The 60,948-nt window shown below is 35.5% G+C and overlaps 2 protein-coding genes and 1 non-coding gene across 4 annotated transcripts; 2 read left to right on the top strand and 1 right to left on the bottom strand.

Annotated features, from left to right (window-relative positions):
• Positions 1-2,672: 2,672 nt before the first annotated feature.
• Positions 2,673-12,875, bottom strand: LOC146145513 (uncharacterized). 2 transcript variants are annotated; one of them, XM_083389823.1, is made up of 9 exons: positions 12,594-12,875; positions 11,587-11,739; positions 11,441-11,497; positions 9,984-10,082; positions 9,501-9,626; positions 8,675-8,762; positions 6,392-6,531; positions 4,997-5,038; positions 2,673-3,828 (listed from the first exon to the last, which is right to left on the bottom strand). In XM_083389823.1, the coding sequence occupies exons 1-9, from the start codon at positions 12,693-12,695 to the stop codon at positions 3,817-3,819; spliced, it is 819 nt and encodes a 272-aa protein (XP_083245949.1). In that variant the 5' UTR covers positions 12,696-12,875; the 3' UTR covers positions 2,673-3,816. The 2 variants fall into 2 exon arrangements, with proteins under 2 accessions (XP_083245949.1, XP_083245948.1); XM_083389822.1 differs by having other exon boundaries at positions 6,392-6,534; positions 12,594-12,862.
• Positions 12,876-16,456: 3,581 nt separating this feature from the next.
• On the top strand, positions 16,457-16,531 carry Trnat-ggu (transfer RNA threonine (anticodon GGU)). Its single transcript has one exon. It is a non-coding gene; the product is annotated as a tRNA-Thr (tRNA).
• Positions 16,532-25,153: 8,622 nt separating this feature from the next.
• On the top strand, positions 25,154-33,438 carry LOC146145511 (fibrinogen-like protein 1). The gene is made up of 5 exons (XM_083390592.1): positions 25,154-25,354; positions 28,472-28,568; positions 30,289-30,382; positions 31,048-31,194; positions 33,306-33,438. The coding sequence occupies exons 1-5, from the start codon at positions 25,154-25,156 to the stop codon at positions 33,436-33,438; spliced, it is 672 nt and encodes a 223-aa protein (XP_083246718.1).
• Positions 33,439-60,948: the final 27,510 nt, after the last annotated feature.

The raw sequence follows: 60,948 nt of genomic DNA, 5'->3' as shown, positions 1-60,948 counted from the left end.
TTAACATTCTTAAACTGCAAGCTTTGATTCTGCAAGCGCAAAATGCGGATAAATGTCTGCACTTAAAATTTAAAGTTGCATAGGCCGTGCTTTGCAAGGTTTGTAGCTGCAAAGGTTAGTCACAGTAGCTCGCAAAATGTACAAATACCCGAGTCCCGAGTCCGACGTTCGCATGCGCAGTTCCTAATTTTAAAATTGATATTGCCGACAACTAATACTCGTAAAAGTGTAATAGCAAATGGTGGAATAATTTCAACCATGCATTGTGAGTAAATTAATTATATGACATCCTTATGCGGGGATTGCTGAAAGCCCATATTAATTGAGTTACGTAAAATCCTGAAATACATGCTGTAGAGTTGTAAGTCTGATTCGGTGCTCGACGAAATTGCAGATTTGGCCGGAGTCAGACTCGGGTTCATTTTAATGGCCGGAGTCAGACTCAGGTTCATTTTAATGGCCGGAGTCAGACTCAGGTTCATTTTAATGGCCGGAGTCGGGCTCGGGACTTGAACTCGGGTTATTTTTAACCGACTCCGCGGCCCTGCAGGCACAAGTCCACAGATGTTACATCAAGCTTCGCTTGTGTACAAACCGAGGATTGTAAAACACACCTGCACAATAGCCATACTTTACGGACAGTCCCGCATCCACGTTCACAAAGCGTCATAAAAGCTGGCCGTCATAAAATTCGACAGAACGCTCATCGTAATTTACCGTAGCAAGAAAATAAAAATGTTTTTGGATGAGGTTACAAGGTCACTTAGATTTACCAGTGTTCAAACAAGTCACTTTTAAATAACTTAGTTCCCATTCATGGAGTTCCCGAAACAACTTTACTAAGTGTCGAATATGTATTATATATTTCATTTTAGATATTTGAATTGCATTAGCCTAGCTCACTTGTATTGTTGCATGCAATGCAAATTTAAAGTTTAATGACAAAAAAACATTTCAAACTCGTTTAAACCAGTGGTCGGTAACTTCGGATCCGCGAGTAGCCTATGTTGCCCGGTCCGTAGCAGGCCAGATTAAAATTTTGATTTAAACCAGAACTCTAGCCATACGTAAAAACCTGGAAAAAAGTCAAAAAAAATTAAATGTATTTTTAGATTTAAAACACATTCCCTTCTGTTTAAACATACTCCATGGTTAATTGAATAATTGGTATGATGAAAGATCACAATTAGTATCAAGCTCTCGTTCAAAACAACTAGTGTGCTGCAGCGATATGAGTTACATAGCATGCTTGCAACATACAAAAAAGCATATTTTATTACAAGATCTAACTCCTAGTCACTTACACTTATACAAAAAAACAGAAAAAAGCCAATCTGGCAAACCTTGTACGTATGTCTATTCTCTACTTTACAGGTATTGGTCTTTGACTTACATTTTCATATTGCCATTATTTTTTCAAGTTTTTTAGTTTTACTAGCCATTACGTAACTATTGAAAGTGTCGTGTAGAGCCTGGTCAAAAATGGTATTTGAAATACTTTTGACAAGCTGGTAAAAACAGGAATTGTTAATAATGGTATGCAAGTGTAATTAAAAAAAAAACGTTACGGCCCAAGGCCTTTATTGAACTGAACTGCGGGCTGGGTTAAATTGCTTGCCGGGCTGGGTTTCGCCCCGCGGGTTTAAGTTAAATTAATTATTCCTAGATGGGAGCATCTCTTTGCGGCAAAAAATGCTTAAAGTTCGCATTAAAAAAGTTGTAATTAATGTCTTACTGAAAATTTGTTGTTTTTCCAAGGCCGGTCCGCGACAAAATTCCGGTTTGAAACCGGTCCGTATTGCAAAAAAGGTTGCCAACCCCTGGTTTAACTAACTTTAAAGTAAAACTTGTCAAAATTTACGACGCGATGCCCCGGCGAGTCATTTTAATTACCCGAGGCCGTCGCAAAAGCATTTCTTTCGTGTAAACTCGATTGCGGTAATAAAATAATGCTTACCGATAGCATTATACCCCGATCATGCAAAATTTATTATTACGAAAAAATGTAGCAATTGAAGTTGATTTTCTAAAACAAACGAATAACTAATTTTAATTTGGTGCAAAATAAATTGTCAAATAAAATTATCATCAATTAGTGCGTGACCAATCAAGCAATTTATCTTCTTGAAGGGCGTCGCAAAAAAAAGTTAAAACCACTGCTGAAGAGTCGCTTAAAATTAACCCGAATCCGACTACGGGCAAATGTGCGATTTCGTCTAGTCCGGCTCCGACTCTACAGCATGTATTTGACCCATTTATGTAAAACATAATGTGGATTTTGATTAATCCACTCATAAGCGTGTCACATAATTCATCTACTCACAATACATGGTTGGAAGATATCCACCATATGCTATTCCGCCTATACCATTCAGTTTACGGCCTTATCAACTTCGAAATGTAATACTGCGCATGCGCACGTCGAGGTACGATAGTTCTACACTCTTATTCGAGATCCGAGTTCGACTCCAGCACAATTAATCGACTCCGCCGAGTCGCGAGTAAAGGTTTAAGAACCACTGCAGTGAACTATTACCGGTCTGCAGTATACTATAAAAAGAAGCGAACCCGATTTTGATTTTAATACGAAATCGCATTGCCTTGGGATAAAAAAAATATGATTTGTACTTGGTAGTCTTTTTGGGCTGCTTAAACCAAACGGGTAATTTAACTATTACGCTTTATTTACATTTTAGTAAAAAGCGGTACAAGCAGTGCGAGAAGCAAGGAAAGTGAAGAAAACTTAATTTGCCAGTATAAAATGTAAGAGAAAAGAGAAAATGGGAGCTACGGCAAGCACAGAGAGCTAAATTCTCAGGACTGGTAACTTTTCAAGGGAATTAATTTACATCTATATTTTTTAGGCGATTATGTTAGCATTCAATTAACACTTCGAGCTGCATAAGAACGGGGTCGTAACAAAAAGTAAGCATTGCTGGGCAAATAAGGCACTGACTTTGTCAATAAAGAAATAGGCAAGAAAATAATCTATTTTTGTGTTATGTAACAGGTAAAACTTGCTGATGGTATGACTGGCTTGAATAGAAAATAATTTTGTGTAATTTTAGTTTTATATGAAACAGAGTAAGGGACATGCTATGAGCTTCAGTAAAAGGTAAATATAACTCTATGCAATATAAATGATGTATCAACATTTTAACAACATAGCTCTTGAAAAAGGATACTACACACTGCTAAGAAATTCAAATATCAAACACAGTAAAGCAATGAAAAGTAGATGTTGAGCGGTTTACTACTGCGGCGTTTTTTTGTTTGAAAGGCAAGAATGAAAACATGATTTTCGCAAGAGAATGGATTGGTATTGAATAGACTATAGCTTAACGCCAACTATAATTAAGTTAAAAGGCAATCATTTTTTAAAACAAAACTAGTGAGTGAAAAATTAAACAGGCATTCTAAAACATAAAAAAAGTCAGTTGACAGAATAAGAAACACAGTTTCAAAACAAAAACAGTCACAGAAAACAGACACGAAGTGCATACGAAATGAAAAACTTGGAACAGATAAGACGTTCAATCCTATACAGAAAAAGAAATGTTAAAATCGCCTTTAGATATTGCATGACAAAGCCATTTTACAAGAAATGAATGTTTAAATGTATACAACAGAAAATTAAGAGAAACTTATTTTTTTTTAAAAAGATGTCTATTATTAATTGTTCTTTACAAGGTTGATCTACAAAGAAGAGTGCATGCCTATGGTAAAGCAAAAGAGACACACACGACACAACGGAACTGAAACTTGTATGTACAACATAGCTTTTCCATTTCAAGGCATTGTCTTCTGCAATCCACTCTATGCTTTTTCCTAAAAAACAAAAAAATAAAAGTTGTGTATTAGGGCCAACGGGCACAAAGATATTTTTGAAAATCAAATGTCTCGTGTTTTGTTGAAAAACAAACTTCAAAAAGTCACCAAAACTTGCGTTGCCTGTAATTATTTCAATTGGTTTTCTACACAAATGTTAAAAAGGTGGTGATATTAGAGCGTCGTCACACAATTTTATGACAAAAAAATCAAACTAAAAAAAAAACAGTGTATAAATACAATGTTTAACAGAATAACAAATAATTGAAAAACTGGTTTTATCACGGTTTCAACATTTAACTTAAGAATTTAAGCAGCACTTAAAATAAATTCAAAGATTAAGACTTTTAAAGATTTAGATTATGTGGCAACCCTGTATAGTTTTAATTTTTTTCTCTATTTTTTTAACGACGTCCTAATTCATAACATGCCCGGTTAAAATACGAAAAAAGTCGTCAAAGGTACGAAAATGTCAGAGAAATAAAAAAAACACCAAGCTATGTTTTCATAAAACGACCAAAACTGTTATGCAATGTGAAAAAGTAGAAATAAAAAATCCCTAAAAAAAAAACAAAAAAAAAACGAGATGTACAGCCAGAGAGTACAGTGTATGGTGTACACAGTCAAATGGCAAGTGAGGTGTATCAAAGCCTGACGCAGGGAACATCCAAATTACACCACACAACAGTGGTCGGAAACAACCTACTATAACCATACGCAAATTGACGCAGTTGTTAATCACGCGCTATAATGACAAACTCTACGTCATATATGCGGCCCTGTAGGCAGAACGGTAATAAGCATGTGTGATACATCGCAATGCGAAAAGTGTGGGTCAATCAGGTGATTGCGCCAATCGCTAGGCAAAGCTGTGCCATGGAGAATACAAGGTTCCGACTGAAAAAAAATAGAAACTCATGCTGATGTCAAACTACGCTCAGTGCGTCAACCCACCAAAAAGGAAATCCCAAAGCAATTTTTCATGCTAAACAGCAGGGCATATCACCAAACAGTGTCGCACTCGCATATGCCAAAAATATTGGGTCTAGCGTTCAGCAAGTATTACCGAAACAGATATTGCCCCCATCACATAACTTGACTTTGTTCGGAATGCGGAACTCAAAACGCGCGTTTGTAAATAAAGAAAAGCTTCTGCAAAATCACTTACCGTGTACTGTGGCGGGTAATCGTTGGAGTACACGGGAGCGTTCTGCGAAATAAAACAGCACTGTGTTATACAAGGAAACCATATACAGTGTACATCGACAACCCTATACTCCTATTTATGTAACAGATGGCATTGTAGGAAACCACGTGACTTAACTGTCCATTAGATTAGACAACTGGTAATTGGTTTAATGGTATATAGCTGTATCTTGTCTTGGCATTGAAATTTACAGAATAATTTTTTAAAGCAACTTTGTTTTGTAAAAAATGAGTTGCGTTTTTTTTTTCAATTTTCTTGGCATGCTGATGGCTGCAAAAAGTTCGTTGGATACTGGTATGTTGAGTCAACAGCACGCCGTGACGAAATATACACCGTAATGACGCTGTATGAAAGCAGGTGACATTTTTGATTTATAATGGGAACAGTGTTCCCCCCGGATTGCTCCTTTGTGATAGTCACAAAGAAACCACAATAATAAGGGTTGCTATTGACACTAGGAAATTCGCGTTAAACAATGCGTTCTCACTAGTTTCATTGCTATGACTTACCTCAGTATGCGCCTTTGTGCGTCTGATCTGTTATTGAAGTCACTGTCTCGTCTAATTTTTTTATTGTAACTGTACTCCCTTCTTGGAGCGTACTTGAAACACCGGGCTGTTTAACTGAATGAAAACTGGCAAATCAATAGGAACTATACTAATGAGTAATGAACCATATATTGCATTATGTATCATTCTATAAAAGTCTGTTGTTAAGACTAACTAATCCGCAAAAGTTATTACAAACCTGAATTTACTAAAGAAAGAAATAGGACCTTTTCAACTAATCTAAACCTGTTGGTACTTTAATCTGAACAAACCGCTCCATAAAAACTAACACTGAGGAGTACTAACTTAAAACAAATTGCTGACATGACATAACAGTTGGGTTTGTATTTTGTTCTCCTATAAACGTTTTGTACATCTTTTAAATAAATTATTTATCGCTTTTATGAAGCAAACTGTACAACTGAACACATAGCAACAAAACCTGAAATGGTGCAGTACACTGATTTAAAACAGTAAATGCATGCTTTCTAAGCATAGTCCTATAACATGTTATTTACAAATATGACATGATTTTTTTTCAAGAACCATGTTAATTTAAAAACAGGTTACATTTTTCCCTAACACCTGTTAAAAATACTTTGTGTTTAAATAAGCGAAGTTAAAGTGAAGTAAGATAATTGTATTCCAACATTTGACACATTAAAAAATATGAAGTTTTTATAGAAAAATGTTCATTAAACACAGGTATGAAACCTGCTAAAGAACAATTTGTGTTAAAATAATTGAAGTGGCTGTATAAAAACATAATCATATTCCAACATTGAACACATACAAGAAGGCAACTGACCATGTTTTGCTGGGGCGGAGCTTGGGGAGCAAATTGTTGCTGGGGCTGGGATTGGGGGGCATATTGTTGCTGGGGCTGGGCCACAAACTGCTGCTGTTGTTGAACATACTGTTGTTGGCCAACGACATACCCTTGGTTCACTGCTGAAAAGTATAAAGGAAAAGCGTTTAAAAAACTGGAACCAAAAGATAAAATAAGGAAACCAGTTAGAAAAGCAACATGTTGGGCCGGCTGCATTCGGAGACAAGAAAAAATAGTTATCTGTATCAGTAATTCAAGAAGTATTTCTCACTTCTTTTGACGAAACAATTATCTCCAGTTGTTTTGTTTTTCACCTGAATATTTTTGTATTCCTGGCTAGATTTTAGGACAAATTCGGCCAGCAATTTTATTGTTATGTTGTCCAAAGGCTGCAGATCATACATCCCTTTGGTATTTTTTGTTTGCAATCTAAGTACCATTATCTCAAATGCAGAGGTTTCCAAGTGTGGGGGGGATTATAAGTCTCGCCTGTATTATGATGTCACAGTGAACCTAATTTTATGCAACACATTAGCAACAGATCATACTTTTATCTTTAGACAGGACCAATTATTATGGAGGGTAAAAAAAAAATAATTAACATCAATCAGAAAGGTTGCTACAAAGTTTTTGAGTCTTTTAATTGATTTGTGATTACTTTTTTACACAATTTGATGTGTTTAGTTTTAAGTTACAGGCCGTAAGGTTGACACTTTTTTTAAAGATCTGTGACTAAAAAATGTTGGGAACCACTGATCTAAACGGAAATTTGTTCCAGGGAGGAATTGGGAAGGAAAAACGGATTAAAAAAGAAGTTGTTTAATTGGTTATATGTAATGAAAAAATTATTTAACTGTAATGATTAGTATTGTAAAAAGCCTATAAGGCCGGTAATCTAAGCGTATTGTTTCTTCACAGTTACATATTATTTATGTATTTTGTTTTTTCACGGTTACAGCCGTTGAAGAAACATACACCAATGTAGTCATTGTTACATAGGTATAAAATTCTTATACACGTCATACGTTTAAACAAATACAACTTTCAGAGAATAGTGCATCCAAATTTTGCAACGAGTCTTCACTTTTGGTGCAGATGTGTCTATTGCAGTTTTACATATATATATTTTTTTTAATCCTGTCGACTCTTTCCTGTAGGTTTGATTTTCTGTTAGCACGGCACATCAAAGTAATAAATAATAAAAGGTAGAATACTTCCGTGTTTTTTCTGGGAAGGAATTCATAAGTGTTTGGGATTGTAAAGGAGGAATACAAAAAAACTTGAGAAGACTGTGTTATACAAACATAGCTGGTAATTCAAACCTGTAAGGCCAAACAAAAAAAATGAATTAAACAGTACACACGTTCATTTCGCACAAAGGCTGAGTAGTGAGGCATTGGAATGGTTGTTTGGTGAAAAACAGTTAACATTGAACATTTAAATTTTCAACACTATCAGGTGAACAGCACCTAAAACCAAAAACTTAACCTTGGGAACTTTTTTTAAATTCAGTCAACATTGGATAATAACGTCAGTGCAAAAAGCAGTACTTACACAACTCTTGCGAAATAAAGCAATGACTCCATTTGAGTAATCATGCAAAAATCTTATTTTAGAATTGCAGTCATCGGTTTAGAGAACTAAAAGCCTTTTGGACATATTCAAATATAACAGAAATTTCTTTGTTTAGAAAAGTTTTTGGAGATTTACTCCGAATTGATTGAACGGGTAAACACTAAATTTGACTTTATAGGGTGAACCAATAACAATTTAATGTTAACTGTACTCTGGTAAAAAATAAATAAATTGGCCAACTTTGCCGACTAAAGAAAATTATCCATGATTTGTTTAATTAAGTTTTTAGCAATTTGGTTTTGTTAGTAATGTTTTTCATAAAAAAATGTTAGGCGTCATAGTAAATCAAAGCATCAATAATTCATAACTAGTTAACTTATAGGCCAGTGCCAACCATAGATAATATGCATAATTAATAAATGTGTTCATTTGTTTTTGTTATGTTGTACAGTTGCACTGTGTTACTATGCAAAGTTAGAGTTTACAGTCTTGTGATATATATGACCAATGCAATTGCCTGAATTTGTGTGAATCCAATAATTTGTGATCACACATAAACATATTTATGACTATACATAATGCTCTATGGTAGATTAAATGGATCGCCGCTAGTGTGCCAATAATGTGATGTGTAATGTAATATTTACACTTGTAGTGGACTAGCATACAACTGACAGCTTAACCTACCATACATCTGCTGCTGTTGTCCTGGAATGGCGGTAACTTGCATCTGGTTTGGGTAGTGAGTGGTGGTGACAACTGTCTGCATAGGAGGCTGAAAATAAAAGTTTTAATAAAATTTCACATTTTGGCTTCTATTAGTTCTTAGTTTTTGAATAAGGCAAATACAACTATCAACAACCAAGGACAGTCCCATCCCTGGCGAAGGTTTTAATCAATATATAAGGTAAAAAGGTCAATCACGTTAGAAAATGGTGAAAAATAAAAATATTCTATATAGTTTCTACTACTTGAAGTCTGTAAGAAAAACCAATATATTGATAAAATCAACATTTTAAGGACTTTAAACCATTTTGTGCTTCTTAAACTTGTATTAACATAAGCTCAATAGCTGACATGGAGAATAGGTTTTTATACCATGTTTCTGTCCTACAATACAAATTGCTTCATATTAGAAACAGGAATGTCATGCAGTTTAAAAATGTTAAAGACATTCAAAGAAATTGCAAAAAAAATTTCTAGTTGTGCAAAGATCTAAAAATGGATCAATTGACCTTATTTTAATGTTATTGAAAAACAAAACAGTATAAAATATTATGGTCAACACAATTACATATATATATATATATAGTAAAACTTTTACACTTTCTGAGCACAGAATTTTTTACACTTTCTGAGCACTTTCGGCTGAATATAAAATAATTTCGAATAAAAACTTACAAAAGGCAAACCTGGAGAAATGGCAGTTCAGTGGAACTGTTCATAACAAAATCATGAACTATTTTTTATAAAGAGAAACAGTTTGCAAACAGGATGCACGCAATATATTTACCATCACATGGCCCTGGGTTGTGGCACAACATCCACCTGCACAGGAATATGCAGAATGGGCAATAGCAACCACAAGCTCAATAAAGCTTAGAATGGACATCAAGATATGCATGGCATAGATTGTTTTCTGCAAAAAATCAAAGAAATTTAAATGGAATATATAATATATGTATATAATGCAACGATTCCAAACAGTGTGCCTGAAGAAAGCGAGCCACATAACTTTGCATATAAAAAAAAAATGTTTATAAATAGACATGCAGACAAGCAAAGACTTAAACGCACACTATGAAACAAAAATATAACAGAATTTGGCTTGTTATGTAGTAAAGGTAAAGCTATAAATGTTTTGACTTGTTACAAAACAATAGAAATTGTGCCCTATTTTTTACCTTTAATAGTGCGCTGCAAGCAGAAAAAGTTTGAGAATCAGTGTTTTATATATTTAGAGTATTAACATTAAGTATAATGGCAGCATATTTACATTTCCGTATTGTGAATAAACAGCAGCTGGTGTTTCAATGGAGAACATCAAACCGGCAGCAATGGCGGCGAAAACAGTCATGATTACCGAAGCAGTAATCTAAACAAAGTTAAAACAATATAGGTTCAACAGCATTTAAAGTTGGTACAAATAAAATGCCCCTTAAAGTAAAGATTCATATCTACAAATTATAAAGTACAAATAAAATAATGCTCAGAGTTGCCACACAGTTAAATAAAAAAAACTCAAAGACATTTATCACAGAAAATTTATATATAGCCTTTTGAGACCTAAAATTAGTTTGTTTGACCTTTTTTGATAAAATTTGAAAATAAAACAGTATAAATGCCTTGGTTAGTATTAAAAGAAAACATTAAAAAATTGTTTTTCAACTAGTCTTACTGAACACATAACTTGTAGAGACATATTAAGTAAGCTTTGACTATTTAAAGACACTTTATAAAAATATAGGGATTTTCAAAGACTTATCACTACACAAAAACCATTTGAAAGACTCAAAAGACTTTGTAGCAATCTTGTGATGACTTTATATACATAACGGCAGATTTTAAATCGAGTTTTGGATTCAAACCCATAGGACTTCATATTACTTTTTACACAATCAGATATTTTAAAATACATAGACAAACCAAGGCTTTAAATCAGGGGTCGGCAACCTGATTCATCCTGCCTTTTTGACTATTTTAACTACTTAAATCATCTTTGTCCGTCCAGTTTGTTTACGTTATGATGCTGTCTTTTCACCTAGATCAGCGCTTCTAATTACCAATGCTCCGTGAAAGGCCACCAAGTGCATTTATTTTTATGTAATTAAAACTTGCAAGAAATGCAGGTATAGCAAAAAAAATCGCGCTACATTCGCTCTCCAGATGTGCCTGGACTTAAAAAGGTTAACAAACACTGAGCCAGATTAACTTTGAATGTTATCGCGATTCCTCAAATTAGTTTTATTACACTTTTCATTAGGAGTATTGATGACGATGTGTGAACTTAAATTTTAAACCAAACAAACGCTTTTTTTCGCGCTTTGCGTTAACTTTACTACATCCTTAAATGTAATTAAACACATTTTTAAGTGCAAAAAAAACGATACGAGGGCGAGGCCCAACTGATTCACAGTTGTTCTAACATGAAAATGACACAATTCTTAGTTATCGTTTTGTGCGGCCCGCGGAGATCTTTCTGAGTTTGGTTTTGGCACGCGACTAGAAAAAGGTTGCCCTGCTTTCTTTAAATGATAGGTCCCACTTTCTTCTATGCTTTATTGAAATAGTACTAAAATACCATACAACTTGATAACAGTTCTGATAAGAAGCAGATTAACTGCTAAGTTTAACCTGGTGTGCCATTTATCATGACATATCTTAAGAAATTAATTTGTGTTAATGTGACACACAAAAAATCTGTATTTCTACACAATTTTTACCAAAAATTACCTTGCAACTGTCAACAGTCTTACCACATGCAATACCAAGGACTCCAGCAATGATTGCCTGAAACAAAAACAAAAATATCAATTTTTATTGCTCAACATTACATTGAAAGACACTAAAGTCACCATTTAAACTAATTAAAGACTTACTAAAACTCCACACCAAATTCCTGCAGCCACAAAGGTCAAACTGGTGGAGCTGTAGTAGTAGTAGCCATAGAAACCACTATAGTATGTACCCTGTACACCCATCGCTACAGATGCAAAGATAATAGAAAGAGCTCCGACCACAACTTGAATTATCTTTAAATAAAATTATTACAGTTAATTATGGTTTGCACATAATTTTTTTCCACCTATATCAGTGGTTCCTAATCTGAAGCTTGCGACCCTCAAAGGGACACACAAGGGGTTGTCTGAGGGTTGGCATGAATTATTTGTTCAAGGAAAAATTTAGAAGAAAAAAAATGTATGAAGGAGAAATTAAACAATATCAAAGGAGCTAAAAAACACAACCTTGCTAACCATTCTATTTATCTTGTTTGATAGCCGTATTGTCCTATCAAAAATACAAAAACAAGTGGTACAGTTGACATATATATTGAATTTAGCCGTTGACGAGCTGTTGCACAACTGTGCTTCATCAGGTCAGAATTATGTTTTCATTATATTTATTGCATTGTTTCAGTGAACCTATGGTGTTTATGAGGTTATGCATTGTTTTCAATCAATGTTCAAAGAATAGTGTTATTTTAATTTTTTGGTCTAATAGAAATTAACGGAAGTGCAGAATAAAGCAGCTAATAACTTGTGGGTATAATGACCGACATAACAAACAATTTTAATCGTGAAATTTTTTTTACAATATAATAATCTACCTGATTTAAAATTGTTCAAAATAAAATGATTCTGTTAGCACATTAAGTGATTAAGATCAAACAATGAACAAAACTTAGAAACTGAATATCAGTATGCCTATTTTACCATCTAAAACAGTGACTTTCTTATTCCAAGTCTGTACTTAATCCTAAAAGCTCATTGAATAAAAAACTTATAAAAAAGCTAAACAATTACAGAGAAGGATTGTAGAGTATACACACACACATATATATATAAATACAGATATACAAACATATAGTAGAAGACATCTAGTATACCCCAAGTAACTTGAATGTCTTTGCATGCTTTTGTGCTGGATGGACATAAGGGGTTGATGGAGCAACCACAGGGGGTGCAGAAGTGACAACGACATTAGCCATCTTCTAAGGTATATTTATTTCTTCTATTAAGTCTAGGTATTAATATTTTTTGATATATTGTAATAAGGCACAGTACAAAGCTGAATAAAATAAGATTAATAATTAATTTACTGGCATGATGTATTACAATTTGTTGAGTGTAGATGGCTAGTTTGCAATTTTAGCGATTAAGAAATGGGTATGTTTTTTTTGCCATATGTTGAACCTTTGTTACACCCGGTCACAATGATTTTTTTGGCCATGCACCCGCGAGATCTGACATATTTTTCAGACGGGGCTCTCAAGGCGAGAGCCAACGGCGAGACAGGCTCAAAACCAAAATGTTCAACTTTGTGCGCACATGTGCACTTGTTATATGTGCACAGCATTCGAAGGTGCACAATGTGGACTTATCATATGTGCACGAACCAAAACGTGTACACTGTGCGCACAATGTGCACTTGCGATATGTGCACGTTTTGGTTTTGAGTCCTGTTGCCGACGGCTGCCCATTCCTTGTCAATACTGGATTCAAAGAGCAGTCCGCTAAAATACCTGTACTTAACGTATTGAACTCTAGACAGAGTTACTTCACTCAGTATATTTTGCTCGTTCACAAGTGTAATAACACGACAAAGAACACAGTAATGTTGCTAGTCTTTAAGCCGTATCGAGTAGAATGTTTGTTTGGGTTTATTTGGTGTAATAGACAACCAACCGGGTCAATTTTGCACCTAGCTGAAAACCAACCTTCAGTCTAAACTGAAGAAGAAAAAAAAATAAATCATGGTATTCGATTAGTCACAATCTGCGGCCAGAGTTTTATTACAAACTCAGTTAGTAGCTTAATACTATTTTCATAAAGCAAGAGGTTCCTTAAGCTATATTCAACGTTTAGCTTATTAAAAAATAGTTTAAGATTATTTCTAATGTTATATTATCCCTTGCAATAAACTAGCGCGAAACTCAATACCAAAACAGTCCGTGTGGGTCTAGTCACACCTCAGTGGACATCGGTCACGTGCGTAATGACGTTAAATTGTGTAATGCAGGGTTTCCCAAACTGTGGTCCGCGACGACTGCTCAGGTGGTCCGTGGCGATATGACAAGAAATTAAAAAAGTTACACATATACGCTGTACGGCCTTGTTCGACAACCTACGACCCGCGGGCCGGATCCGGCCCGCAATGTAATTTATCCGACCTGCAGCCTCTTTGACAAACTAGACACGAGTCCATTTCTCATACTTTTTGACTATTTCAAAGTGCGAAATATTTCGCGCTTTGCGTTAACGATCTTTATACATCAGGTTTGTTTACGTTATGATGCTGTCATTTGAACTAGATTAGCGCTTCTTGCACTTTGGAAGATTGACTGCCAAGTGCCAAAGTGCGTCGCGTACAAGCGGAAAACGTATTAAAAAAATTTGGACATACATTTGTAGCGTCATAAGTAATAATTAGTGGATAATTTGAAATTTATTGTATTGTGTATTTATCAAATATGTTACGATTTATGATTTGTCACTTTTTTTCACGCCTTTTTCCAAACACTCGCTGTCATTCTGAGAACAAAGCATTTGGCTGTTTCACACATGATAAATGTTATATCGTGACACATACTTCCGTAACAGATAAAAGTATTTCACTTGTGTGAACGCGTTATTGTTAAAGTTCCCGGCTGCCAAAAAGGCTCCGGGTTATAAATCATTTCCGCTTTTTGGTGTTGCCTTTCCTCTTTTATGCAAACTTTCAACTTATATATGCGAATCTTATATCAATATATAACCAGTCTTGTCTAGACAATACAGTGAGTGGTTGTGCTTGCCGGCATTTGCCGGCTTGCCCATAATAGCCAACAAAAACTGTGTGGATTTGTAATCAGACTACAGCAATGCTTATTGAAGCAATAGCGAGGTTGATTGGTCGAGGCAAATTAGTTTTAATGAAAACATCTCCGAAGCCCGCCTGATTTACAGTTGTTCCAACATTTTAATAACATAATTCTTCGTTCCGCAGAGACCCTTCTGAGTTTGGTTTTAGCCCGCGACTAGAAAAAGGTTGCCGACCCCTGTTGTACATTAATAAATGCTACATTACACCCTTCCAATAAACAAGACAGACCAACGACATATAATTTATTTACAACTCAACAGAGAAACCTTTTATGGGTATTTTTATATTTTTTTGTGGGCGAAAGTGTGAAATTTTTTTCTCTGAGAAAAATGTATACAAACAATACAGGAAGCACAAAGTTATCATCTGTGGTTTCTATGAGTTTAGCAACTCAAATGGGCATCCAAAGGCTGTTTGTTTTGTAAACAAGAAATTATTTTTCGTTATTCGAGCACTTTTCGACTTGAATAAAATTTAGATATTCATTGAGAAAATGCGGTATATAAATCACTAGCCTATGTTGTAAAATCGGTTCAACGGAAAGAGCTGCGTAGAGTTCACTTTGGTAAATTTTAGGTTACTCCGTAACATCTTTATATTCTTACAACTTTTTGGCTTCACAGGCCTATCTATAGTTTTAAGAAAGAGGCTTTTTGCAGGTTATAAAGTAAATATTTATGTCTTCCGCAATATAAGTTAAAAAACCACCAAGTGCACTTTTTGTGTTTCGTGTCAAACCTTATTATTGACTTCAGAAACTCTTGGCTATTGACTAAAATTTGTAATAAGTTTTTATCGTATTAAGGAATATCCTCGCTTTTAGTAAGTATTAACTGGTGAAACTTTAACCTAGGACTAGACTTGTAAAAGATTTTTTGCATAACTGCATAGTATTTTAGTGTAATCAACACGCAAACTTGTGAAATTGAATTGCAGGAATATAAGCCGCTAATTTTTTTTTTGTAGCAGACGAGAGCCAACTCAAAATGGTCTCAGCTATCAGTTTTGGTTTTCCGTTGTCCAAAAAAAAGTATTGCGTCACTTAAAAGTGTGAACGAGTTCGAAAAGGTTTGTTCCAAGTATCATTTATTCTTTACATCAAACGACTTTTTGTTTAAATTGAAGACATTTAGTAAGGTAAAGGTTTATCACAATTTCTTTGCATGATTTCAGACGTGTACAAAGCGATAAACTGCTGTTTTTAGGTGTCTCTGTTATTTATTTGTACGAAATATCACACATTTAACGGCTGATGCCAAGCAATAGGCGCAGTATACACGTTTGCTTTTGTTTATTTATTCAAACAAGCGCAATTAAGTTATTACGCTGAGCGCAAAATAAAAATTGTCAGAAATTTTAAACATAGGCTATACGTTTGTTTTTTTCTAGTTACGCCTTACGTTTATAGGCTGTTTGGATTTGAAAAATCAAACTTAAATAAACAAAATCAACACTTCTCGTTTTAAAGTTACGCTTAAACGTTTTGCAACACATTAGACGACAAATTACTTAGATATCTTGGCCGAATTTTTAACCAAACAAATGCTTTTTTCCGCGATTTGCGTTGACACTTTACTGCCTATGTAAATGTAATTAAACACGTTTTTAAGTGCCAAAAATATCCGAGGCCCGTCTGATTCACATAACGCTAGGGGTGGGGTTTGGGGTTAGTTAAAGTGTATATTAGGCCTGATTTTAACCTTTTAGGTCTTATTCCGACGGATTTGGGACTTATTCCGATTTAGACGATAGAAATACCATTAGGCATTAGTCCTATTTTGGCCTTTTTGCGAATTGTGTTTTATTTTGACGTTGGTGTTGTTCTTATCTTGGTCTTATGGTTGGAGTCCTATGCGATATCGACAATGTCAACGTTTAATATACTTAGCCTGTGTAGCTCAGTGGGTAGAGCGACGGTCCTGGTACGACCGGAGGTCGTGAGTTCGAACCTCACTGCAGGCTATAATTGTTTTTCTAGTTTGCCTTGCTTACATCATTGATCGACAGATTCGGGGAGTCTACGATGCCTTTCGGTGTATTTATACGTAAGCCGTAATCGTTGGTCGAAAAGCAGCTTCAGAAGGCCAGATCACAGTTGTAAATATACATATAAGTGTGTGGATGTTTCCTTAAATTTATCCGACTTGTGATCCCGTCGTAGCAACTCGTCCGGCACTAACCAAAGTGCTGGACGGCACGTGTTCGATCGAATAAAACAAACGGAGTGTTTATTTTAACGACCAGACCCGACGTTTCTTTCGAGAAGGTTCTCAAAGGCGTTGGTTGTGGCGACATGTCTGTTGAAATGCCGTTCTCATCGATGGTGATTTGAGAGACCGATAACACTGTGAATATTCTTAAATTAAAATGATCTGTTTATCTAAATCTAAAATGAAAGGCACGATATCATTTCACTATATCTTGATTTTCAAACTTTTAAGCGAAACTACAAAACATCATCAGATAAGTATGCCAGCACGGTACAACTATATAAACTTGGTCTCACGTCTAGTGATGTTGTGCTTTACTTCTGTTGTTGCCGATAAAACATGTGGTGGGGAGTAAGGGTCGTCGTAGTTTGTTTTTATGTGCGTGGGTATGCTTTTACTTAACATTGTCTTGCTAAAGTCAACCATACTTGTGATCTGTAAACATCGAAACACATCGATCAAACAAGGCAAACTTTTTTCTAAACCTGCCTAAAAGTCTGTTGCATAGACTGCAAGTGAAAAGCATGGCATTTTAACGGCAAAGATAGGACCATGTCTAACAAACACTATACCACTTGATATTACAGTTAACATTATTTATTTAGGGTAGAGTGGCTTTATTAGTCCAACAAGGTCCTTCGTTTAACGTCTTGACTTGAAACTCTTATCCATTTCAGCAAATAATTATTTTGTTCAATTTAGAAATATTAATGAATAGTTTTGTAAAAAAATATTTATTCCTGTATTTTTTCCGACATTTGGGTGTTTTTTAGGTTTACAGTTGAAAGTCAATGCCCGCATTTGAGGTGCAACTTCTGGAAAGAGATTAATTTGCCTATTTTTTAAAAAACGTTACATCTATTAATTGCTTGTTTATAACTCTGGGTAAAACGACATAGGCGTAAATCACGTTGCGCAAAAAAATAAAATTTGACACTATTGCCAAACTGTTATATTAACGCCAATTGTGCTAAAACACTAAAATTTATGTGTATCAGCCTATATGCACTTACATTTATGGTGGGCATCATAATAGATGCCTTCCGCAAAGGTCTACCGCCTAACGTTTTCTTCCAACGTTTGCAATTGTTTGCAAATTGATTTTGAATTGCAATGACAGATAAAGTCTTGGTTGATTGAAAAATTGTTAGACGAAACTCTTCACCAGACTGTGCACTGAAGTTGAGTAATACACAGTTTTATGTAAATTTTGTAAAAGGTCAAATTTGACGTTAAATGATATGTACTCAGGTAATGCCCTAAATTATAAATGAAAAGCATCACCGGCTTTAAGAAAGATTAGATATATATGAAAAAAAATATTTAATAGAACATATGATTCTAAACTTTTACTGCGTCATTCCAAAGATTTAAAACCACGCTATACACCTTTGCAATATTTTGGTATAGATACATCAATTAATATGCATTGTAATTGTAAACAAGACATTTGAAATGAGTTTGGGTCCAATCTTGTGCACAATAAATAAAGTACAAAGTACAAAGTGGAGCTGTTTTCCTTTTTTTTAATACAATTAAAGTCCAAGTCCGTTTCAAGCCAAGTCAACTTGAACTTTAATTGCATTAAAATTCAGCGCGTTAAACTCCCCCCAAAAAACTCGTTCCATCTCAACTATTTCACGTAAAAACCACCTAACAAAACACATTTTACGCCAAAAAGTGAACAAACGTTCGAATTTTAACAACAAAAAAAACAAAAAAACTGATCAAGTATAAGGTTGTTTTGCACACTTTACCAAAAATGCTGAAGTCAAGTCAAGTCCATTGAAAAGCATTGACTGAACTGCATTTAAGTCATTGATTAAATTTAAAACAGATCTGTCAATATGGGATACAGTGACGAAAATGTTGTTGTTGATTTGCCTAACTAAATAACTAGGACTCGACGAAAAGTCTATAGATATCAACTATAAGCTTTGAAATTGCTTAAATCTGGATTAAGTTAAATATAAATTGATTCACTTACATTAACGGAATTTCAAGTAGGTCTGGGAACTCGGTCGCGTACAATTTTACGGAATCCTTGTTGTTTAGTCGATAACGAAAAAGCCCGGATGCATACATAGCTTCTACCTAAAGAGATATAAAAACAGCTGAAAGGTAGCTTTTCTTAGCATTTTTGACAGCAACCTTTCGTGTTACAGTTACCAGAAATCAGACTTTTTTCCAGCTAAACTATAAAGCCTACAGAATTGAGTTATTTTTAATCCTAGCCTGTGAAAATTACTAGGCATCTCTTTTTTTGCGCAATATTTTCTCTAATATTAAAAGTCTTTGACCGTAGGTGTTTGCCTTTTTTAAATCTCTCAATTTTTCAATAGACACATTTGACCCTTTACGTTGTATTATATGACATTGTGCTATAAGTTTACGCTATAACGCAACGAAAAGCCTCTGTAGAGCTTATGTAACACATACTTTGGTAGCTTTTTCTCGAAACCCTTGGAAGGCCAACATTGCATCGGTTTTCGCGAACGAAACTTTCCAGTAGGCTCGCAGGTTGGCTACATTCATCAGCACCAGGCTTTCTCTGGGGCCCTGGGTGTTCTCTCGCAGAATCCGATAGACATCTGTGTGTTTTCCACCGGACAGCATAGCGTTAAGGTTGGTGCCACCCTGCCCCTGAAACAAAGCATATGTTTATGCATCTATATAATGCACGAATCTGCAATGTATCTTGATAATGACTTGCAAAGCCAACAAGCTCGAGTAGATCGACATCAACTTGATTAAGACGTTTCAGTACGAACTTTTAGCATCATCAGTTAAAAAAATTGCGCCCCACCTTTTATAAGAGATGCTTTGATTTACTTCTTGGTCACATTAACTGAAAATGACACAAGTCCGTATCGAAACGTCTTAATCAAGTTGATTTCAACCTACTCGACCTTTTTGGCTTTAACATTCATTATCATGTTTCAGATTTGCTATATAACAACGTTACACATTTTAGTCCATTTTTACAGACGTCGACTTTATCTCAACAGCAGTCACGGCGCGTTTTCTTCAATTCCAAACACACTGGATTAACACTTTAAGACTATACGGTATTTACCTTAGAATCGGCCAACCGTTGATTTGTGTGCAAGACGTCCCAATTCCAGCGTTCAGAATCCGGGTCCTCCGGGTCGAACACATTAGTTAGTGGCGATCGCTTGAAGACCTCTGTGAGTGACAGGGGCAATCGGGTTTCGCTTGTCTGCTGATGACTTCCGTCTTTTTTGCAGCGTTGCGTTTCAACGGCAAGCCTCAACCGAATTAACGCGCCCGAGAATTGTCGCAGACGCACATTAGCGAACAAGGGGTGGGAAGCCAATCGTAGACTGTCAATGTAAAATGATCAAGGGTCAATGCGAAATCGGGTAAGTCTTGTTTGTCTTTGTGGTATACATAGTTGTAATAGTTTATACTCTAATCCAGTCATTCTCAACCTTTTATGGCGTACGGCACTCCTAAAAAATAATAAATATTTTCGGCACCCCGACTGGAATTTTGGTGAGTAGTTTACGCAAATGTCACTAAAAACTGAAACAACAACTTAAAACAAGGAAAATGTCATTTGATACAAAGGTTTCTAATCATACAAAAATAATTGTTTTAAAAAGCTTGCCGATTGCAAAAAACAGATTATTAAAAATAAAATACCTATCGGCCCTTAAGCATTAGAAATGTTACAACAGGGCGCCGCGGCTCCCAGATTGAGAACCACTGCTTTATTTCGTTGCAGAAAAAATGTAGATCATATTTCAAAAGAGAATATTTAATTATTCAACCGTGCATTAGTGAGATATTTTCTGCTAAACAATAAATTTACGTATTTTACATTCCTTCCTAATTCCTCCCAGGGGTCGATTCTTTTTGCAATCAATAATTTGCCTTGTTTTGATAACTCATTACTAGGGCGATTATTTTTTGACCAAAAAATTAAGAAATTTTGACCTAAAAAGTTAAAATTTTAACAAATTTTGACATAAAAATAATTTATTTTGACAAAATGTTGACCTGTTAGTAATACATTTATTTAAATAACATAGGCGTCGTTATTCGCACGTTTTTTATACAGTATATTGCTCTAATAAAGATATAATACGGTTAAAATGACTTTGAATATAAATCAAAACTAACTTTTAAAAAAAAACTGAACTACCAATTTCAAAAAGCTGACAAATTTTGACCTAACGTGTAAATTTTGACAAAATTTTGACTTTTTTTGACAAGCCAAAAAATAATCGCCCTATACTCATTACATATTTAGGTAAATGAAGACGGTGTGTTGTTTACGCACCTATCATGTTGACCTGAGAGAAAGATCATTGCCATCAGTATATCTGCTATTCCGTAGGCGGAGAACGCCTTGTTTTTCATCGGGCTTTGGCGAAAAGTTTGACTTTCGCGAAGTAACTGAGAAGTGTAAGTCCACAGATTGTCTCGGATTGTCAAAGACGCCTTGGATAAATCCACCTGCAAAACAAAATTGGTTTAATTTACGAACTTTTAGCATTTATTTTGGGAAGTAAAGACAGACCATATTGCGTAGAAAATATTGGTTTATGTAAACTAGGGATGTCCGATAATGTAATATCGCAGCCGATACGTGACATCAAGTATAATTATCGGTATCCGACCGATACCGAGGTGCTATCTGTTCCCCAATTCATACCGAACGGATAAGTTTTTAGGTAAAGTTCGATACCCAGTGTTGCCACTTTACCTTTGATAGGTTAACCAAGAAAATGCTACGTACTGGACAGTTGTAAGTTAACAACTGAAGGTGTTCTCGGTGTAAAATCAATTTTAGTCTAACCTCCTGGACAAAAAATACCTTTAAACGTTTCTGTTCCCTCCTTATGTAACCATATAGTAATGTCGTCATTTCGTATCTAAACGATATATGATTTGCTCAAAATATTATGGATATAATAATAACCTCAACAACGGTTATCGGCCTATACATAACAGTAAGATTGCCAAAGTGGTAAATATGATGAATTACCTGCTGATTCGAAACGCAAGTCCTGGCTCCCAATACACATGATAAAAGACAAGTCAGAACAACACACGCACAGCTAAGCATCGCTGAGGTCGCTAGAATTTTTCTGAAGTAAAGCTACATGCTTCGCGTCGTGTTTATATGTGAAACAAACGCGCTATCTGTTATAGTGAAATTAGGCAAAAGTCCACCACCTTTCGTTAGCGGTTTTCTAAAGATAGCATTGCCTTTGAAATGAATTACCATAAAATAAAATACAATTATTAGTACAGCAATGCTACGTCCAGACAGACCGAAACCTTGTCCTAATTTAGCCTCTGCCGGTAATCCTTGTCAGCAGGGTGTGTCAATTCGATTGTTTCACTCGCTTTTGCGCTTCTAGCGCGGGCATTAATTTGCATTTAACTTAAATTACGCGTCTGACACCACTCTATTAGTGCTGTAATGAGGAAACACTGATAAGCTGAAATTACCGGTCACAGTGCTGTTGGCTTTGTGCGTTTACATAGTGCTTGGAAACTTTGATTTTGCGCCACATTTAAACCACTGCCCTTAACCCAGCACAAAGCAGTTTCACCTTTATGTTTACAACAGCACCACAGTGATTAACAAACTTATATTGACCTTGCAAAAGGGTTTAAAGAAGGTAACTTTCATTTGCCATTACAATAATAGAATTTTCTTTTTTTGATGAAACGGACCCAGTCAAAAAGTTACATATTTTTTCCGAACGCTTAAATTTATAATTTACAAATGGGCTACCCTTTGCGATGATTAAGGGTACCGAGAGATGCATTGTAGATATTTTAGATTTAATTTGTGGCCTATTACTAAGCGTCTTGATGTAGACTAATTGTTTTTGTAATAAGGAGATGGTCTTCTTAGTTTGCAAATATGAAGCACAGTTAATTTGTAGTTTATTTGTTTGTTATAACCTAAAGAAATCCACTAGCGGGTCTATTCACCTTGCAGCAGGTTGCTATAAGGGTTGAGGGGACAATAAGTTAAGGCAATGCAGTGTTATATTTGTTTGGGCATAATGCACTAAAACGCAATGCTTGCAACGCTCTTACGACAGAAAAAATGCCAGTTTCGACGTGTAAATTTATACAAAGTCTGTAAGAGAGCAATCCCTTAAAATTATTACTCTTCAACGACTCTGCACTATCGTGACGCAATTAGCTTAAATTTAGAGCCAGTGAAATACATAATGTGGTATTCACTATAACTTAGTTATGTCTGCGTCGCTGGTTTACAGACTCCAGAAACTAACATCCACGATTATTCAAATTTGGAACGGCGCTGTATAATCCGATATTGACGTAACATATTTGGATGTTATGATGTAATGATCCGATACAGTATTGTCGCTGCTATATTTAAAGCAAGCAAAACAATGGAAACCGCAGATTATGGCAGAGTGGTTTATTTAAATTGAATATTGCGCCCGACGCTACATAAGTGTATAAACATTGTGTTTCGCGAATGTGAACTGCACTCGCATCATCTTTTTCGCTTTGACCAATTTCGATTAAGGTTATTTTGCTACATTAGGCTTTGCTGTGCATAGCTTGGTGAATTTTTAATCTACAAACCTATACGTGGATAGCATTGCGCTTTGCCGCCCGGATGTCAATGATACAAAAGGTAAGTCGAAGTACAATTTTGAGTCAAGATCCTTCCGTTGGCAATTTATAAAAAAAAAACTAATTTCTAAGGAAACAAAATTTATCATAATGCTCGTATTGGACTCGCAATGTTTATGCTAGTTTTTTTCGACAGTTTAAAGGAGTGGTTGCGTCGGACTATGTATAATGAGTTGAATTTTTCGTAAAACGTTATCTTGATTTTACTAATTGTTTCTTTCAGTTTGTTTAAAATATGCCATACTAAAGCATTCATTAATATCACTTTTTTCCAAACGTTTTTTGTTTATTGAAAAGTATAATAACTGAAAATAAATTACAAAATATGAAAGCGACTTTTCTCTTCTCGTTGGCCGCTCTTAGCGTTTTGAAGTTGTCTGCTGCTGGCCCATTATTACAAGGTATAGTTTACAATATTTAAAAAATGCTAGTAATCCTTTTAGCGTTAGTTTCATAGTTTTATGAAAATCTCTTGTAACCAGAACATGGTGTCGAGTCTGATATAGGTTTAGTTTAATTTAAGTAATTAGGATTTTACCCAATATCTTACGTGGGAGTCCATCAATCATTATCATATTGTACAATCCTACAAAAAGTCGACGTTGGGAGATTTGTGGAATCTAATCATGGCCGGATTTACCAATAGGCTAGGCAGGCTGAAGCCTAAGGCCTCAACGTCCAGGGGCCTCGAAATTCGGTTTTGAAGTTTTTAATTATTTTAATTTAAAAAACTTGACAAGTTTAAACCCTACCTAAAGTATATATATATCAAGCTTTTCAGAGTATTTGTTTTGAATTGAAATTGAAAGCTAAATGCGTTCACCGTTTGATTTAAAAAAACAAAAATACATCTTGACGAGTAACTGTCTTGGTTCTAATTATCACGATTATTATATAAACTTAAAAAAAACTGACCATTAGTTTCGTAACGGTACAGTTAACTGTTGGTTCTGGACCCGGGACTTAACCAAACCGGTTTATTAGGCTATAGAGTCGAATTTGCGACACGGGACTCGAGTCTTGCGACTCCGAAATGCGCTTTAGTAGTGAAGTTTGAAACCAATAAGATCGCACACTGTAAATCGTTAAGGTAAAATAGCAGCTGGTGAACGATTTGTACACTCTACGTTAGGTGGCACTTTTTCCACTCAAGTTATATGAGTTGTATCAAAATCCTAGTAAATTCTGCATAACCATCCTGTTTTGTGCTACACGAATAGGTGTAACAAGGCTATACGGAATCGGAGTCGGATATGGGCCTCGAGGAGAGAGGTTAATTTTGGTGAATTCGAACTCTACTTTATTATCGGCTATTGGATTCAGACTGCGATTGTTTAAAACAGATTGCCCAGATCCTCTTGTATCGGTGCTTTCAAACGGAAATACGGTCTCTCAACTTATAGTTTATCCATATTTCGATTGTACAATTTTCGTCCGGCCAAATTTTAATGAAGTGCCAACGTTTCGACCACCTATTCGGGTAATCTTTTTGAGGGCAATATAATTGCAACTAAAGGCGAAAACACACATATATAGCCTATATACCACGTGTTTCATTGTGGTTTTTATTTTACTTTTTGCTTGGTATATATATATATATATATGTATTTTTTTATATATGTACAGTTTTCGCCTTTAGTTGCAATCATATTGCACTGGTCGAAACGTTGGCACTTTATTAAAATTTTGCCGAAAGAGCAATTGTACAACTAAAACAATGCCTGGCAAGTACAGCACATTCATTAACGATATTTGTTTCTCAGTTGAAGAGGATGCCAATTCGCCAGAGCAATTGCAGGACGGGTCTTCTGATTTGCTGGACTTTGCGCGTGACGCAACAAACCATTACTGTCACGTGGGAGTGGGCCAACGATTCGAGGAGATGGAGTTCCCATCAACGGAATGCCTGCCGCACCAAGTAAGGGCGCAGATTGACGATTAAATTTGTACTATAGCGATGATGATTGTACGAAGCGCTCACAGAAGCGCGTATAACAGTGGTCGGCAAACCTTTTTGGTCGCGGCCCAAAGTACTCTTTTTAGAGCTACTGAAGACCCAATACGTAAAATGACTACTAAAACAGTGGCAGATTCAGGACATTTGATGTTAAGGTGAAATATTACACGGAGCCTTTATGGCCAAAACACTGCCATATCATAATGTAAAATTTAGTATAAAACGAAGAATGGCGGGTGAAAAAAATTTCAATTACATACAGTTTAAGCTCTCAGAATGCTCAGAAGGCCTTTCCAAGCTGGGCTAATTTAAAAATTCTATGTTACACAAACTTTTAAAACAAAGTGCAATGAATGTATAGCTATCACGCGGCCCACAACTTCATTATAACACTAAACTATTCAAAAGTAACTCGCGGCCCACAGTTTTTCGACCACTGGTGTTTAACATGTACACTAGTAACAACGACGAAAAGGTACGCAAGAAAAAAGTCAAATATACGCCACGTTATCTGCAGTGTGGTAACTCGAATTTGACGTTGATTTGGTCACCCTCGAGCTGTTGTACGCCAGCAATTATGCTGGAGGGAGACTGCGTGCATAGAGTCGCCACAGTACAAATCATCTCTCAGTAGGACATCATCACTTTTAGCAAATTCAACTAAAAATAGGTCGACATAATGAGGTTAGCCATATAGCGGGATACATTTTTAAAACCTATTTTGTTCTAAGAACTACAAATAATCTTGGAAATATTTGGAAAAATACTTTCCAAACCTAGAAATATCCATCAACCAAAAGCATTTAAATTGGTGAGGACGTCAGCTTCACAAATTGACGAGAGACTCGGTATAAATGATCTTGCTAGAGGACAAAACTGGGAAATAATGAACGTAGTTGTTACCAGTGCAATCCATTTCGGTGTAAACTTACACGCCCTTTTTCGCCATCGCCAACTAAGGCCTTCTGATCGAATAACATGTCCGTTGGAAGACAAATAATAACAAAAATGATTTGTTCCAAAGCCTAATTTTTTAAGCTTGAATTCGTTTTATCCAAATCCAGATGACGTCATTAATTGATTAAAATGTGTGCAAATGTAAGATTTGTAAGTTGTAAATTAAGAGAAGAAAATCATTGCGGAGGATTTTAAACCACGACAGAAACGCACATATTAATTTTAAAGGGGGTATATGCACTGATTCCATCTGAGTTTACGATAACTCGACTTTGCATTGGGTATCGGCTAGTAATCGATATTATCACACATCCCTATGGTGGAGAAAATATTTTGCGGCAGGACGCATGTTTGACAAAGATCGAGGAACACGGTCGTCGTTATACTGTGACCAAGAGGTGTACCGCTCGGTCAACCTGCACGGACCATAACGAAAATGACGAAGATGACTGTGCTATGAGCGGCGGAGGCGCGGATCCGGTACTTAAAGAGTGTTGTATAATTATAGCTGAGTGTTCATTTTACTAATGTTTATATTGTAATATGCAGTGTTGTATACAAGTCATTTTGAAATGACTTAAGTTCCAATCAGGTCATTTGAAAAATAACTTAAGTCCAGGATTTGACTTAAGGTCAGGATTTTACAAAAATAACAAGTCAAGTGCCATTCCAAGTTATCGATTGCCTAAGTCAAGTCTCAGTCAAATCATTATGAGAGCAACTCAATTTTAAATCATGTCATTGACAAAAAAGTAAACGTAAAACTATTAAAATTGGTGAACTCGTCCAATTATAGGCAGCAATTTAACTAAACAATAACACAGACACAATATATAGCAACGAAAGTGTTTAATGGGCAACACTTAAGAAAAATTTTAATGACATTTAATTTATTCCCAAGATATTTGACAAAATGACAAGACCAAGTCAAGTCTTTTGGTCAAAATACTTAAAAAAAACAGTGACATAAGTGCACTTCAGTCAACTTAATGACTCAAGTCATTACAATACTGGTAATATGTACACTGGCTTTCCGCGACAGATGCCTAAAATATACTGTAGCCAGATTTAAACGACTAAATTTATTTTAAAAAACTTAATTAGATTGCATTATCACTTTCTGTAATAAAACCAACGTCGGTAAATCAATAATTTCGAAATCAAACATCTTCTGAAGGCAATGCAGAAATGGTAGTTTTATGAACTCGTAGAAATCTTCCCGCGTTTTAACTAGATTAATTATGCCGAGGTCCTACATAAGCCAGCAGCAAAACAAAACGGCACATTTATAAACGTTTCAGAGTCGATCGTGTTTATACTGCTGCGAAGCAAGCAACTGCAACTACTTTGAGTTCGTTCCTGTAGCTAATCACGACGAAACGGTAAGAAACATTTTCAAAGGTAGGTCGCGTGTTCCGCAAAACACTGTAGTCCAATACCAAATGGGGTTTGACCATTATGCCCGGTTCGCTATAGGGTAGACAGCATACACTTATTATTGATTAAACATTAGTTTGATTATGGTTGGGGGTTAGCGTTTGGGTTGGGTATGTGGTTATTTTAATTTAGTTTGCCTAATTTGCATTATTTCCGTGATTAATTCTCTAATCTAATAAATTAGCTTTGTAGGCCGGGTAAATAGTTCCCAAAAGTGTTTATTGGCTATTTGTCCGGCTCGCTCGATTGCGAATACATTTATTGCTAATTATATATAGAATTAAACTACTTTGTTTTCCGGGTAAACACCCTACACCTGTCAAACATACCTGGAAAGAATAACGCTTCAGGCGATATGGAAAACTATGCGTTTTGGCAAATAAAATATTAACCATATACTCAAGTCATCACGTAAATTCTCCATTGTATCATTTACTCGTACTTTAATCAGGAACCGGCGACTTATACGTAAGATGCCTAATATACAGGTTTTCTCGGTGGAAAATTTTCAGGAATCTTGAAGCTAAAGATTTTCACAGAGCAACAGAGTCACCAAATCTTTTAATCACATACTCGAATTCAAATTTGTCGAATTGACCCATATTAAACAAGCAGTAAAAATCGCTTTGGCAAATATGACAGGAGAATGTGAGGTCTGATGTAAATTCGCCTTTACCTTTCCAGCTGTTCTTTTTCCGAGACGGCAGTCAGCTCAGCTTCGACCGCAACCTGAAGGACTATGAACACGGCTTTGGAAACACAAAAAACGAGTTTTTTCTCGGTAGGCGCTGTGGTTCTCTACCGTTTAACGAGGTTTCCTAAGTAATCACAAGCGGCTTAAGCTATGCTTTGTCAATTTGCGATTGTGCACATTGTGGTTTTCAGTATAGTGATATTCGGGGCTAAATTTTAAAACCCTGGTTTCGGGTAAGCGTCAGCAAACAACGGGTTTAAAAAAAATGTAATTTTTTCTCAATAATCGACTCGATATGTACTATGAAACACCTTGTGTTTTACTAACGAAATGTTCATATTTAGTTTGTTGCAAAAATCTCACTTCTTGACTAATTTTCGTTATATTGGTTCATGTCTAGTCGACACGTCACCATCCGCACATAGCTCGCCCTAAAAAAACAAAAATTATAAATATTTTACTCTTAGTAATTTGTTTTTTCGCATTTGTGAGCATAACCACAACAGTCGATCACAGGCATGCCACACCTTCAATTGTCGTGCACTGTTACGTCACAAACGATATAGACATTATTACGTTTGCTATACTTATTAATGTACTCTTACTACTTTATATAGTCATTTTGGTTTTACTCTTTAAATGGATTTTGAGTACTGCGTTAAAACTCGGTCAGTTGCTGCTAGTAACGGTTTGCTATTAATTGTGTTCAATACGGCAGTTAACACTATGGCAAAAGCTAAATAAAAAAACTTCAAACGTTTTGCCCCCCTCCCCCCTGAAATTTTCGGCTGGCTACGCCACTGTGTGTGGCCTAAGTGTAGAAGTGCCGAATTTTTTGTTTGTTTGTTTGCGACAATCGCGATGAATATGTTATGACACAGCAGTAAGCAAATAACGAGCAGTATATATAGCATTCATCCGAGCCAATTCCAACATAAACACTTTATAGTCTTTTCAAAAATATAAAACGGGTTTCCATAAATTTATAAACCGGGTTTCGGGTTATATATAAAAAAAAATGCAAAAACCCAGGTTACAAACACCATATACGTTTCAGTCAAGGTTTTCCATTGTAACTCAGCGTTTTCCATCTTGAAAGCTATTTCTTACAAAATAGTACTATTTTCACAACAAAGATAACTACGTTTCCTAAAGTTAAGGTAAATTTTTGGCTCAACCATTTAAAGTGTACACTACATTTTCAAGGTTACATTTTATCAGTACTGCTTATTTGACAATAATTACGACGTAATTAAAAACACATGTGTATTTATTGTGTTATTCTGCCCAAGTAAAGTCACACAAAATTATTATATACACCGAATGCACTCGGTGTCAGAAATCTGTCGACCTGCAGTGCTATGGTATTTTTGACCACCTAAATCACTGAGCTTGCGTAGCTCAGTCAAAATAGTGAAGGTTCCGCTATGGCCGGGTCTGTAGAATTACACGTCACCACAGGCTAGTAATTTATCGCCTTGCTTACACAACACTTCTGATGAAATATCGAATATCGAAAATCAAAACAGCTTTATTCGCCTGTGGAGCGGCGACTGTAAAAAACATTTATGTATAAGAAGCAAAATATGTCTCAAATAAAAAAACAGTCTTCATTCAATTTAAACCGATTTGATATTTAAACTTAAACATTAAACTTTGAAAACGAACCGAAATAAAACTTAGTGCAAGTTAATGGTTTTCACACCATGGTGCCCGATTAGTAAAATATAAACCCAACTTTCGACATTTTTTATTTAGTTTTCCGAACACATTTGTGCGCTTTTTAAATAAAATTCTTTCCCAACAGGTTTGAAGTACTTAAATGAACTTACAACTTACTACGATGCCTGTACAGTTACGACTTGCTATGACAGCTGTTCATCGAACTATTTCGCATTTAGGTAACTATATAGTTAATATGTTACTTTTGCTTAAAATAATATTTAGGTTGAAAGAAAGTTTTGACGTGTGCACAAAAAAACATGTCTTATTAACATCGTTCGACAATAAACAAAACTAAAAACAGTTAAACTAAAAAATTACGTGTTGAAAGCATCTGGAATAGCTTCTAACATTGCAAACCACTTTAACTATTTAAGGCTATCAGTGCTAATTCACGTGCCAAATATTTAATAACCCCAACTACTCCTGAAACTAGCAATCAACCAAAGCTTATTTTATGTGGTAAAATTTATACTTTATAGGTACATGATCAAGGTCCGATCAGGTGGCATCGTACATTATTTTGCTGTGTTGCAATGATGTCAATGACCTGACGTAGGTGCACTCAAGTCAAATGACTTGCCTTATACAAATCTTTAGATCTTTAGTAAGCATTTTAGGTAATTCGTATGGATTTTTTGTTTTGTTAGGGTAGCTAATTACTTGGACTGGGACTTAGATTTAATATTTGGAAATTGATATAATTAGCTCTAATTTGAGATTCATGAAAGTACCCATGCACAATGAAGAAAACTAATAAAGTGTTTTTAACGGTATTTACCTTAAAGTGAAATGATGTGGGCTACCAGTTTTGGTTATGCAAAGGCGGATTACTTTTTTAAAGCGACTTTACGGTGGGCAACGCTGGCAACAATTACGAGGCGCGGTTTAGCACTTTCACCAAAACGGGACATGTTCATCGCAATGACTTCTTCGACTTTCCAAGACGAGCCTCGGTTTCCTTCTTCACCCGCGACAGCGACAGTAGCGGGTAAGGCGGTATTCATACGAAGGTTATTATTACTGAACTTAAACAGTACTGTGTAGACTGTAGCATTTTTCAAAATAATTCAACGCAGAGACCTTTTATGAAAAAATACATTTAATGTTCTGTATAGCGGTTGTAAAAGTAAGTTGCAATAGTCCGGAACGGTGTTCTGCTAAAAGTAATGCCACCGGGACAGTGTACCGGTAAAATAAATTTTGCAGAAAATAAAATATTCTAATTTCAGTCCTGCTGTAGTGATTTTAATGCCTCCTATGCTGTCCGTTTCGCTGTATAATGTGGATATCTTAACTTGATTGTTATGCATAAAACCCACGAGACCCTTGACCTCCTCCAATTTATACATTTTGCCTATTTGAACTGCGTATTAGCAACTTAATTTAGCACTTCGATCGCATGTTATTTGACGTTCTAGTATATTGTAGCACGCTTTAAGGAAATATTTTAGCTACATAGCCCCACATACATGGTACGCGAGAGTGAAAGTTTGGCCGAAATGACGATTGTTTTTATTTCGCGCCTCGCGTGTAGCGGATTTCCGTGTTTGAGATATGAACAAAACGTGAAGGGCATAACGGACCTATTTTTTTCTCAATCTAAACCAGTGTTTCTCAAACTTTTTCACCCCAGGGCGCACTTGTAAACCTTTTCAAAACGTCATAGGGGTGTCATATATCTCATCCAACCACAATACATTGCTGGAAAATATCCACCATATGCTATTTCGCCTTTTTAATTTGCATTTGGCGGCATTATTAGTTTTAAAATTGGTACTGCGCACGTCGGACTCGGGACAGTCCAATTTCAGCAAAACAAATCGATTACGGTACTTCGAGTCCCAAATATGACTCCCGACTCCACAGACCTGCTATAAAATACGATGTGCTCAATAAGACATGCCTAAAGAGAAAGAAAACAAATGAAGTAGGCCCTTCTTGTTGTAAATTATGAAAACACACGGGATTGTTTGCCTCTGTTTGGGGTTAGGCGCGAGTAATGGGTAGAATTAGAATTTGGGTTATGGTTAAAATTATTGGGGGAGTTTGTGTTGAAGTTATGGGTGGGGTTTGGAGTTAAGTAAAAGGTTGCAAAGGCCTTATTCTTGCCATTTAGGCCTTATTCGGACGAATTTAGGTCTTATTTTGATTTAAACGCTATTACGGGTATTAGGTATTAGTCCTATTTTGGTCTTACTCCGAACTGTTTTTTATGCCGAAGTTGCTGTTGTTTTATTTGCGGTCTTATGGCGAAAGCCCCGCTAGATATGTTGCAATAGTTCCTCTTTCTTTGCTAGCGAAGAGCCAACATCCAATGGGACTTCAATAAGGGCTACGAATCCAGTCATATTGCTCAGTGTTTGTTCACAGAAAATAGTGACTAGAGTTTATTCTAAAATTATTCGCAAATTCTACAAATAATACAGAATTTTTGTAACATTTTTTCCCCATTTTCTCGCGGCGCACCTGGCCACCTTCCACGGCGCATCAATTGAGAAACGCTGATCTAAACTGTTGTTTAAAATTATACATGACTCTTGTAAATAAATAAAGGTAAATAAAGTTAAAAATATGTTGGTTTTATCGCTGGTTTACTTAATTTTCCGATCCTTAAAACGGGTAGACGTTTTGGGTAAACATAATTTTTAAAACTGGCTTACGATGCGTATTAGTGGAGTCCGATAATATCAACTCGTAGCTGTTACCTGATGATAAGTATTGGTATCGGACTATCGGTACTGGGATTACGATACCAAATTAACAAAAAAAGGCATGATTTTTAAGCTAACACAGCGATTCAATGTAAAGTAAATTTATAGAAACAAAACAATATAGGTTAACAACATGGGGTAACAAAAAGCTTCTTCACACTAAAACAAAATTAGGCCTAAAAGCATGAGACCTTTGAACGTTTTAATTCCACATTTACTTTTGAGCTGACACAATATGCTTATCAAAACGCCAAAGAATCTTCAAAATACTTTTCATTCACGTCTTAAATATGTTAAACGTAAAGTTTTATTTGTGATTTTAAGGCTTTGATTCACACTTGCTTTTACTAGCTGTATAGTTATTGACTCTCCGCGTTTTCCATTTCAGCGGCTGTGCTGCCTCTAACAAAGGCGGCTGGTGGTACCGAACCAACTGCCAAGAAGGCCCAACGGCCTCGCCTTACAGCGACTACCAGCACACACCTCTTCAAATGTACATCGACTGTGGGGCCCCAAAGTGACCCTATACACAGTGCACATATTTAGCAAAGCTAAATGCTGAATATAATCGTTTACCTATTGCCTATATATATTTGTGTGTTAATGTATGCGCATGGATAGCTTGAAAACCTTCGCGTGTGTAAAGAATTTCCTCCGGGCGAAAAAGGCAAAAACAATTTACTTGCTATGTATCGGGTCTCGTTTTGTATACCGTACAGGTACACTTAGATTTAACGAAGGCGTCCGTGTTATATTGCTAAACTAAGAAGTGCACTATAACTAACTGAGCCGAGCGAACGTTGTTTTAAACCAAACGTTGTTTTAAACTAATGCAATGTCAACACATTATTTGCCTACATATTGACAACGTGGCTAAATGGTTTAAGTATGTTTGACGATTCATAAAGTAAACACTGGAACAAGCCCTGGTTAAACCCCACAGCGTCCTCTATTATAACACACCACTCCCAAACAATTTGTAACAAGCTGAACTTTTCATGTTTACAATGTTCCCATTTAGAACTGAGAGCAGTTAGCAAATTGAAAATTTGTTCCAACAGAATTATTTTAAGTTACGTCGTCATATCTGAAAATCTGAAATACGTTTCAGTTTTGTACGACTACTTGTTTAGCACCAGAGGTTTGTACTACAAGTTTTATGAGTTATTACGTGTAGTGAGTGTTAGCAGTAATAGCTTATAATTCATGAAGGAAACTAATCCGGAAGCTGGATTTCTAAGATGATTTGCGGTTTTTCATTGCACGTGTCCGTAATAGATATTGAAAAGAAAGATAGGCATTGCAACAACACGCTGTTAACCAGTGTTATAAAGACTTGGTTTAATGGCGCTTATGATTTATTGACTTGATCCAGGTCTTCAGGAAAAGAAATACTTGAATTTTAGTTTGGTCATTTAGTCTAGACCAGTGCTTTTCAACCTTAAAAATTTCCATCCGCACTTTTTTATTTCGGAAAAGTTCCATCCTCACGAAACAAGCACAGTAAGTTTGCAACCTTTAGTTTAATTTGTGAAATACCAAAAAAAGGGTATATGTATTAAAACCGTGTGCCGCACCAGCTTATTTGATTACTGTATTACACATATTTTAAAATAATAATGTGCACCATTTTCATCCGCACGACGTTTGTCATCCGCATTACAATTTTTTTATCCGCACTTTTTTTTTCCAGTGCGTCCCATCCCACGGGTTGAAAAGTACTGGTCTAGACAAACTGTTACATTAATACAATTTCTCAACTGTTTCCCGGGGCAATTGATGTTACTTGTAATTTAAATGACTTGAACTGCGATATGGTGTTTGTTGAATACGAATTTAATTAGATTCAACCTTAAAATGTCTTGATAACGGCACTGTCATTGGCACCATTTTCACAACGAAAAAAAAAAGAGTTTAAAATGAATTTTCAACAACAAATCAGTATGTACTAATGTTTATGGGTTGAACTTGCTGATGTTTTCCATGAACTAAACAATAAAAAGATAGCCTTTTAGGCCTATATCGCATTGAATAAACCAGTAGTTCCCAAATTATGGTGAAAAGATTATTATTATGGTGAAAAGATTATTATATTATGCTACTTATGTTAACATTCCAATAATAAAAATCGATCAAAGTCCAATCTTGCGAAGTGCGAGAAAAACATATTACCCAACGAATTTAAAAGCATAAAAAAATACGGACTCCAGCCATAAGACCGAAATAATAACAACATCAACGTCGAAAAAAAACATAGTTTAAAAAAGACCAAAATAGGGCTGACCTAAAAGACTAAAAATCGTCCAAATAGGAATAACTCCGAAAGCCGTCGGTTTAAGTCTTGATACTGACCATTTAAGACATAAATGGTCAGTATCAAGCCTGTATACAATATTTTACCTAATCTCAAATTCCAAGTAGGCTACATGACTAAATACCTTAATAATTTTAACCCTAACCCAATTTCTAACCCCTACAAATATGGGGGTTTGTGGATGATTTCGAAAAACCAGTGTTGTAATGACCTACGTCAATGACTTGATCTAAGTGCGCTTAAATCACTGTTTTCAAAGGACTTGACTTGATTTAAGTTTGTTGGACAAATGACTTGAGTTGAAATGAAGTGTTTTCATGAATAGTTATTTTTGTAAAATTTGGTATTTTATCTCAATTTATGCATGAAAAACAATAAGCTTGCCACTAAATGTTGCGTTTTGAGTCATTTTTTAGTTGAGTTATCGCTCATAATCGGAAGAGTATACCAAATTTAATAGTTTACCGTTAATTTTTACTGACAAGGACTTGACTTTAAATATACTTGCTCTAATTATGACTTGACTTATTTACCCCAAAAGCCTCTGACTTATGTTGTTTTTAAAAATGACTTGAATTAGACTTAAGTCTTAAAATGGCTTGTTTACATTACTGTCGAAAACTGGAAAGAGGGGTTGCGACTACAAAAAAGTTGTGAACCCCTGCATTACAGTGGTCACTTAGTAAAAAGGCATGTAAGTGTGCCGCAATCTATATAGTTGTCTTTGGTGAATGGTGCCTTGAATAAAAAATGCACCACTGGTTTAAACGTTACATTGTTTACATTTGTCGTTCATATTCGGCCCTTTAGAAATAGTTATGACAAAGGCTGCAACTGGAACTTTGTTAACATAGCATCTCGGAAGTAGTATTGCTTTGCATTATCGTAAAACATGACGGTTTAACGTGGGAACGTAAACCGTGATGGAAAACGGTTTAGCCATGCTTCGCTATAAAGTAAGTTGGATTAGATTCGTGCAACTGTCATTATTTGCAAGGTGTTGAGTATATTTACAAATCTGTTATCTTTGGTAGATAGATTCTTTAAAATATTTAGGTAACTTGTGGATTAATTACAATGACTACACTGCAGTTTCATTGACGATATAGCAAGATGGTGTGAACCTTTAGTACAATACTGAAAAGCAACAAAGATAGCGTTTAAGAGGCACAAAATGAACATTGCCCATTCAAGCTTAGCTAAGAAAATGCTAGGTTGTCATAAGGCAGAACAAAAAAGCATTAAAAGCAAGATGTTTCGGTCAAAACTGATCATGCTGTGGATCGTGATTTTGTTCCTTGCTGCTAGTACGTATTTCACCGCTACTTATCGTGAAAAGGACTTTGAGGTGAGTTTCTGTTTAAATATGGGGTGTCCAACTCAAACATGCCGACGTTCCAATTTTTATCCTATAACTTCTTCCCGTGCCAAAGTTTAGTAACTAATTCTTTCTAATAATAAAAGCGTTTTTTTACAAACAATAAAAACGTGTTGTAGAAATGCGTATTACTGCATCTAAGCGTCCATCGGTGACCGACTTTTGCTTCTTGTTTCTTCACACCAAACTTAATGATTATGTAAATGCTATAGACTCCACTACAATGTAATGTTAGTATATTAGAACTAATTGTTAGTTGTCGTGATTGCCGCGATTGTTTTATATTGTGAATAAACAATGACAATTTACTGTACAAAATATTAAGTATTTTTTGACAATTGGCTGAATAACAAATTAAGTTTTTAGGGGGGCTTGCGTGCCATTTTTTATTAGGCCGCCTGCCACATTTGGCACGCGTCCGACAATAAAAGGGCTTATTCTTGATGTATAACAGTTATTATGACGCGTTTAATGCTTCAGACACAGTAAATTATATTTTTATCTAACTCACTATGTAAATACACTTCATTTACTTTTTTGGTTTTATTATTTGTTGTCAATGCAATTGATTTTAAACTAGATAATACTGCCATCAGTGGTATATCTTTAATGTTTCAGAAATATCATAAAATCCCTCGAATGCAAGTTAAAGTAGAAACGACCATTCAAGAAGAAGAGGAGAACCAACCTGGCTTTAATGTCCTGGAAGATGTAAGGTTACTGAATTTTATAGACACAAAGATCGCCGAGCTAATTCCATAAGCCCAACTAAATACTTTCCTCATAAGATATATATAGAGAAATATTGTCGGATGCGATTTCAAACTTAATTTTCACGGAATTTTAAAATGAGACTATTTATTTACCAAACAGGTTGTAAAAATAGTTATTTATACTTTCCTCATTTAATGATAATTAATTAATTAATTGAAGTTTGACGCAAAATTTTCTATTTGACCCGCGATAGCCAATGCTTACAGATATCCAATCCTTGTAAAAAAGTGAAATACCTGAATCTTTTTTCTTGTTAAAATTTTTAAATGGTATACAATTTATTTTGTGCATTAAATTTCAATTTGAAGTACTCTAACTGTGGACCTTTGGCTGACTTACACAAATTTGGTCCAAGGCGGCCTAACTGCTGTGGCTGGAAATAAGGTAATTAAGATCAGTGTTTCGCAACCTTTAGGTCGTGGCCCGAAATTGACCGCCGTTTGATTTTTTGGGTCAGCTACCTTAGTATATATTTCGATTTATTGATATTGGTTTTGAGAAAGATTTCTTCAAAATTAAAATAGTAAAAGTTAGACATGGCTAATATTAATTAAATTCCAACTTATTTGTGCAAATGCTATGTGGTTTGTTCGCTTACAAAAACACTGTTGAGAATCGTGTCGCCAAGGCTTAGCTGTTTTATTTACTCTTAAGGCTGGTTCACACTAGACGCGTCTAGCGTTAACGTAAAACGTTTTAAAAAACGCTTTCGGTTGCGTTAAAGTTGAAAGATTTCAACTTTGACGCTTTCGGTTAGAAGCGAGAAAATTTGCCGTTAACGCTGGCAACGCGTTATGTGTGAACTGGACGACGTTAGCCGTTAGACGCCAGACGCTAACGCTAGACGTTAACGCGTCTAGTGTAAACCAGTCTTTTGGATTCTAGTCGCCGGAAGATAAGGTTAAGAAACCAATTTAGGCCACAAATACCGACATAAATATATATCAATAATAATTTACAGTTGACGGGCTATATCAGGCTTAACTCTTTGTTTCAGTAAATATGTAATATATAAGCCACGTTAGTATTCAGTTGTATGTTTCCTATCTGGCGAATTTTTTGGATTGATTTACAGTGGGTTACAAGCACATGTCGAAGTTTCAATGTTTAATGCAGAGTAGCTAAGCGGCATTTTACTATGCAAAACAAAAAACGTCGCGTAAACTTTAGACCTACAGGACACTCAACCTGTTATCATTATGAGTTTGTCTACCGGTCATAATTAATAAACTGATAGGCTAAATAAAATGATATTGGTGCGACAGCTATAAACAGATTGAACCTTCAGACCACAAGAAGAAACAACAATATTGCATTCCGTTTGACAGTGTTGTAATGATTTAAACTTTAATGCTTAAAAGTGCAGTAAATTCATTATAATTTAATGACTAAACTGAAGTATTTCCGGTATAGTTACTTAACTTAACATGACTTGAAACTCAGTCAATTGGCAAAAGACGTAAAATAAATTTAAGTGTTCAAGTTAAATACAATTTTGTTACGAGGAGTTTTTTTCTTTTTTTGCTACTTAGTTTTTTGTTGCTTAAGGTGAAATAATACTAGATATGGAATAATTCACCAATTTTTTTAATGAAAATATTTATTTCAGCTATACGGACTTGACTTGGAATTGATTTGATATAGCATGACCTGAACAGGGACTTGACATTAGTAAACAAAGTCTTGAAATTTTTGGTTGTTGAGAATGACTTCACTGGAACTTGACTCAATGTAAAGATACTCGTTTGCAACCCTACCATTGGATCATCAGGGCACACTTCGTGGAATAGGGGGCGTTATTAATTTGCAAAATGCCGAATGATTATATTTAATTAGATCCACGAGGTGGCGGTAGAGCTGGTGGACGAACAGACGAGGGTCCCGAACATTTGCCACTTCGTCCTATTTGGTTGTGTGCCCTTTAGTGCGCAAAACTACATGGCGTAAGTTTTCTTTCATGTTTGTTTTAAATATGCTTTAAAAGGTATAGTTTTGGTCCTGATTGCGAAAGAATTAAACGTATAACGAAATATTTCAAACCATTAATGTTATAGCAACTAGTATAACGAAAAATAAACTTAAAACAAGAAATACTACAATTAAAATAAATAGTTCGACTGCATTGCATGACAGCGGCAAATAAGCATTCAACCATTAATATAAAACTCCGTTAAATTTTGCAACAAAATCCTGCCATTTAACCAGAAAACTGCAAATATGTTATTTTTTGATCGTTTTCGTTCTTAGGGGATGTGTTTTTACATTTAGAGCTGTTCTCCTAATAAGTAAGTGTTTATGATTAGACATAAGACATCTCAAACATGATAAACGCTCATACCAGGTTAGCCAATGCTGTTTAAACTGTTTAAAATACATTATGGTATCCCGGCTAGGCAATTGCGAAAGTTTACCAAAGCACGTACTAAAAACTATAAAGTTCCGTTTAATCTATCTAGCACGGGATGATGCAAGGTGTTTGTTTAAAGACCAAGAATATTATTTAAAGAGATGTCGTTAAAAGTTACGTCAAAACGTGACCTCAATTAGTTACGTACAAACGTGACTTCATAAAAATTAACGTTCAGCCGTACAATGCATCAATTTTGTTTGCGTGAAAAGTTTTAGCTATATTTACAAGACAAAAGCCACATTACAAAGATGTTATCGATTTAAGTAAAGCTTTAAAAAATGAGAACATCAATAAACGTTTAGCATAAGATACACACACATATGTGTTCAATAACTGAGATCTAGCCCTTCTGAAGCTCCTTTTTGACCAACAATTACGGCTTACCTTTCATTAGTACGCCAAAAGTCATCGCAGTACATCGAAAGTCAATGCTTTACAATAATGAACATTGGGCTTTTTTTCTCAAATAACGAATGTCGGACCGGTGGATAGCAAAAGAATTTTTTTTTTCAGGTTTCTGTCAGTCTTGAGATATCAGAAACCACGCGTCATGCTCTTTCACACCGATTGCGAACCTAAAGGATATTTTTGGTTTGCACTAAAGCAGATTGCCCGTGACCAGTTAAGGATTGTAGAAAGAATGCCACCGACCAGTTACGAGGTAAGAGTTAAGCTAAATATAGTTCGGTGTTAGCTTTCTTTAAGTTTAAACATAGTAACTTGCTATTTAACAAATAGATAATTTTTAAAGGAGGACTTTTTTTTAAATTAAAAAAGTATTTTTTTAGTCAGAATAGTATTTTCTAGAGTTAAACAAACAGGTTATGGTAAAAAAATATTTCAAGGTTTAACTACAAGTTCAGCATAAGCAATAAATGCGTAAAGGCGACCTGATTCTAAAGCAGGGCTACGAAACGGTTTAGGCTGCGATTCTTTTTAATTTAATACACCTTTACGCGGCCATAATAAACGGAATTTTTGTTATAGCTGCTTGGACATGTTTCAACCGCACTAAGCTTAACGTTTGCAAGCCAGAAAAATAATATGTGTGAAATTATTGTGTTGCCAAATTTATAGTTTTATTTATATTCATATCCCCTTAATCTGGAGCGAGCTGATTTTGGTTCCATTTCAGGACCTTCAACACCTAATTCTCATTGCTAGATTGGAAATTCTTGTTGAAGTCGGTGGAATTGCATACAGCAACGACGTGGTGATTTTTGAAAACTTGGAGAAATACAGAAACGCCGAAATGAGCGTAGTGACAACGACAGTCGGTTTGTAAATGACCATTTTTTTGCACATTTCAACCGTTCTAATTTCTTGCTAAATTATTGCTGTTTAACAGTGGTTTTCAAGTTGAGTGCCGTGGCACATCAGTGTGCTTGAAAGGATTTTTTGTGCACCAAAATTTTGTAAATTTAAAAAATAAGCGCATTACAAATAAAATTTTTAAACCACGCTATTCATTATATAAATTAGATAACTGCTAGTAAAATACTATTTAAGGTTTGCCTTGTGGTTGAGAAAGAATTATTGTCAGGATGTTTAATGAAGACTGAAGAAAGTTTTCCATAGCCTTTGAATAAGTTTAGCATTCGAATTCGTTCACTTTTGCTTGAACATAATCTTTTTAACAATATTATTACACTTCTCTACAAAAAATTGTTTTTTTAAACATTCTAGAAAACACTTTTGTCTATCTACATGTTTATTTTACAGGCATGGGAATTATTTTGGCGCGAAGAAACTCTCTGATATTAGAACGTTGGCTGTTTCAATGCAAGAATGGAAGGTATTTGGAGAGTACTGATTTCCACTCTATCATTTAAAACTATAACGACTAAGCCACAATAATATAGGAAGCACGGTTTCACCTTTCTTTTTATTCTTTTTTTTTCGGGACGGCCCTAATGCTAACGCAAGTATAACAGAGAATCTTTGGTAACGCAAATATTTCACCAAACGTTTTGCAAGCGAACACAACATGAAACACCAATAATCATTATTAAGTTTGAATTTAATATTATAGTCCATTTCTTCGTATATCTACTGCAATTTTCTCAAATTTCGCAGAAATCATGCTAAGAACCAATCTTAATAAATCTGACCATGGAAACTGTTGGCCACCCATAGTTTTGGGTCACTGCCCATGGGTTAAGAAGCACTGCCCTAATCTATTTGCAGACCGAAAGTAGAATTTCCAGCAGAAATCATCGTAGTAGACGATAAAATTTCTGAAGACCCTAAAAAGTGGACACCGATTCTTCGAGGAATCAGCGGAAACATTTGGGGAGCCGTCCTTACCACAGAGTTAGTAAAACAGTTAATGGTTTTTGAAATTATAGGATTTTATACATATATATATAACACTCAAAAATAACCAAATATAAGTTAAAAAAAACTAAAAGCAAGGGTTCTTAAATTGGGGGAGACTTATAGAGGGTATAAGGTTTTTATTTTGACCAGTTTAAGTATTATCCCTATTTCGACCTGCTTCCTAGCTGTTAGTCATATTCTGGTTTTATTCCCAAATGTGCTTAATTTATTTGGGTCTTATTGCTGGAGCCCCTTTGGCGTTTTAGGCGGCCCTGCATGGCAGCATCAACTACACACATTGGACATTTTAATGTGTGGCTGAATAGGCACTCACATAAGTTTTAAGCAACACTGAACTCAAACCTATGAACAGTACTCTATCGCGCGTTCTGTATTTTATATATTATATTGCCAATCTAACGTTTACCTAAAAAACAACAGATACCAAACCAACCGTATTTTGCATTATTCGCTACTATATTCTTTGCGGTGTTTAAGTTATTATGGAAACCCTAGCTATATATCGCCTTTTGCATCATACAGACAATATTTTGAACTAAATGGATTAGTGATTGTAAAAGGTATTAGGTCAACCGCGAACTAGAAGGGACGGGAAACAAAATGTTTAAGAAACCCTGATATAAAACCACTTAATACAAAGCCCAGAACACTGCAGTTATGTGATCAATTGCATGCTAAACTTGATTTTTCTTAGAAACGTCCATACACATCTGTCGAAGTTAAGCTTAGAATTTGTGAACGGCCACTTAATCGACTTAAAGAAAATCGCCACCGTCGATTCAGAATTTGGTGAGTTGGCACGTCACGTGATATGGAAGGACCGCGCAAGACGTGATGTCACCGGTTGGGTAGTCTCTGTCGACTTCTATGAAGCGGAGCTGGTAAGGTAAAACAATTAAAGCAAACCAAAACATGCGTGGATCTGTAACTGGAATCTTGCACTGCTCTTAATATGGTTTTCACGATAATTTACTGGTTAACTATGAAATTCTTAGATAAGACATTCAGTCTAAAAACAACAAATTTTCTTCCTCGAAAATTTTGTTCTGCACCAGGCAATAAAAATATTGGGTTTCGCAAGAATCGCGCTTGGAAAAAACAAAAATTGCCTTCAGTTGTATAATAGCGATAAATTAATACAATACATTTGCTTAATTGTTCATCAGTTTCGTTGCAAAATTCGAATGCGACAAACACCAATTAACGGGTAATATGTTCAACTCTGTAGAGGGGCAGCGGACCTCGTAAGAAGACGCCGGATGCCCAAGAAAAATCTCGTATTCTTGAAAACTCACAAGACCGCCAGTTCAGCTGTTCAGGTAAGCTGTCACTAAAGTGTATAGGGTACGCCACCCAGTTAAATAATCGCACTTGGTAAATTTTGTTAAAAACAGTACAAATAGCAATGTATGTTATCTTTGTTTGTTTGATTGCCACAACATTAACCTGAGAACTAAAATGAATATGTGTTTTCGCAGTTTTATTTTGTCAAGGTTTAAATCTTTATGTTGACGCTAACCACGAGAAAAGCATAATGGATTTTCACTATCCCTTTCAAAATTTGACAACGTTATTACCTGTATTTAAATACTGAATTAACACCAAATGACTTAATAATTCGTATCCAAATGATCTTATAAATTACAGAAAGTCAAGGTTTGACATAATTCTTTCTTTCAAGAACTTAGAGATAAAAAAGTTTATCGATTTTACAATCGCGCACGGCCGCACGTGTATATTGGCGAACGATACAATAATATTACTTTTAGTTTACGTGTTTCGAAATAGGTCAATCTTTTGAAAAGTTTGCGACACCCAAATGTATTACTTTTCTTTTCCACTGTTTTGCCCTAGCAAATATAATTTTTGTAGTTCAGAATATTTTATTTCGAAGAGGAATGAAGGAAAAACTCAGGTTTGCGATGCCGAAAAACAACCAAGCTTTTAGTTACCCGAATCGCTTCGACCCATCGACTGTCATTCGATTTCCATTTGAGGGTATGTACCAGGAGAGAAATAAATTCGGATTGGCGTTCCAGTGAAAAATGTTTGCCAAAACGCCATACCAGTAAACAAATTTTCTTTGCGTTTTCGACTAATTATTTTGTCGCAATTTTAAACCCAACAAAACAATATTTGCTTCGCGCAATACTTTCTAACAATCTTCTCAAATGCATTTAGGCTAAGATTTGGGTTGTACATTCGCTCGACCTAGACATCAGGTTTCTTAATCTTTGGCGTCATTTTTTTAGTTCTTTCGAGCGCTCCGATAAAAACATTTTCACTAATTTGGCTAAATTATATTTAATTTCAACTGAAGTATTAACACCAACAACTTCATGTCGCCTTTAGAAAGTAACATAAAAGTTTGAAAGCTTTTCTAAATGTAAGATAACCTTAAAATAAAGACATTCCAGTCTTCTATAACAAATGCTGTAAAACATTATTTTATACAACTTATCATAACATTTTGGTGAATTAATGGGGCAAGTGGAATTGTTTTGCATCAATTTCCGAAAAAAAAAATATAAAACTTTGGAGCATAATGGTTGGAGGGTGTAGTAGGACATAATAAAAATACCAAATCCCATACAGAAGTAGGTATCATTTTGAACGTTTCAGTGCCTTCTGACTATGTTAAAAATGAACAAAGAGTTATTCGAAACGTTCAAATTGATTCCTACTTTTGTCTGGGCTTTGGTATTCTTATTATAAGTATAAAACTTTTTTTTTAGACAAAGCTGGTTTCAACATGATTTGCAATCACATGCGTTTCGACTTCGCGGCGCTTCGCTCTCTTATGCCCGACGACACTAAGTACGTCACAATAGTGCGCGAGCCCGGCGCGCTTTTCGAGTCGCTCTTCGACTACTACTGGGACCTAACGCCCGAGTTTCAGCGCGCGAAAGGGCGCGGACCCGCCGCGATCGAGTCCTGGCTGGACCGAGCCGTCGAGTTTACTGCGCATCGTTCACGGGATTTCTACCGAGCCAAAAGCGCAACTATGTTCGACTTCGGCCTTGATAATCTAAACGACAGTGAGAGTTATATAACCAGCGCTGTAGAGCGGGTAGATAGCATTTTTGACTTGGTGCTGGTCGCCGACTATTTTCACGAGTCCATGGTGCTCTTCGCCGACCTCATGAACTGGCCGCTCACAGAAGTGACGTGTCTCTCCGTCAACGCACGACTGCCGAGTGACGTAGGCGGTGACGTCACGCCGAAAGACGCAGAGCGGCTGCGCGACAAAGTTCGCAGGTGATTTGTTGTTTTTAATATTTTTTAGAATAAGCGGAAGCTAAGGTTCCTCGAATCAATCCAAAAGTTTTATTTTCCTTTAAAAATCATACAAGTTATTATATTTCGTGTTTTAAAAACCGCTAAGACCATAAGTCGAGTAACTAAACTAAAAACTGTAAGATTTTTGGATTTTGTCGATTAATTGTTATTCATATTCAAGGTTTATTACAGACCCGCGCATAGTGCACCCGCATACTGTTTATATTTTTGGGAAAATTTTTAAGAGCAAATTTACGTTTCCAAGGTGGAACCGAGGCGACGCTGCGCTGTTCGACCACTTCAACGCCACCATGTGGCAGAAAGTTGCGGCGTACGGTCACCGCAAGATGGCGAAAGACGTGGCCAAGCTGAAAATGCTGAACGACAAGCTGACGAGAGACTGCCTGGAAACCACTCGACCTGTTGACCTTGCAACGCTCAAGGACAAGTACGCAATGTTCCTACCACAGTCGGTTAAAATGAGCGGATTCCGACTTAAAGCGAGTAAAGAAGCTTTCGACAGCTGCAGACAACTGGTCTACCCCGAAAACACGTTTAACCACGAAATTATCGACGCCCAGAAAAAGTTACAGGGGTGGTGGCATTGACGGAAAGGCTAACTTGCCTATTCCTACTGTCTGGATGCCACGAAGTGCTTGTTAGTTAGGATTTGTAACTTTTCACGTGCCCTTTATTTGTGTGTTCGACTGTTTTTTTGTGTTTGTTTAACTGTGTGTCTGTTTGGCTGTCTTATTTTAGTGAACCACTGTTGAAATAATTTTACCTTTGTTCGCAAAACACAGCTTGTTTCCTACTTTTCGTAGTGATACACCTTCTGCAACATGCCCCCGTTACAGATGATATAATCTCCAGAAATTCCTTTGATCCGTTCGCAACAAATTAGGTTTTATTGCGGGATTTCCTGTCGCTTGTAGCAAGTATTAAATTTATTGCAGTTAATGTATAGTTTCCATTAGCTTTATTTTCGTGTCGATCGTAGCCCCGAATTATGTTTTCCAGTAATCACTGTTACAGCAAATGGATCGGGTTCGTGTAAGGCAGCGCTTTTTGTTACAAGGTTCGAAACAATTTTATTAATTGATTCTTCATGTTAACTTTTTCTTTAAGATTATAAAAAAAGCAAATTCAGTTTACATATTAACTCGTGAAAATTGCTTTACATGCATGGAAAGAGTTTCTTATGTTTACATTTTTTAGTTTATCCTAGTAGCTTTTTGCTCTATATTGGTATACGTATATAGGCTATATATACATATATATATAGATATACTTTTAGTTTGTGCACAGTAAAAATGTGGGGTTTAATTCTGTTTATTGTTGCACTGCAGTAACCCATTTTAGGGAAAATACTAAGGCTATATTACCTTGATCCATGCATTTTTTCTTAGGAGTACATAAGCCAAAAATATTGAGACCACTGAAATAAGCAATATGCACCCGTCGACATTTTGTAAACCTAAAACACCAAGCTTGGCTAAAAACGACACTAAATGGTTTGTGGTATTTCAACCAGCGGTCGCTAATTGTTTTAGATCACTGTTTAAATAGTGGTCAGGCACGATTCAGGTAACAATTAATTTGTGATGATTGTGGGGATTGAGTAGGGCGAAAATTCCTTTGTGAAATACTCGACCCAGAAAACATAGCAAACTATCCTAATATGTGCTCAATTGAAATGAATGTAATATGTAGATTTAGAAGGGTGGGACGATAGGTTTCCTTCCAAGTTTTCCAGCTTACTTACCCGTTTGACTGTTGTATGCTTTATAGTCTATATATTAAGGTTATTAAGTTTACATCCCTGGTATTACGCACCTAGGCGAACTTGCGCCAAAATTGTTTTCGAGTACCGGTAATATTTCCGAAAGTTGTGACGATACAGAGTGGAAAATGTTCACAGGCCTTGTATTGCCTACTACCGCTCTCCACCAAACACACTTTTAGCGTTAATTGCTCAGCCAACAAGTTATGCTGACAGCAGCAAAGTCCAGTGGAAAATTGTTTGAGGGCTTGACCACCGAAGGACTAACAAGATCTCTACAATTGCTGCCTTAGCAGTATGCTTGCCTCTTCAATGGTTAACAAAAACTCGCCGTAGCAGGCGCCGGCTGATTAGTGGTTAGTCTCACATTAACTTTGCAACAAATATAGGCTACGTTCATTAATGTCGTTGGGATAACGTTTTACTTCATATTTTTAAAATATACTTTTGATTGGTATTTTAGTTGTGGTTTTGACAAGTAGCATCATTAGAGAGATTAAACCTTCCAACCAAAAGAACTAACGCTGTTGCTTCTACTGTACATATAGGGTTAATCATTAGGCCCAATACACAAATCGCGGTAAGGCTTAACACCATTATTCATTAGTGTAAGTCCTTCCACTGGTTTTTACTATTTTAGAGGAGGAACAGATACCTAAAAGAGGTGTGTTGTAATTCCAACGAACCCTATTTTCGAGTGTTTTTTAAAGAAAAATGCAGTCTGATACGAAAGCAGCAAAGGATGCCCAAGACGCGTATTTAGTTCTTCTTAATAGTGGAAGCGCTAGTCGGACCATCAGTGGCTACGGTAAATTGGCTGCAAATTATGACAAGGATTCGGCCGACTCCGAGTACAACAAAAATCCTCAACATGGGGCATTTCTTTGCGGAAAGTACCTAAAGAACTCGAAAAATTCTGTGGTCTTGGACGTCGGAGCAGGTAATTGCCTACGTAAGGTCTGCGAAAGCAAAAACTTCTTGTCAGTTGACTTATATGCAATTTATTGCGTTGCTACTCTTTCAAGAACAACAAGTACAGAACTTAGTAAACCGAAAATGCGTTTGTTTGTTTATAAGATAAATTTATTTCACTACTAAAAACAGCATCAGTAGGCCTATCTTATTCAAATAGAATCTGCAAGTTGAGAAACACTGTTTTAAACTTTAAATGCTATTTCACAACAAAGGCTTAAAACAAGGAGTAATAAAACACGCAATAATATTTTCCTATATTTAATTTTTTTAAATTTCTAACTGTTAACTCTAACTCGCTACCTTAGTACCGTCGTGTTTTACTGATTTTTAAAATTACGACAATCGCATTGTTCAATTGTACGTGTAGGTCTACTTACATTGACCTATAAAATCTTATCCTGGCTATAAAAATCTTATTAACCTATATATTATTATTTTGAGATAATATGCACAGGCACAGGAATGCTGGGCTACCACCTGCGAACAGTCGAAAAATTCCAAGGACAAATAGACATCATAGATGGAAGCATTGACATGCTATACCAAGCCAGCAAAAAAGGCATCAGATTCAGGTGTAAAAAAAATTTTAAACTCAAAACAATAAAACAGGAAATCGACTATTTACAGTTTCCCCTGCCATTGGTTTCAGGCGGCAAAGCCTAAAACAAAACCTATTTTAGTACTCTTCTGTCATCATTTAATTATTACGTGTATTTACTGAACCTTGAGACAGGAAACTTGCTGTCGTTTTTAGGGCCATAATTCGACTGCAAATTGACGCGGAAATCCCTCTACCGAGAAACAGTTACGATGCGGTGACATGCGTAGGCGCCTTTTTGCCAAATCATATTCCAGCCTTGACTGTACAGGTAACGTTGTGATGCCTAGTAATAAACAACAGTAAAAAACAAAAATCACACGACTGGTATTAACACATCTACCTCGCTTTTTCTAACTTTCAACACCACATCATAAAAATTATAGCTTGTTTTTGTTGTATGTAACCGCAGTACTAAAAAGGGGTCGTTAAATCGATATAAGGAGTTTTCGAAGTTTTCGCGAAACAAACCTTGTTTTAAAATGATAGGGTGTATCTTTATAGAATCGAAAACCATCGGCGGCAGGTTTTAGCCAGTCGATCACTGCTCCGCTGACGCGTATATTAACAAGTAAAACTCATAGTTAAAAACATGAGTAAAAACAGGATAAGACGTTTTGTGCTTTTCATTGCGTTTTTAGTCTATTATAATGTTTTAATATTTTATTGTTTACTTTTATTGGTTTGTTGATGGCTGCGCTCTGATTTTATTTATTTGTACTCTTACAGGAACTGATGATGCCACTTTGGCGAAATATATTTTCCTTTAAACAAAACGTCTGATCCTTTTTTACTCATGTTTTTAACTATGAGTTTTACTTTTTAGTTGTTTTAAAATGATCGCTCTTTATACCGAAGGAACTATTGGCCCTGGTCAAACCGGGAGGTTTTCTCATTATAAACGACGAAGAGCCTGCTGGCCAAGGGTACCTGAATGAACTGCACGGGGTTATAAAGAGACTACAAAAAGCGGGAAAGATGGAGCTAGTCGAGGAATCCACCAATCCTCAGACCTGCCTGGGAGGAATTTTGGTGTTTTATGTGTTTCGTAAATGCTGCTAAAACCCATTTTAACATGAATGAATATACTGTTGCTGTCAGACATTGTATTAATTATAAAGAGGTTCTTCTGACAGAAATGTATTGAGCGCCGTTTCGATTCCTATACGGGTAATCTTCCTCGGGGCAATAAACTTGTAACTTCACAGAAGGGTATATATAAAGTGTCTAAATACAAAAAAACAGCTATCTAATGTCCGCCACTGCACAAAAATTGATAGGTGCAAGAAATTTGTCTTGCTTAACGTTTATGGTGATTGTGTATCGCCCAGTATTCTATAGGAAGACACGCGGTGGTATCTCCTTCTCGAGTTACAATATATGCACCTCCAAAGTCGATGTCATGACGTTGCTTTGTCGTGTGACTGGCCAAAGCAGATTTTGACTGCGAACCTTTTCATCGCGCGGGTCACAAACATGACCTAATCCTTAAAAAATGCTCAAGCAGGTCATATATTTAATTATATGCTAATTTTATGCGAAACTTTGCTGATGCGTCGTGTTAAGTGTTATTGTCTGAGTTGGTGGTTCAAGGATTTAGACGATTTTCAAATTCGGATTCCCACGAATATTAAGAACATAGATAGTTAATAAATGCTGCAGCATTTTTTATGGATTTAGTTCAACAGAAAGGTTTTCAGGAGGATAATAGGGTATGTACAATTTTTAGTCTGCGAGTACTAAATTTCCCGCCACCCTTTACGTTTTACAGCAATGGTCGACAAACTCTTTTTTGTCTCGGCCTAAAGTACTTTTTTTTAATTATGAAAGGCCCACCACGTAAAAGTACGAAAACAGTGGCGGATTGAAAGAATAATATACGCGCGAAGCGCGAAAAACACCCATTTTTAAAATAAAGTGCAATGAATGTATGGCTATCATGCGGTCTACAACTACATGATAACACTAAGCTATATTTAAAAATAACTCGCCGCCCACTAAAAATGTCTATGCGGCCCACATTTGGGCCGCGGCCATAGTTTGCCGACCACTGTTTAACAGCGATAAACAAAATACTTTTAATTGTCTGCTTTCTACAAGCACTTGCTGAAGTGTAGTTAATATAGGCCTATACTCGTCACCCCTAACACACTTTTGCACGACCCACAGAATGGGCAGCCTTGATTTAAACAGTATATAGTGCTATTTAACGAAAAATTGTATTTTATATTTATTTATTCCTGAAAATGATTGATAACATTTCGGTATTTCTACAGAGACAAGTGGGTCGTAAAAAATCTGTGGTGGGTCACTTCGTGTCTCCACAATGTACTCTGTGGAACATATCGCACAGGGAATGCAATAAACCTTCCCCTTTGTGTCGAATATATTTACGGGGTCTTTGGGTCGGGAAATCATCCCAGGGTCTGATATGGTGTTACCCCACTGTAAAGCCAAAGTCGCGTAACATGCGCTGGACGACCTCTGTTAGATTTGAAATATACGGTATCACTACCAATCCATCCGTTCGGCGTCGAGTCATTTTTCAAAATGTTACTCCAGTAGACGCATCATTTTTTTTCAAAAGTTACTCCAGTAGATAAACGCACGAATAAAGAAATTAAAATTAACAAAAATAATAGGGGTAAATTAATAATTACTGACATCCGAATACACTGGACTTGCATTTAAAATAGATAATTAATTCAACAAATGGTTTGAACAATTTATTGAATGGAAGCATGTATTTTTCGGCAAATGATAGCGTCAATGGTGGTGACAAGGGAAAAATTGCTACCCTTTAATAGTAATCGTAATCAAACACTATATTTGGTCTGTTCTTTTCATTAACTCACCGTAAGACGGTTATACACCGGTGAGGTTACAAAAACTGTGTTTGTAAGTATTTTGTTGCGCATGATTGTAAATGTTATATACAAAAAAATATTAAAACCAACATTTTTTTAAATAAACTAAATTTTAGAACTTTCATCGAAACAGCAAAACCGTATCAGCAATAAAAAACCAAAGCTAATACAATCTTAAGAATAAAGTTGTTCGTTCAAAGTAAAAAATGAAGACAAAACAGTTTTTCTGTAATATATTGTATTTCTTTGTGCTGTGTAGCTTCTGGTGATTTTTTGCGTTACTTTCTACGTATCAAAACAAAAGAAAAAGAGCCCCACAATATTTTGCTGAAAGACCCAACCAAATCAAACGAGTTGGCGACCCATGGGTTGAGAAACACTGCGACCTGAATACCTGCTGTAACGATTTATTATTTTAAAAGTCAGGCAAGGCCTACATATCTTAAGACGAAAATTTTGAAACTATAAAAGTAGGCCTATACAATTTGACTAATTTTAGCAAGCGTTTATACAAAAAAGCCAAAAAGCTAACTAAATTTTCTGACGCCTACCACGTTCAAAAAGAGACAAATTTGTGAAATTTGGCGTCAAAAAGGCCAATCTGGCAACCCTAAAGAAAATCCTTCATGGCTTTGACCTTGTAGCGTATCCTTTTATTATGTACCCCTGTGACATTCTACACGCGACACGCTTATTCTATCGTGCTGATGCCGAGCGTAAATACAAGCGGACGTGTGCACTTTTCTGGACTCATACAAATGGTGACCCCGGCAACTAACAAAGTAAGTGCAATGTTCGAAACACATTGTTAGATTGTAGCCTAGGCTATAGCTCATGTTCAACACACCAACGCACTTCACTTTATTTCGTATATGATGGACGAAGCAAATGTTGCAGCCGTTGCTATTGAAATTCCGCCCTTCTGGCCACAAGACGCCGAACTATGTTTTTTATCAAGTGGAAGCACAATTCAGTGTGAAAGGTGTGACGCTGTCGAAATCAAAGTACCATCAAGTGTCACCCGAAATAGCCGCAGTTGTGCGAGACATTATTAAAAACCCAGATGACGCGAATCCTTACGCGCAGTTAAAATACTCGCTTATCAGTAGGTTTCGATGACCAAGCATCAGCGCTTACAGAAACTTCTTCGACATGAATATCTGGGCAATCGCAAGCCTTCAGAAATGTTGCGAGAAACGCAACATCTTATGGGCGGAGAAGTTTCGAAAAATTTGCAAGCTAAATCACAACCACAGCAAACAAAATCTAATTGTTCATACTTTTTTTTGTCAAAATGGGTTTTTTATATATCTCGTTCGTTATACATTACGATGACGTCATCGTGATACGTTGTATCGCCACTTATAAAATTTACTATGTTATAATATATAGACCCTTTATAGCAGTGTTTTAATTTATTTAGATGCAAAAAACTTGCACCAACTTTATACGTGTAATATATTATATTGCGCCTGATAAATCTTTCATATAAAATAACATCTCACCAGCAGACACTTTCTCTTTTACCTCGACTTGCGCAGTACCATAATAAAAAAACATCATTTTGTTTGCGAAACATTAAAAAAGGGAAATGTAACAGTTAATAATTAAACGAAGCCATGAAATTGTTGACGACCAGTGTGCTTTTAAGAACTGGCTTTTCGTCTTAGCGATTAACCAATATTGGTGTAAAGAGTTAGTTTGTTGGTCTGCATCAATTTTAGAACTATACAAATTGTAATAAATTAATCAGCATAGTACATAAGGTATTGTATATTTGCTTTGGTAAAAACCCTATGGTGTTGTTCGACCATCAAAACATTTTGTTTGTTTTGACCTACCATTTAATTAGATTTCGAAAATCATGAATAGCTGACTAATTTGGCTTAATAGGCAGTAGGTTGAGTACATGCATATGGTGGTACTGTTTAAACGTTTACACTTTTAAAGATAATTTACCAATTTTGTAATGACACAAAGCATTACTAAATACAAAACTATAGCTGGAAACAGTTTCTGTCTACTCTATTGATTTTTTATTGTTTTAAACTATACTTATATATAATGGTGATTTGTTAAACAAATTTTTCCTGGGATTTTTGTTGGCAATACGATAGTAAAGCTTAATATGGCCAATATACAAAATGTAGTCTACACTACTGGTTCGCCTCAAATAACAACTATTCAGCAACCACCAACTAATAACGCCCCGAAGTACGCAAACCTTTACAGAAAGTTCGGGGTAAGTGATTTTGAATCGTTTTGGTGTAAGTTATAGGAAAATGTCGTCTGTCGGAATAATTTTATTTTTTTATTTTATTAAAACCAAACTTTTATTGAACAAATAAATAAATCAATTTGTACAATTTTGTTCGAAACAGCAAAACGGTTTTAGCAAAAAAATAACGAAGCTAATAAAATATAAAGATTAATTTGATTGATTTGATTGATTTATTGATTTTTTTCAGATTACAGAGATTTCTTTGGGAGTTTTGTCTATGATTTTGGCCATCCTCAATATCGCATTTGCGCCTACATATTACTACTATGGTACGGCCAACATTGGTGCTGGAATTTGGTGTGGGTCGTTGGTAAGAGCTATGCTTACTGTTCAATAATACCAAAATAAATTAAAAAGGTCCTTTGCACTCACAATAAGCGCTTCGACTTTTGTCGTCGAACGTCGAAAGAAACCATCATTGTACAATATAGTTTCCTTTACTTATCTCCACCTTTTTTAATCATGGACCTTTTTTTTCAAGCGTACATACCCCTATAACAGGGGTTCTTGAACTTTTTTTACTTCGGACCTCTAAAATGTCCGATTTCGGTCCTTGGAAAAGACTAACATTTCAATTAGGCCTTTATGGACCCCCGAAACTAGTTCACGGACCCCTAAGGGGTCCCTGGACCCCAGTTTAAGAACCCCTGCCCTATAACCTTTGCCTACATATTATATCCTAGCGATCGTTAAACGCTACATTTTGGTCAGATCAAATAAAAATTTCTTATACAGTAAGTCAATGTTTCTCAACCGGGTTGCCGACACTCTAGGGTGCCATTTCTAACGTTAAAGGATACCGAGAGAGTTTTCAAATTGGTTAGGATTCCATATTTTTTTATCTATTGGTAAGCTCTTTAATATATTTTTTGTGCACGATAAAAGTGCAAAAAAGTAAAAAAAGCCTTGTTGCACAGTTTACATTCTTGTTCAATCTCGTCTATTGTAACGTTGCAGTTAATAACTCAGCAAAAATACGAGCAAGGATGCCGCAAACTATTTCTGTAGGTTCCCACAAGTCAAAAATGGTTGCGAAACACTGCATTAAATTATAGAATTGTTTTTAATACGATTTCCATTCCACATTTCAAAAAAAAACGACTTAAGCATGAACGAGTTAGTTTATCACCTAGCCTACACTGATAGGCATTATAAGTTGGTCTCTGAATGGATAAGTTAACTTTATTATTATGACCGAATAGAAATTTCCGAAAGAGCTTCATTATAGTATAAACAATAACATCGGCTAAGTTTATATAGGATGGGCCATGCATAAAACATTTTCACTCAAATCGTTTTCTAATAAGGGGGCTGTTTTTGTCTTTCAAAAAATTACAACCGGTGCGTTTGGCAAAGGTTGAACTCTTGTCAAAATCTGATTGACACTATAAAGACTATGGTTCAACATGTAATATCAATCTCTGAGTTTTTATAAACGTTACACACGTTCAACATAAATGTAAAACAATGACAATACTTGTCAGTTTTCACTCGTTGACCCCTGGAACATTTTCACAGGTCCTTTGAGGGGTGCGTGGACCCCTGTTTGGGAACCACTGCTTTATTTAAACACTTAATGGTTGCTATGATTTACTTGTTTTTTGTTAAAGTGTTTTTAAAACCAAAAATTCATTCCAGGTTATAGTAGCTGGAACTCTTGGGTACCGTTCGGGTATAAAGCCGGATCAATGTTTGGTGAGTCAACAGGCAAATATTTATTTAGCAAGGTTATTACCCAATGACGCAGTTCGCAAAACAACTATTTCGTCGAATATATCGATTGTTGCGTATGGTTTTACGTGACATAGCCTACTCGTAATATATATTCGAACTAATTTTTCAAGAAGGGATGACTTCCACAAACAAGTAGTGTCGTAGACTCTAATATTTTCATTCAATGCTAAGTCAAGATATAGGCCTAAAAAATTTTTTAACTTCACAAAGATAACTTTTTTATAACAGAGGATTTTCTTGATCTGAGATAAACAGTCAACCTCGAAACAATAACTATTTTGTTTTATTTGATATTTGTGTAACAAATCGCAATTATTTGAAATGTGTGCGTCTGTTAGGGTTGTTTAGATTTTAAAATTGTTTAAAAAGTTGAGCCAAACGAAGTTTTTTCCATGGTTTGAACCTTAAAAATAGTATTGACAAAAAAATTATTGAAATTGGGTCGTGATTTCGATCCTATCTTTAAGGTCCAAACCATGGGAAAATTTTTCTAAATTTTTTTTTAAGTTTTGGTGTTTCTTGAGGGTAAATTTTGTAAAAATCGTCGTGGAAGCGTTGTAAATTAGGAACTACGACACAAATTGTCCACTTTTTTTATTTATTGTTACGTATTTAAATAATTCTTATAAAACACTTCATCTTTATAAATGTGGTCTTTTCGAAGATCAACAGTTTGGATTTTAGGAATAGCATTCTGTAATACAAAAATGCCTAAGCAAGCTCATTCTATCGCCAAAAACTCGACGCACTTTTTATAATCCATAAAACACCTTGACTTTTCGACAAAATATTACGTTTGGGTCTGAAATCGATAAAATATTATGTTTGGGTAACTGGGCAATTTATTTAGGTTAAAACATGGGTGGGCAACCTTTTTAACACAAGGGCCAGTTAGGAAACATAATGCTTACAGGAGGGCCGCACACCAAATAAACGCTAATTCATATTTGCAGCATTTAATAGTAAAAATAATGAGCTACTAGGCTGCAACTACGGCAGTTTTGTCAGTGCTGTCTTCTTGTGAATTCGGAAATAACTTTCCTACAACTCCCATGATGCCTTTCTCGTACGGATCGGCTGAGTACAATTTAATTAAAGTCTTAATTCAAAACCAGCTGTTAAACGTAACACCTCAGTCAATATGCGTGGCAAAAGTCTATTACACCTTGACCGTACTATACAAGTGTAATTGTTGCAAAACAATTCTTGCCTATGGGTTCCATCGCACTTCAAACAGGAAACTGATGGAGCACAAGTCCCAACATGGTGCACACCCATAGCCTTTTTTAGGGAAAAATAGCTGGAATAAGGTGAAGGGCCGCACAAAAAATGGAAAAAGGCCGCACGTTGCCCAACCCTGGGTTAAAATAAAGTCAAAATTTGATAAAAATGAAGTAAAAAAAAATTTTCTTAGGTTAAATAAAAAAATGGCCCAATTGATGACCGAGGTGCTCAATCTATAAAGTGAAACCAAAAATACTTTTTTCCGTGCTTCTAAATGTAATAAATAATAATTCGCAATGAACATGATTTTTCCACAAGCTATGATCATAACGCACTTTAAAATCTATACAGGTCAGGTATTTTTCGCGCGCAAGAGGAAACTTATGACTGAAGTGTATGCACTGCAGTTCCTCATTATTACGTAGCAATGCGCTTCGAGTGCCTAGAGTTGTTAACTACGACTTTTAAATCACTCGGAAAAGTTCAGCGGTTAAAGTTGAACACGGGACAAAATTATTAAAACCTCTGGTTTTCCTTTATAAAGCGAAATGTTGTGCAATTTAACGCAGTATTGTTAGAAAGGACAAAATGTAGCCCATTTCCACAACAAAAAAACAAAATATTTTTTTTTAAATTAAATTCAACCAAAAAAAATCGTAATGGTAAACTATGGAACAACGTTAAACTTATGCGTCATATTTTAGCATAGACTTTGTTGTTTGCATTTTAGTGTGTTAGACAGGCCGTAAATGTTAGAGAGGAGCCACAAGTGTTGACCAATCCGTCTTAAATCGGCTTAAGATGAAACGTTAGCAACATTTATTTGTAGATAATTTCGACCATGGTGGTAACCATTTTTGCTGCACTCTGTTCTGGCGCGATGGTTACAATTGAGGCAATCGGTTGTGCGTCCCACAACGCAAGCTACGAACCTGATGTAAGATTACATTAAAACGATTTTCGGTTAAGTATGTAATGATTGCTTTAAAAAGCACATAACAACTTTTTAACAGTTTTAGTAGATTCAGTAATGGTTAAATGGTAACATATCTTAATGAAAACCTTTTCGAAAGATGAATTTATCGTGTGTAATATAAAAAATAAATTATGTCTTTCAAACTTGGTTATTTTTACCAAGGGCATTGAAAGCCGTTAATTTAATTTATGTAATCATTTTTTATACTTTGCGTATTTTAATTTCATAAAAATACACCTAACTATTTTTTTAATATGCTTTAAAAGCGTCTAAATTTCGGAATACGTTTGCGATGATACTCGGTTTAACCTAAATGTTCAGCCTGGTAGTTTAATAGTTTTAATACATCAAAGATAATGTTGGAACAAATTTGGTGTCATTAGTGGGAAATGTATAGATTTGTTCAGCCTGTTGTATATATTTTGTTGTCTTCCAGACTACCACGTTCGTAATTCACATCTTCTTGACCATTATCGGAAGTATTCTGTTTGTTGTCAACATCGTGCATTCCTCCTTTTGCTGTGCTGGTTCGTGTTCATGTTGCAAATCCGAGTCAACACACTCAGTAAGCGTAACAGATTTTAAAAGTAAAGCGGAAAACATAAAAATCACCTGTCTACCGTGTCGTGTGTAACTGGCAGACGAAACAACAAAAAATAAATTTATGACGAGCTCGTGAAAGGATTAAAAAGCTGAGAAATAGCAGATTATTGAAAGGCATAGGCCCAAGTTAAACATGCGAAACAACTGTTTTCAAGTTAAAACAAGTTAATTTGCTCAAATTAATCAAAACAAGCCAAACATTTAAAACAGTGACTGAAAATGTCGTGGTACGTTAGAATACATCAACAACACGGACAAGTTATGCCATTTTTGTATGCAACTTTTCGTAAGTGCAAAACAATCACATTTTGTTGTTTTAATTCTAGCAGACGACTGCATTACCGGTACCAGCACAAGTGGTGTACATACCAGCAGGACAGCAACAACACTATGGTAAATAACAGCATTTTTTATTTCGTTTGAGCAAATAGGATGCACCAACATCATAACCCAGTGTTTCGCAACCTTTTTTGGATTTCGGCACCCTATAGAAATTATACATAATTTACGGCACCCCTGCTCGAATTTTTGATCAGTGGTTATAACTGTCACATTGCATGAAAGGTGATTGAAACACGCCTTAACTGTTCAACCAGGTTGAGAAAAACTTTTTAATTTTTAAGACTTTTATCGTATCGGTACACAAAAAATTGTATCAAGAAGCTTCCCAATTAAATAGAGCCAAAATTGAAATCCTGAAGAATTTAAAATATTTCTCGGCACACTTGAGCTTCAAAAATGGCACCCTAGAGTGCCGCGACATCGCGGTTGAGAACCACTGTCGTAACTCATATTCACTTGTTATTTCACTTTGTTCATTGACTTTGCTCAAAAATACGCATCAAGGCCGCAACGCAATAGAATTGCACCTTTGTTATTCTTCCAATTAGTTAATCAACCAATTTAGAAATTAGTTGGCTTGAAGTAGGATTCCCAAACTGAGGCCCGTGAATCCCTTGGGGTTACGTGGACTAGTTTTAGGGGTCCATGATTGTTTAATTGAAATCTTGGTGCATATCATGATAAATAGAATATTTTTTTGAAAAAATACACTATTTGGAAATAAAAAATCCTTGGCGTGTTTTTTGTATTTTGACTTTATTTAATTTTTTCACGTTTGTTGGACCGAAAACAGCAGGTTTCATAAGCCTGCTTATTGTATGACGTACTTTCTTACGTCTTCGCTCAAAATTCTATGCCGACTCTAGTTTACAGGAAACAATAAAAAATGTTTTCGGACGTGGGTTTTAAAAGCTTAGGAACCTGAATGATAAACCATGGGAATGAATTATAAAAACGAATATTAAAGAAATAAAAAGTAAATTTGCAATAGTAGTCTAATTAAAAACAGTCTAACAGTAAATGTTTATTTTAGACAGATTTTTGGGATTTCACAGCACGATATAGGCTAATCTGTGACTGAAAAAAACAATTTTTACTTACATAAGCATTTACCAACAATTGATTTTATAAAACCATAAATATTAAAAAATAAATTAACTGTTTAAAAATTCTATACAAGCAATACGAAATCCTTCGGCATATTTTTGTACGTTTTTCAGCTGCACCTGCCCGATATGTCATCCAGGGCCAACCTAACCGAGCTTTTGTATCACACCAACAACCACCAAGTTCCGGTTTGGTTTACCCAGCTTCGCAGGTAAAACGTGTTATATTCTTACACTATACGCGTAACCGTTTGTTTGTTTAAAACAACATTTTGAAATCGGTTTTGTTGAGCAAGTTTTAATTTAGAAATTTCCATGCTTCACAGTGCGAAAGTAAGTACAATGTTAAAAATTAAAATCATAAACAAGTGAAAAAATAATTGCCATTTATTTTTTTAGAATATATATTAGAAAAGTGCTAATTTAATTTTAGAAATAAGGTGGAGCAATTGTAGTTCGAAATTATATATATATTTACGAATGTTATACTTACAGGTGCAGTTGTCGCAAGTTAATACTCATCCACCTCAATAATCGGTACAATTTGTATTTTGTTTAATGAAAGTAAACTAAGTTTGAAAGAAATGCCAATTTATTTTAGGTTTACAGTTTTAAATCCGTGTTTATGTAAAAAGCTAAATATTTTACATGATTTATTACCTCTTTATAGAATAATGTTGACCAAAACCACTTTTTAAATGCAGTAACAGAATGTGTTTATTATGTAAAATGCAAGGGAAATAAATACGTTAATTTCCGTCTATAATTCGTATTGTATTTACAGGTGAACCAGAAAATATAGGAACCTACAGTACTGAAGCAATAAAGCAAAGTCAATTATATTTATGTTGTGCAACAACGATTTAATTGCTTATTTGCATATGCTATTATGGATAATAATATAATTAGTGTTGTTTTATGCTTTTGTCGCACTTAAATAACATATGGTTATGGTGTTTTTAATGTATTAGTAGAAAATAAAAAATAAGTCTTGTACAATCGCCCGAGCGTTGTGGAATGTTTCCTTGATAATTGCACCCTAATGAT

Source organism: Ascidiella aspersa, chromosome 5 (genome assembly GCF_963924565.1).
Source record: "Ascidiella aspersa chromosome 5, kaAscAspe10.2, whole genome shotgun sequence".
Taxonomy (NCBI): Eukaryota; Metazoa; Chordata; class Ascidiacea; order Phlebobranchia; family Ascidiidae; genus Ascidiella; species Ascidiella aspersa.
The sequence above is the reverse complement of the archived record's forward strand: the minus strand, read 5'-3'. Positions and strand labels throughout refer to the sequence as shown.

What these genes read in the sequence shown, in the direction of transcription:
- LOC146145513 (XM_083389822.1), bottom strand. Translation starts at nt 12,695, where the DNA reads ATGGCTAATGTCGTTGTCACTTCTGCACCCCCTGTGGTTGCTCCATCA. An exon ending in GAATTTGGTGTGGAGTTTTA is followed by an intron (nt 11,498 to 11,586) that starts GTAAGTCTTTAA and finishes TTTTTGTTTCAG; the next exon opens with GCAATCATTGCTGGAGTCCT. An exon ending in CTCCGCCCCAGCAAAACATG is followed by an intron (nt 5,039 to 6,391) that starts GTCAGTTGCCTT and finishes TTTATTTCGCAG; the next exon opens with AACGCTCCCGTGTACTCCAA.
- LOC146145511 (XM_083390592.1), top strand. Translation starts at nt 25,154, where the DNA reads ATGCCTGGCAAGTACAGCACATTCATTAACGATATTTGTTTCTCAGTT. An exon ending in AAAAAACGAGTTTTTTCTCG is followed by an intron (nt 28,569 to 30,288) that starts GTAGGCGCTGTG and finishes CTTTCCCAACAG; the next exon opens with GTTTGAAGTACTTAAATGAA. An exon ending in TCGAACTATTTCGCATTTAG is followed by an intron (nt 30,383 to 31,047) that starts GTAACTATATAG and finishes ACTTTTTTAAAG; the next exon opens with CGACTTTACGGTGGGCAACG.